This window comes from Nicotiana sylvestris, chromosome 5 (genome assembly GCF_000393655.2).
Source record: "Nicotiana sylvestris chromosome 5, ASM39365v2, whole genome shotgun sequence".
NCBI classification, from domain to species: domain Eukaryota; kingdom Viridiplantae; phylum Streptophyta; class Magnoliopsida; order Solanales; family Solanaceae; genus Nicotiana; species Nicotiana sylvestris.
The window spans coordinates 112,659,285-112,731,373 of NC_091061.1; the positions used below are offsets into that span (position 1 = coordinate 112,659,285).

A 72,089-nucleotide genomic window follows, 5' to 3' on the forward strand; every position below is an offset into this window, starting at 1 on the left:
GCCAAAGTATGACATTATATGTTCAGAGTCTCCTAGTCACAAGTTGGTACGCAAGGCTAGGTGAGGCACCAGGTGCCGGTCTCGCCCCAGCGTGACAAGTTTATGCCCGGAATCAAAAGCTATTAGATGAAAATATACCTGAAGCTTCAATTGACTAAACATAAAAGGGATTTTTATGCACAATACTTAAGCAAAATATTCTTTATTTATTTATCAAGGGCCAAACTCGATGAAAGGTTTGGCATAATTACAAAATAAAAAAATAAAAATAAAAAGAGAGAGAAAACTTATACATCATTGCCGTCAGAACTAGAAAGAAGAGAAGGATCTACGTTTCCCTCGGTAGAAGAAGGCGGATCCACTACCGGTTCAGGGCACTCATCTTCTTTAGTCTCCCCTTCAATTCCTGAATACTCGAAACTAGTATTCAAGGAGTCAGTTGCAGTGGGCCGAGTGGGAAGATTTTCGTGAGCAATTAACTCTAGTTATCGGGCCTTGGCAATACAATCATCAATATCGATAATGCCCGATTTGGCCTCCTTCAAGGTTTTCCTCCTCATATGATATATAACATAAGTCTTCTCGAAGACGAGGGAATCCTCTTGGACCTGGAGTTTTGCTTGGAGTTTATCAATTTCGGCCTGTAGCCCTTCTCTTTCAGCTTTCATGGCATTGAGGCGGGAGTCAAGCTCAACATTGGTAGTTGAGTGAAGTTGGTTTTGCTTTATGGTCCTTTTCAGCCTCTCTTTCATTAGGGGCCTCTTCTCCTCAGCAACATTGGCCTCCTCAGTTTTGGATCATAATTTGGCCTTCAAATTATTGATTTTCTCCTCGAAGACAGGCGCTCGGCAGCGACGACAGCAACAGCCTTAGCTTCTTGAAGCTTTTCATGTAATTAGGCAGATTCTTGTCCGTGGGCCATTTTATCTTCTTCGTTCAGCTGTTACTGAGCCTCGAGCTCGCCCATCTCTGCACTTTTCCTCCAGCACTAGGAGGCACATCAAGCTAGTTCTTTTCAGCTAAAAGTTGATCCCAATCGGAAGCAAGTCCTTATTTGTCAAGAATCAACCTTTGTAAGCCTTCAAAAGCGAGATGGTTGGACTATAAAGAGAAAGCTAATGTTAGGATAACTATTGCAACATATAAGTAGAAAATAAGATAGGAGGAAACTAGTATGATACATGCGCCGCACTGTGCATGCTATTGCTTATCAAACACTCCCTAAAAAGGGAGCCCATTTTCTTCCAATCCTTCACTTGGCTTTATGTAATTGGAAATCTCCACCGGCTTGGAGAGGACATGGAACTCCTTCGAGATTGAGAGAGTGGCGTTTTGCCTTCCTTGGGGATCTTGAGAAGGCATATCATAGGTACTACCCAAGTTCATGTGATAAAGAGAATGAGGAGGAGAAGCATTCCTTTCCTCATCAGCTGATGCCGGTAGATGAGATACAGTTGGTGCTGGTGGCGAAAGAGCGCTGGTGTTGGTGGGCATGAATTTATTGGAGTAGAAGGAGAAGAGGCAGTTTTGGCAGAAGGAATGATGATTGTTGCTTGCTCAGTAGATGGAGGTATAAAGGGCTCGGGGTTCAAATTCTTTTAGCCGGAGACAACGATGAGGGCTGGGAAGCGAGAATAAACATTCTTGTTAGTTTATATGAGTCCACCAAACTATAGAGTACCTGGTCCTCTATGAGGTGATGCTTAGAATTAGACTGAAAGTAAAGAAGGCAGGAGATTTTCTACGTGGAAAAATCCCATACAAGGGGATCAAAAAACCACGACCTACTCTTATAGGCTTTTAACTCTACTAACTTGCAATCTCCCTATTACAAGCCACTTTGCAAAAACCCTATTGCAAAGACTTCAAACTAACTTGTGATGCAACCACTACAAGCCACTCTATAAATATCCTAGTTACAAAGGCTTTAAACTTATGAATATCCCTAGTCACAACATAAACTCAGAAGTTTACGAATTTTGATTTGTTCCTAAGATAACGCTTCTAAGAAAGCAAACTAGGAATTACAATGGCAAACAAATAACAAGATTACAACTCAACTACGGATGTACATAAACTCATTAAGAAACTGATCCTTAGTGGAGTTGTCTTCTTGTTCTTGACTCACCAGTGACTTCAATGCCGGATGAATACTTTGTTTCTTGAGAGAATATCACTGAATGCACAAAGAATGGTGTGTCTTGCACCAGGTTGTTTTATCACAAAAGATAGCACAATGGATAGTGATGTCAACTCTTGGTGTACGCTTCTTCCCAATGAGAAGTGACTGTTGTACTGACTGTACAACCACTTCTGGGCAGTTGCGTTCCAACTGGATAGTAGACTATGTACTTCTGTTAGGACATACCAATGGACCATGTTCTAGTTGTGTTACTCTTCTGTGATAATTGCTAGATGGTCACTTTCTTCTGCTACGTTCCAGCTGTGTATTTGACTTGTACTTCTGTCAGAGAACCCTAAGGGAGCAGGTCCCTGTTGTGTTTCTCTTTATGTTGATTGCGTATAGTCACTGACTTGTGCTTGTGTCGGAGAACCCTAAGGAACCAGATCACCAGGTCCCTATTGTGTTCCTCCCTGTGGTCGTTCATCCATTTGCTGATTTCTTCAGACTTCGACCAGGTCATATGAAATGTATATCCAGGTTCTCTATTTGGTTCTTCACGACAAGTTTGTTAGATCATCAAAACATAAGAAGCATAAGGCTAAGACATTGAAAACCCATCAATTCTTAACTAAGCCCATCTCACCCCAAAGTGCCTCAACTTCACCTGATGTTGGGTTTTGGAGCTCCCCCGGTTAAGCGACTGGTTGAGCCGATGAAGATCATTTTCTCCTTTGAAGGGAAGCCTCTTCATCACTGGCTTCTCATTCGTCATCGATGACCATTGTAGGCACTGTGGTCGGCTCGACTGGTGTTTTCTTTACCATATTCTCTTAAGCCCTGGTCGAGGAGGGGTGTTTTCTCTTAGGTTTCTTGCTCTCGGACTGGGACTCTGAGAAGAGACACCATCACCTGAGGCTCGAAAATATCCACGAGCTCTACTCCGGTAAAGGGCATAACACCCATTTAGCCTCATTGGGGTCATCTAAGGCGCCGACTTAGGGGTGGGTGACGGAACCCCTCGAAATCCCTGTATAAGACAAAAATGGAGTTAGAAATTTATTTACGATATTTCTTATGTTCAAATGAAGACAAAAGAAAGAAGGACTTGGCTTACCAAGAATCTTTGACTTTCACCCATACTTGGGAGCCATATCCTTCCACCGACTTTTTTTGGGAGTCAATATATCCAAAATTTTCTGAACCCACTAGTTCTGACCTTGAACCTGTGGGTGTTCCCATCGGGTAGCTAAAACGAGGGAAGCAAAAAATCAGCAAAAGCGGGAAATGATCTTTTCACGGATGAAGGAAGCAGGTAACCGAAAACTTACGAAAAATATTCTGCGACTCGGGAAAGGGTGGAGTTATCGTCGGGATGATATTACTGGTAGCATTAGTGACGAGCCGTTCCATCCATCCATGGTCATTGATGTCATCTACGCTGGTAAGGAGAGCGTGGTGACCATGCTGCTGATGTTTATTACTCTCTCACAGAAAATTTTAGGAAAGTAACAATTCCAAATGTGTGCAACAGTTAGGGTTTCCCCGATCTTTGTGCACAATTGACGAAGGCAGTCCACCGTCCCTCATATAGATAGGTCTACTTGTGCTAAGCAGACCTGATATCGGTGGCAAAACTCCAATTTTTTTGGATCGAGCCCTTCACTCGACCCTAAAGAGAACATACCCAAGGTAAAGAGATACGTATAAACATATGTGAACCCTCCTTGGAGTATGTAACTTGCTCTACCATATTTGGGACGAGGATTTCAATATTGGGATAGTTTCAATCCTCCTTCACAGTTGGGATACTAGAAAGGTGAAAGGAGGAGGGATACCTACGAACTGGCCAAGACCGGTTGCTTTGAGAAGTTGCAGAATGAGGTTTTTCTTGAAGGTCGTTTGCAGTGTTGAGTTGAAGAGGTATGATGGTTCTAACAGTTAGAGGATCAGACTCAACGTTGACCTCCTTGATTTTGTTTTTCTTCGGGCCTCCGCCGAAAAAAAGACCAGCATTAGCGAAGGAAGCAGTGTATGAAGACATGGTGGTAAGAGGTTTGTGAAATAAAGGTTCTTGCGGAGAAAGTTGAAGGTAGTAAAAGGTTTCTAAGTAAATATAGAGAAAAGGGAAGGCTTATGAAAGTTGTAAAGTGAAGACGTAAAAAATGATGAGTAAAAGAGAAGTTATAGACAGCAAAATCATGGCAATGATTACCTAAAGAACCGGCAAAAATATTTACTGAATCACGGGGCAATACGTGTTTGGGGTATTAAATGCGAGAAGACGTGCGTCCTTTTAAGTGTCAGAAACTGCTCAAGAACTTTCTCGTCAAGAAAGGAATCTTCACCTACTTTTTGGTAACACTAAGTTGTGTCACAAAAAAGTAGGGGGACTATTTGTATGGAGTAAAATCAGTTGATGCCAGGTGGCCGAATAGTAAAATGACACGTAAAACTGAGGATAATCAAAAGATGAATCGAGAAAAGACTAATGCCGGATGCAATGTGTGTGATCGGTACCAGACGGATTCTAAAAGGAACATGGCCGGTTATAGAAGTTCAAAGGTTGGCCATCAGATATCATTCAATGAGGAAATATTTCCTAGCATTAAATGAGCAGTCGTTGTAGAGAGTATTTGCATTCAAGACCTGTCATTATGTATTTATCATTGACACTTTTATTCTCATTTAAGAGGAGTTTGATCCTAGGATCTTGTTTTCCTAAGTAGAGCTTTTAATAGCAGGATTAACAGCCATTGTAAGAGACATGAAACATTCTACAAAAAAAACTATATTTTATTATTTTTCTCTCAATTTAACGGCTTTCTTTTCACTATATCATTATTTTCACTTTAGCTCTCGGAAACGCTGATATCAAAGCAAAGATTGTTATCTTCTTTAATTTCAATTGTTAAATCTTAATTTTAATCCTATCACTTTATTATTTTTGGATCAAATCAATTTGCTTGTGTATAACCTACATAACAAATTTAAATATACCGTTTTAGGGGTAAATAATATTTTTTCTCATATGATTTAGATTTCTCTTGTTGGATACTTAATCTTTTCATATACTCTATTCTTAAATCTTGACTTGATTAATATCTTTTCACTTGTGTGAAGCTGTTGTAGAATTAATAGTGGGATGTGTCTCTGCTCTAATCATTTTTCATATTCCTTTGATTCATTGTCTTTTAAACAATAAACGTATCTGGATAGTTTTCCAAAGTCCCATCAAGTATGCATGTTATTGCGTTCTAACTTCTACTAGTGACTCTTACATAATATTTGAAAGAAATATAAAAAATTAACCGAATTGTACCGACATTGAAAAGAAACTGAAATGATTGAGACAGTCTTGAAAAATTCAATTTTGATTATACAAAATAAAGTAATCATAAAATTGATATGCTATAATTTTTATAAAATAATCTGTCGAACCGAACTATTAACGCCCCTAGTATTTTGGACTGATGTGTAATGTAAAAACTGCTTAAGTATTCAGTCAGTTAATTTTTTCTTTTGAAAAGGAAGCACAATGCACCAATCAAACAATCTCTAGTGACTACTTTATATTTTATTGATTAATCTAACGTTAAATGTACAAACAACATTTTGCTCCTATGAATTTAATATTGTTTATAGTTTATATGTATTTATTTTTAAATATCCTTTGTAGACATACTTGATATTTTAGTAGTATTTAGTATATGTAATATAACAAACTTAACTAAATTATTTGCATTACATGTTTAGAGGATATTTAATTATTTTGAATTTTATTTTGCGTCAATGTAATAAATGAATGTTGCATTTACTTTAACGTCCATTGCTATTTTATATAATTAATTCTTCTTATACGTAAGCTTTAGTTAATTGGTTATATATATATATATATATATATATGCAATACACAACTCTAAAATTAGTATACTAAAGCTTAACTAAACCTTCAAATATTTTAATATACAAGTTTTAGAGTCGTGTATTGCATATATATATATATAACCAAACTAAAGCTTACGTATAAGAAGAATTAATTATATAAAATAGCAATGGACGTTAAAGTAAATGCAACATTCATTTACTAGTATATTAAAAATATTTACTAGTAAATGCAACATTCATTCATTTATATATATATATATATATATATATATATATATATATATGTAATACACGACTCTAAAACTAGTATATTAAAATATTTGAAGGTTTACTTTCACCAAAGTAAGATATAATATACTTTTCCTTAGTATTAAGTTATGTCCAGGGGCGGATGTATAGCCTAAATCATAGGGTACATGAATTCATGGTCTTTTCGCCAAACTAGATATTTTATGCACATATTTTCTAGAATTTATCTAATATTATGTATTGGTACTAATGCTCCAAAAATACTAATGATGCACTTGCTTGAATATTGAATTATTCGAAATATGAATCGATTCCCACTTAATAAATTTTTTCTACTATTTTAGTTGTGCATCCATATTCCAAAAATTCTAAATATGCCACTGGTTATGCCAAACTGAAACTATTTTTCTCTTGCATCATCAAGAACGAAAATAAAGTCCGTTTTGGAATTGGCGTTGAACCATTTACGGGCAATTCATTGAAAAGAAAAGTCTAAAATGAAAATATAATAGTAGAAAAGGGCAAAAATAGAAAACAAATTACTGCAGAAAAGCCGAAAAAATGAAAAACAATTCCAAGTCTATTGTTGAGGATCATTTATAAGAGCTCAAATAAACATACATCCAGGTCTTGTAATCTTGTCCCTGTTCCGGGGTTTGCAGATACAAGAGTAGAAAATCAGCGAATCCTCCATTCGACTAAACTACTGCTACTGCTACTGCTACTACACCTTTTGGTGATTCTCCAGCTCCAACTATTTTCTTCGTCGACGGTATCTCCGATCATCAAACGGTAAGCCCCAAAAAGTCTCCGGTATAAATCACATCGTTACTCGTAACATATAATTTCTTAATTTTTCTATATTCAACTCATTTGTCTTGATCCTCGTTGGATAACCACTCTGAATTTACGGTTAATTTGTTTCGTGCCCTAATTCTGATATGATTTCCATCGGGAAATTGGCTGGCTAATTTCATCTGTCGCCGAAGTGGGTATGACTAGTCGAATTTTCATTTATTTTTTTTCCAATGAAAATGACTGATATTGCTCCTGTCGTACTCGTTAATGTCCATTCTTCTGTAGCGAAATGGAGTCTCAAGCTTTCCTGTTTCTGTTTCAGATAAAAAAACCTAAGCCCTTTTTTCTACCATATTCTCTCATTTGGAATTGTGAACTGAGTAGCAAAAACAAATGCTTTGTGTTTGCTCTTGTGCATAAAGGAAGTTGTACACAAATACTTGAGTATACTCAAGTATCTTTTTTCTCCTTTTTTTATAGTGAATTTGTACTTATGTGCTTCTCCACGAGATAGTGGTTTCAACTTTGTCATAGGGTGTAAATCTCCCTTTTGCGTTTGTGAAATTATTATTTTTTTTGGAAATTTTCAAAGTTGAAAAGTGTGAGAATGCACGGGAGAAAAATATTATTGCTTAATATTGACAATGATACAATGAGCCCTATATATATATATATAATACATGTCCTACTCCTAATACATATGGGATTATGGTTATTTACTACTATTTAACTATCAAACTAACACTTCCCCTCAAGGTGGTGCATATAAATCATATGTACCGAGCTTGTTATATATATATAACTAATATGAGGACCAGTGAGAGACTTGGTGAAAATATTAACAAGTTGATCATTCGACTTCACAAATTTGAGAATAGGAAACAAAGACTTGACAACCCATAATTAAGGTATGAAAATGAGATTATATTAGGAGCAATTTCCAAATTATATTCAAACTGAATATAAGCAGCAAGCTCTCTGGCATTTGTGGGTGCCCAAAACCCAATGGATTCGTATCCATCTACAAGAATCTGCTGACGACTATTTGAAGTAAAGGTAGGTAGCAAAGGTAAAGACATGTACAACACCAAATAGCACAAACCAAAGTACAACTTAGCTAATATATTCACAAATGACTTTTAAACATTGTAAACGATATTTTTTATAAAAAATAATATTCTTTTGAAATATTTTTATTAAAAAACGAAAAATACTTAATAAAATACTAAAAAATATGAAAATTATTATAAATATAGAAAAAACAATGGAGAAATCCAATACATCTTGTAATAATATAACACATAAAAGATGAAATATTTTTATAAAAAAGTGACATAAAAACTATTTAAAATTACAAAAAATGCATAAAAAGTAATAAAAAATAGATAAAAAATGGGTAAAATACATAATATTATTATAAAAGCATATAGATGACCAACCACCAATAAGCACGAGGCACCTCCATTGTCGCAACCACAACAAGTGATTCCGATGTGAAACCACCGCCGCCAACCACCAAGCATCGACCAACCGTCGCCGGTCGCTACCGCTCGAATCACCGTGACTTTCCACCACCGCCACCAACAACCACCAACATCATTGCGCTTGGCATGTTGCTAAGCATTGGCTAGCACTAGACGTGGTGCGACGTGGAGCGACGCGGTGCGGCTTGGTGCGACGTCGTGCCATGGGCACACCCTGCCATGTCCTGCGACTTCCTGACACGTCCTGACACGTGCCATGGCCACGCCCTGCGACGTCCTGACACGTGCCATGGCCATGTCCTGCGACGTCTTGACGTGTCCTGACACGTGCCATGGCCACGCCCTGCGACGTCCTCACACGTCCCATGGCCATGTCCTGCCATTTTTTCTTTATCTTGTTTTGTTCACAATGAACTTCAATTCTAGTGTAAAACATATCAATGTGATAGGAATTGCCAAGGTTATCTTTTTCACGTCTCGATTTGATTGGATAGGCTCCTGGATTCTGGAACTTGTGAATTTTGTTCTAGGTGAAAGTTCGTTTAAGATTATAAAAGGGGGTTGCTAACTTGCTATGGTTCAAGAAAGTGTTACTTGATTTTTTAGAAAAGGTTCAAGCAAGTGTTGATATTACCAAAAACAGTCTATATAGTTGTTTGGCGTTTGTGGTAGGATTTTGAAATCTTGGGGGGTTGATATTTTGATTCGGAATATAATTACTATTCAACAACCACAAAGCTTCATACATCAACTTGGACAGATTCTAGAACTTAATTTTTATTACTAAATTATAGGATAAGAATGTCATATATCCTGACGTGCAGTTTCATAAAATTTGAAGCTTCAGACTAAGTTTTACCTAAACAATGCAGAATTGTGAATTTTCGGCGAGCAAATCTCAATTATCATTAGTGATGTCGCAATAGTTTCCAAGTTAAGAAAAAATTTAAAAATTGGATAAAGTCAAAATTATTGTTACGAAATTATTAGTGAAATATTTGACTCACTTAAATAGAAGTAATTACCTATCTCCTCTTCTTTTCTATTTCACTAATGATAGAAATGTTGGACGGTGTAATAATTGGGTAATTAATTTTTATTCTTCATAAATTTTTTCTTGTCAAAATGTTCACAAACTAAAAATTTTGAAATATTAAAAAGGAACTTGAAATTTCTTTTATCATCTTTGTTAAAAGCTGAAGCCCATGAACATGTTTGATACAGTTATATATACCTATAAATATAAGTATTTGTTATTTATGTTTAAAGAGATGTTTGAAATTTGAGATTCCGATCTCGACTTAGAAAACATTATAATGATGTTTTTCTTCTATGTCCTCTATTAATTGAGATGGTGATTTTTGCTTTGTGGACACAAACTATCAATAGTATCTGTATAATCAGTTAGCTACTCCAACTAAACCAAAACATTAGCATCCTAAATATATAATGTTATGACACTAACAAATAAACTACATATGAAAAACTAAAACCGAAATATTTTTAGAAAAAAATAAAAGAAGGAATTAGGAAAAGGAAGTGAATAATGATAACACATACTTTGACTCTTTGTCCAAGTTGCTATTTGATCCAAAAATGAATCTTAATTTTAATCCTATCAAATAAATCTTAATTTTAATCGTATCTCTTTATCATTTTTGGATCAAATCAATTTGCTTGTGTATAAATCAAACGTTACTCGTAACATATAATTTCTTAATCACATCGTTACTCGTAACATATAATTTCTTAATTTTTCTATATTCAACTCATTTGTCTTGATCCTCGTTGGATAACCACTCTGAATTTACGATTAATTTGTTTCGTGCCCTAATTCTGATATGATTTCCATCGGGAAATTGGCTGGCTAATTTCATCTGTCGCCGAAGTAGGTATGACTAGTCGAATTTTCATTTATTTTTTTTCCAATGAAAATGACTGATATTGCTCCTTTCGTACTCGTCAATGTCCATTCTTCTGTAGCGAAATGGAGTCTCAAGCTTTCCTGTTCCTGTTTCAGATAAAAAAACCTAAGCCCTTTTTTCTACCATATTCGCTCATTTGGAATTGTGAACTGAGTAGCAAAAACAAATGCTTTGTGTTTGCTCTTGTGCATAAAGGAAGTTGTACACAAATACTTGAGTATACTCAAGTATCTTTTTTCTCCTTTTTTATAGTGAATTTTTACTTATGTGCTTCTCCATGAGATAGTGGTTTCAACTTTGTCATGGGGTGTAAATCTCCCTTTTGCGTTTGTGAAATTATTTTTTTTTTTGGAAATTTTCAAAGGTGAAAAGTGTGAGAATGCACGGGAGAAAAATATTATTGCTTAATATTGACAATGATACAATGAGCCCTATATATATAAAATACATATCCTACTCCTAATACATATGGGATTATGGTTATTTACTACTATTTAACTATCAAACTAACACTCCCCCTCAAGTTGGTGCATATAAATCATATGTACCCAGCTTGTTACATATATAACTAATATGAGGACCTGTGAGGGACTTGGTGAAAATATTAGCAAGTTGATCATTCGACTTCACAAATTTTGTAGCAATATCTCCAGAGAGTAACTTTTCTCTAACAAAGTGACAGTCAAGCTCGATGTATTTAGTTCTCTCATGGAACACTGGATTTGACGCAATATGAAGAGCAACTTGATTATCACACACAAGTCCCATCTGACTAATCTCACCAAATTTCAACTCCTTAGCAACTGTTTGATCCAAATTAGCTCACATGTCGCCATAGCCATTGCTCGATATTCTGCGTCTGCACTAGACCGAGCAACCACATTCTGTTTCTTGCTCTTCCAAGACACCAAATTTCCTCCTACTAAGATACAATATCCAGACGTAGAACGTCTATCAGAAGGTGATCTTGCCCAATCAGCATCTGAGTATCCAACGATCTGCTCATGGTCTCGATCCTCAAACAATAAGCCTTTTCCTGGAGCTGATTTTATATACCGAAGAATGCGGATAATTGCATCCCAATGACTATCACAGGGAGAATCCATAAACTGACTCATAACACTCATAGGAAAGGAAATGTCAGGTCTAGTCACTGTGAGGTAATTTAATTTACCAACCAACCATCTATATCTTGCAGGATCGTTAAGAGGCTCCCCTTGTCCTGTCAGAAGTTTAGAATTCGGATCCATCGGAGTGTCAACAGGTCTACAACCTGTCATTCCTGTCTCCTCAAGAATATCTAAGGCATACTTCCGTTGTGAGATCACAATACCTGAGCTAGACTGAGCAACCTCAATACCTAGAAAATACTTTAATCTGCCCAGATCCTTAGTCTGAAAGTGCTGAAAGAGATGTTGCTTCAACTTACTAATACCATCCTGATCATTGCCGGTAATAACAATATCGTCAACATAAACGACCAGATAAATACAGAGATTTGAAGCAGAATGATGATAAAATACAGAGTGATCAGCTTCACTACGAGTCATGCCAAACTCCTGAATAACTGTGCTGAACTTAACAAACCAGGCTCGAGGAGATTGCTTTAGACCATAGAGGGACTGGCGCAATCGACATACAAGGCCACTAGACTCTCCCTGAGCAACAAAATCAGGTGGTTGCTCCATATAAACCTCATCCTCAAGGTCACCGTGAAGAAAAACATTCTTAATGTCCAACTGATAGAGAGGCCAATGGTGAACAGCAACCATGGATAGAAAAAGGTGGACTGATGCAATTTTAGCCACGGGAGCGAAAGTATCACTGTAATCGAGTCCAAATATATGACTATATCCTTTGGCAACAAGACGAGCCTTAAGTCGATCAACCTGGCCATCTGGACCAACTTTGATTGCATACACCCAACGACAACCAATAGTCGATTTACCCGAAGGAAGAGGAACAAGCTCCGAAGTACCACTCGTATGTAAAGCAGACATCTCGTCAATCATAGCCTTTCGCCATCCGGGATGAGACAATGCTTCACCTGTAGACTTAGGGATGGAAACAAAGGATAAAGATGACACAAATGCACAATGGGATGATGAGAGATGATGGTAACTTAAACCGACATAATGAGGATTAGGATTAAGTGTGGATCGTATACCTTTTCATAGTGCAATCGGTTGATTAAGAGGAGACAAGTCCGCAGTATTAGCAGGGTCAGGTGCAGGACGTGAATTAGCTGGGCCTGATGTTGGGCGCAGACGACGATGATAAGTTAGGAGTGGTGGAGCTGTAGAAGGTTGAATTGGACTAGGTGGTGGCTTTGGAGCTATAGTTGGTGGCATTGGAGCTATAGTTGGTGGCATTGGAGCTATAGGTGGTGGGACTAGACTAGGTGGTGGCACTGGACTCGGTGGTAGCATTGGAGCTATAGGTGGTGGAGCTGCAACTGGAACTGTAGGTGGTGGAGCTATGGAGGAAGATGAATGGGAGAATGAGACTGAATCTCCAAAAGAAGGAACTGGTAGCACCTCAGAAATATCTAAGTGATTAACTGGACCTGTGAAGTATGATTGGGTTTAAAAGAAGGTAACATCAGCAGACATAAGATATCGCTGAAGGTTAGGAGAATAACATTGATATCCCTTTTGCGTTCTCGAGTAACCCAGAAATATGCACTTAAGAGCACGAGGAGCTAACTTATCTTTTCCTGGAGTAAGGTCATGAACAAAGCACGTACTCCCAAAGACACGGGTGGAAGAGAGAACAAAGGTAAGTGGGGAAACATGACAGAGAATGGAACTTGATTTTGGATAGCTGAAGATGTCATACGATTAATAAGATAACAAAATGTAAGAACTGCATCCCCCAAAAACGCAGCGGAACATGAGATTGTATGAGTAGGGTACGAGCAATTTCAATAAGATGTCTATTCTTTCTTTCAGCTACCCCACTTTGTTGGGATGTGTACGGACAAGATGTTTGATGAATAATTCCATGGGAGTTCATAAACTGCTGAAATGGGGAAGACAAATACTCTAGGGCATTATCACTACGAAATGTGCGGATAGAAACCCCAAATTGATTTTGAATTTCAGTGTGGAAGGCCTGGAAAATAGACAACTCAGATCGATTTTTCATCAAAATATCCCAGTGCACCTGGAATAATCATCAATGAAACTGACAAAGTAGCGGAATCCCAAGGTAAAACTGACCCGACTAGGACCCCAAACATTTGAATGGACTAAAGTAAAAGGTGACTGCTCGATTATCAAGACGCCGCGGGAAATGGGAGCGAGTATGCTTACCGAGCTGACACGACTCACACTCTAGAGTGGACAAGTGAGATAAGCCAGATACTATTTTCTGAAGTTTTGACAAACTGAGATGTCCTAACCGTTTATGTAATAAATCTGGTGAATCAGTAACGGGATAAGTTATTGGAGGAAGACAAGATGCGAGTCCATGTGATTTTGCAAGGATAAGGTAATAAAGTACATCCGATTCACATCCGGATACTAATGATCCGCCCTGTACTGCGTTCCTGTATAAAAACAAGGTCATCAAGAAATAAAACAGCAGATTTACGTGATTTGGCTAAGCGACTAATGGCTATGAGATTAAAAGAACTACCAGGAACATAAAGAACTGAGTCTAAAAGTAAGGATGAAAGTGGACTTGCTTGACCTATTGCAGTTGCCATGGCTTGAGACCCATTGGCCATTGTGACTGTTGGAAGAAATTGAGAATATGAGATACTAGTGAAAAGAGATTTGTTACTAGAAATATGATCAGATGCACTTGAATCAATGACCCAAGACTCAGAAGGTGAAGATTGGGAGACACAAGTCATGCTACTATTTGTTGGAAAACGTGCTTTGTACTGAAGGAACTAAATATAATCCGGTAAAGAAACCATCTGGATTGGATTCAATGCATTGGATCCAACAAATTGTGAGTCTAAGGCTTCTAATAAGAATGACATTATAATGTTCACTGCCGGGAAAAGTCAGAAAATTGTTTGGAAATCACTGTTTCACTGTTACTGTACACCAGAAATACTGTAGCTCGTCGGAAAATAAAAAAGTCGTCAGAATCTGATGTAAACTTGATGGGTAGGCTCGGAAAAGCCTCGCGATAAGGCTGTCCTGAAGAAGGTCGGCCAGAAAATGGCCGGAAACAGGCACACGCGCCGGCGGAACCCCTCCTCTAACCGGCGCGTGGGAGGGCGTTTCCCGGAGATTTTTTCTGGGGTTTGGTCGCCTCTGTCTTAGGGACCTTTTGGTGGTGTTGGATTTTGCACAACACTAAGGAAAAATGATTTTGTTGCGGACAACCTCCTAAGTCGCCGGAGAATTGCACGGCGACAAGGTCTTTCTTCCCGGAAGTCGCTGGAATGATGCACAACGATAAATTTCTCACTATTGCTCTAATACCATGTGAGAATGCACGAGAGAAAAATATTATTGCTTAATATTGACAATGATACAATGAGCCCTATATATATATAATACATGTCCTACTCCTAATACATATGGGATTAGGGTTATTTACTACTATTTAATTATCAAACTTACACGGCGACAAGGTCTTTAAAAAACAAAAGAAAAGACAGCCAATAAAATAATTATTCGTCATCTGAATTCTCAAGTGTCAAGTAAATCATAATTTCCAAAGCATTTGTAAATCCTTTTTATTAACCAAATAATGGATTCAGTTCTAAGTCCTAACTATCTTAAGTTTCCATGTTGATTTTATTTGCAGTTCTTTAATCGTAAAAGTCTGTCCTGTAGGGCTCTTCAAAGTCCATCATGTTAAATACAGAAGATGTTCAATATCTGTAATATTTTTTTTTAACCTACCATGATTGTTATAAATAAAGAGAACGTGATCATCAATACTCCTGCTAATTAATAATTTCGTTTACTGTACTAGTTTCATGTCTTCTTGAATAGCTAAAGATTGCAGCCAGTCATATAAACAAAAGATGGAACATCCTGAGGATGAACGTCGTGTTGGAGTGGAACACCCGGAGAAACATGAAGATGAGGTAATGCCATTATCTTTAAGAAATGATTTCTTAATTTTCATTGGTAAAATAGTTAATCAACAGCTTTGATGAAGTTCCAACAAAATTTATAGTGTTATGGCCGTCCTTTTCTTACTGTAGTTAAGTTGTTTTATTGCAATTGTTTGTGCCGATATTTCATGCAGGAGGCTGTGGCTCGTCACGAGGAATACAAAAAATCTGTTGAGGCAAAGATGGCTCTGAGGCAGATTAATTTGAATCCAGAAAGGCCAGGTTACTCTGAGTTTTGTATTATTTATGAACTTAGTTATTCAATTATTTTCCTTATTCCAGTTTTTTTCTCCATATATTTAATTATTTTCTTCCTCACATTCCTCATTCCCTTTTCCTTCTTTATACTTTCCATGAACTTGTAAGCAGTAAACATGAGAATTGACATGTAACGATAAGGTAATTTTTGAATATTCAAATGCCGATACATTTTTTTATCCTTGTGAGAAATTGCATGCCAAGTGGAAATAGTAAATTACAACTTGATTTTCTATGATACTTTGTTAGTAGCCTCAGAACTTTGATCCCAGAATTGAATAGTTTGTGGACTCAACATTTTAAGAATACACTTCCGTTCATTCATGTTCTATATGTTTTTCTTTCCTGGTAATAAGTGGCAACAAGGATAAAGTTGTTTTAGTGACTTGTGCATATTCAATTTTATTTTTCTCTAGTTGATTTCTAAGAGGTGATTCTTTCTTGTGGTCAATGAATATATATTCTCTACTCCTATACTAGCGCTTGCTAGCACATGTATATCTACTTGGAAGTTTGTGAACTTGGCTTGATTTGGACTTTTTTTTTCAACTTTAAACATATGGGTACAGTTTGGTTGAGGCTGACCTACTGATTTTTTGTTTCAGACACTGGTTTTCTCAGGACGTTGGATTCTAGTATTAAGCGCAATACTGCAGTTATTAAAAAGCTAAAACAGATTAATGAAGAGCAGCGAGAAGGTTTGATGGAAGAGTTGCGCGGTGTCAACTTAAGCAAGTTTGTAAGTGAAGCAGTGACTGCTATATGTGATGCAAAGCTTCGGTCCACAGACATACAAGCTGCAGTGCAGGTAGTTACTTGCTTGATCTCTGCTTTGTTTTAATGTCAACAGTATATTTTTTCTAACAATTTTGCTTGTGCCTTGTGTTTGCTAGCCTGGATTTAAGATACCGTGCAAGATTCTCTTCTGGAATTTTTAGGTAGTTGCTTACAAAAGCCATACCTTTTAAACTTCATACGGTACTGGTCGGTACAAATGATAATAGCTTTAAGGGTGTATACTGTGTTGTTCCAATACCTTATAAAAAAAAACTGTGTTGTTCCAAAATCCTGCTGTCCCCTGCGGATGATGGTATTTGGCTGAGAACGGACTTCTTGGCCAAAAGGAAGTTGTTGAGTGTACGTATTACGGTGCTGAAATTTGTCAAAAGTCTGACTAGATCTTTTTTGAGGAATTTATTTTGAGAAGGAAAATTTTGACAAGAATTGAAGGAGAACTTTGTCAAAGTGAAGATTAGGATTAATTAAATCTTCATAGAGAACTCGGGATTTAATGAGAATAACTCGAAAGACAGATGATTGGACCCTCAAACTTCACCTTTGCTTTATGCTGTTAATTCTGTCCAGAGGCGAAACCAGGAGTTTCCTCTCTCCATTAACTTCTGCAATTTTTCTTTGGTGAGACTCAGCTTCTTGTCTGTAGTGACGTGCTCCCTATAACTGACGACGAATTGAGCTTTTTTACCCAGTCTTCAGACCATCTTTCTTTTTTGTACTTGGCATCTTCATTCTTGAGAATCTAGTTTTGTTTTATTGTTCAGTTCATGATATTTACCCTACTCTAGGTTGCCTTTATTACCACTGCCTTTATATTATTTGTGGTGAAAAATCTGAAACATTACTCAGTATTTCCTGTACCAATACTATATCATACTAACAACTACATTTACCGATACACCAGACGTATAACCATGAATGCTAGCCTTTGGTATGGTAAATATCATATAATAGACATACCTAACATTCTTGTATAACTCATTTTGCATGGATATGAACCACAATGATCACTTGTAGAGAATCCTAACGGAAAAGGCCTGAAGGTATCTTGTGTTTACCTGTGTACTAAGAACGAATAAGAATACACACACCTTATCCCATCATGTGTCTGGCAGTAGAAAGTCATATTAGAGAAGCTTCTTAGCTGACTTACTCTAAATTGTATCCCATGTCGGCTGTCAACTTAGAAGTGATATACGCATCAGAAGACATGTGTATTTGGCTGAGAGGTTCTTAATTTACACATATTCTCTCTTTAGAATCTTGTAAGATAAGGAGTTCTTATTAGTGGCGGCAAAATGGTTAAAAGAAAACAGTTATCCACTCATATTATTCATTAAAAAAATGGGTTGGATAATGAACTTTTTAAAAACGGGTCAAACACAAATAAGAACCATGTTATCCACTTAGAAAATGGATAACCAATGGATAATCAATGGATAACTAGTGTGTTTAACTTTTACATTTGTGAAGCCTCAAATTGGGCGACTACGAATTCTCCCAAAAGTGATCATATTCAAGAAGTCATGGATAATATGGATATCCATATTATCCGCCGGTTAATCCGTATTAAATATGGGTCGGATCGGATAATTAATCCGTTTTTATATTACCCGTTTTCGACCCGCCCATATCCGACCCGATCCGCCCGTTTGCCACCCCTAGTTCTAATATTTTTGCAAAACACCGAGGCTTCTAATTTAAATGAAGCTTTGTGTTTCTCATTCGGACATACGCTGTTTACTATTTCTATTAATGTATCTTCTTCCTGGCCCAGATCTGTTCTCTGCTTCATCAGCGGTACAAGGACTTTTCACCAACTCTTGTTCAAGGCCTTGTGAAAGTTTTCTTTCCTGGAAAAGCTACAGAGGATGTAGATGTAGACAAGAATGCGAGGGCTATGAAAAAGCGTAGCACTTTAAAACTTCTTTTGGAACTTTACTTTGTCGGAGTTGTTGACGATACTGGCATCTTTATGAATATTGTTAAGGACCTCACCAATGTTGAACATCTGAAGGATCGTGATGCAACTCAGACTAATTTGTCACTCCTTGCTAGCTTTGCTCGGCAAGGAAGATACCTGCTTGGGCTTCCATTGTCTGGCCAAGATATTCTTGAAGAGGTACAACACCTCCATTTCCTTTATTCCCCCCTTCCCGAGCAAAATTTGTAATGTTGAAAAGTTAGCAGTAGAACTAGCCCACTCTCTGCTACTTATTTCACTTCAGTATTTTATCTCTTTGATTCTTAACTTAGGGAAAGTACTGTGTTCCAAAATTTCTCTCTGTTGTCTATTACTCAACTTATGGTTTCATAAACCCTTATCTTGTTTTAGTTCTGCGATCGCATGATGGGTTGATTTTACCATTTTGTCCTTATGAAGTCTTTATCTGCTGCCAAAGACTGGTGGTTGAATAGCTTCCCTGGGATATATGCCATTTTGTAGTGTAGAGACCGTTTTTAGATGGCTTGATTGTTGTCTGTGGAAGGTGGTAAAGGTTGTTGAAGAAGATGGGTTGCCAGTCAATGACGTGGGTCTTGGTTGGCTTGCTGACTTTTCCTTTCTTTCTTTTAAGCCATTTTGTTTCAGAATTACATATTTGACTAAAGAATAAAAGTTTCTGATGAGTTGTAATTTGACGTCATTAATGTGTTTCTTCATTTGATACTTCATTACAGTCTGCTAATGTTTCTCCATGTTCTTAATTCCTCTGATGTTGCTGACTGCTACAGTTTTTCAAGGCCCTTAATGTGACAACTGATCAGAAAAGGTTCTTTAGGAAGGTGTTCCAAACATATTATGACGCAGCCGTAGAACTTCTTCAGTCAGAGCATGCTGTAAGGGCTCTTTCCTCTTTTGATTTGGAAGATTTTGAGTCTAGCAGGGAGGGTACTAGATAAGTAGTGTGATCTAGTCTCCTCTTCCTCACTTTTTGGTGCCTTTAATAACTATACCATACTTGAGCTGTTTTTAAAACTGTTTTGTGCTCCGAATCTTCTTCCGCTATGCTGCTTTCCTGAAAACTTCTAAATCCACACCAATTGTCTGATAATTGTGATTACTGATGATAATTTTCTTCTTTTAACCAAATTGGAGTCACTTCGGCAAATGGAGCATGAAAATGCAAAGACTTTATCTGCCAAAGGTGAACTGAATGAGGAGAATGCTTTTGCATATGAAAAGCAGCGGAAAGCTTATGACCAGCTGTATCGTGGCATCTCAGGGTAAGTGTTCTATATGTCTATTGATATAATGTGAGATACCACGGGAGATGAATTTCAAGTGCTTCCTCCTTATTGACTTTCATGAATGTTCAGATTCTCATCTCCATGCTTGCAAGAAATAGTTTGTATCAGTGGAGCACCATAATTTACGGATCCCCCGACTCTAAACCAACCTCTTAGTCATAGGTATTAACCTCCTAATTGATATTTCATATTAGTTGTTAGAAATAGCTTATCTATCTCCACAAGGTAGGGGTAAGACTGCGTACACACTACCCTTCCCAGACCCCACTATGTGGGATTATACTGGGTTGGTTGTTGTTGTTGTTGTTGTTGTTTTAAGTAAGAGGCTAACACAACTCTCTCATGCAAGCTTAAATGTTGGCTGTGCCTGAACCACAGACTGTCAGCTCTGTTTCACTGTTTTAACCCCTTACTATTCAGCAAACTATAGAAAAGATCTTTCATGTAGAGAAAGCTTGACTGCATATTGCATAGGTTCCATTGTCCTAGTTATCTATCTCAAACAGCTTACGACAAGAGTTTGCATACGAGTTTGATAGAGGTGGATTTGCAACTCTTGTTGGAGACATGATAATAATTAGGGGGCCTATGGTGGAGGGGCTAGGTTTTGACTACTTAGACCAGAATGACAGATTGGCTGATATAATTATGAGTAACTGATGGCCGATAAATTAAGGGGCCTAGGATATCTGTTTTGTGTTAGTTGCTGGCCTATTGTATTGGTACCATCTTGGTACCTTTTTTATTTAATAAAATTTACCTTATCCCCCCCCCCCCCCCTCCCCCAAAAAAAAAAAAAAAACTGACAGGCCTCGTGGAATTTCTCGGTTATCAAAAAACTTATCAGTAACTAATTCCAAGTTCTGTAATATTGATAATGACATGGACAAATTTTTAAAGGCCGGGATGATAAAGTAGAAAATAAGTAAGGGACAGGTAGACAATTCATTAACGGTGTATTCTGAACCACCCTCGTAATGTTTTCCATCTTTTTTTGAAAGATATGGAATAGTGGTTAAGGGTACTTTTACACCTGATCAAAAGAAATAATGGTTAAGAGCACTTTTACTTGAACATGAATCGCACTTTCACTGTTAGATTGGCAATGACATATATAACTATAATTGAAAAGTAAAAAATAAATAAAAATAAAAATACGACAAACTGAAAAAAAGGATTTTGTGGGGTGAGGCGGGTTAGGGCGTGGTGGAGCGGGGAGGGTGGACGCGGGTGCTAATGCTATGTGGAGCCGCGCAGTTTGAAATTTTGCGGATTAAAACAAAACCCGCGCCACACCGTACCGCACCGCATTGTTTGCCATCCCTAGAAGGATCCCTTCTGTATCAAATTCCTTATCTGTGCCATGATGCTGTGAATTTGCCATGGAGGTCTAACTTTCTTATTGACTATATTAACCAACATAAATTAGATTCAACAATAATCTTATGAAAAGCTCTATCAATACAAATATGCAACCCTAGTAGAATTGGCTTAGCTTAAGCCGTATTGCTACTAATGAGGGGAAGAACTGAATGTCTCATACATACTCGATGCACATGAGACCTTGATATTATGTGAAGCTGGAAAAGATCAACTCTTACACCTCAGAGGAGTACTACTAGCTTTTGAGGCTGTGTCAGGCTTGAAAGTGAAGTTGGCGAAGAGTAATGTGTTTAGTATATTGCTGAGCTTTGTATTAATGATCTGGCAGATGTTATGGGTTTTAAGGTGGAGCGGCTACCAACCACCTATCTAGGCCTACCACTTGGAGCCAAAAGAATAATGCAAATATGTGGTGCAGTGTCTTGGATAGATATATCAGTAAACTGGTGCCATGAAAATGGCAATATTTATTTCTTGATTGTAGACTTACACTGGTCAATGGTGTGATTGATGGTATCCCTACTTATTTGATATCTCTCTTTAAAATGACAACATTATTGGAGAAAAAACTGAATTCTATGAGGAACTAATTTTTAGGAAGGTAATGATGATAACAAGAAGTTTCATGTGGTCAAATGGCAGGAGGTGATGAAAGAAAAGAAAGGAGGGGGATTAGGAGGGTGGAATCTAAAGCTGAATAACAAAAGTCTTTTATTTAAATGGCTTTGGAGTTTGGAGATATAATGATGATATAAACGGATTATGGAAAAAGGTGATAGATGCCAAGTATGGTAGTAAGGACATGTGGGCTACTTGCTCAATTCAATCTTCTTCAAATGGGGGAGTTTGGAGCACAATTAGTAATCTTTCGAATGAATATAGTCAGTTTGTGAAATTGAAACGGGGGAATGGTAATAATACCAAGTTTTGGTCTTAAATATGGTGGGGTAATTAAAGCCTTAGATCAAAGTTTCCTTTTCTATATAGTTGCTCTACTAACAAAAAATGGAAGACTGTTAGACTTCTACTCAAGCACTGGTTGGCAGCTAATCTTCAGGAGAGGTCTCAATGACTGGGAGGTTGATGAATCCTCTCAATTGATGCAGTCGTTGGACAATGTTAGATTGAAGGAAAACAGGAGAGATCTCTCCTTAATTTGGGCAGTAAGCAATGATGATATTTTCACAGTCAGCAGTTCTTATAGCATGTTACAAAAACAACAAGGGCTTTATCAATCAAATTGGCCATGGAAAGTAATATGGAAATCAATAGCACCTGTTAAAGTAGCCTGTTTTGGTTGGATTGCAGCAAAGGAAGCTTTTCTAACTCAGGAGAACTTGCAGAAGAGAGGTTTTGTTCTATGCAACAGGTGTTACATGTGTGAAGAAGAGGCAGAAACAAACAATCATCTACTCATCCATTGCAGAGTGGCAAAACAATGCTGGGAGCTCTTCCTAAGTATACATGGTGTCAAGTGGGCAATGCCTTCCAATGTAAAGAGTTTGTTGGAGACACGGCAACACCAAAAAGAAGTGGCAAAAAGTCAACAGATAGTATGGAGAACAAGTCCTTTATGTGTGTTCTGGACAATATGGTTGGAAAGGAACATGATTTTCTTTGAAGGCGAAAGGCAGCATGTATCTAGGATAAAAAACAGATGCTTATTAAACTTGTATTTCTGGTGATAAAGACATGTCATGGAAAATATGGAAGCAATATATGGATTTTCTTGAGGACATAGGAGGAATATAGTTGCCTTGTTGTGTTAGTTGTTAGATGTTTGTAATTTTGTACCATCTTGGTACCTTCTAATAAAATCGAACGAAATTGATCCCAGCTTTCTGTTTCCAGTAATTCTCCTCTTTCTTTACTGCTCTAATCAGTTCTGCATTAACATGATTGACTGTAGTTCTATTGTATTCAGAATTATTAGCAACATATATAGATAACCTCTTTGCAGTGTTCTTTAGTTTCAAATGAAATCTCCACATAGGGGAGCCATTAACCTCCTCATTCCATGCTTGTTCCACCACCTCCATGAAGTCTGGTTCACTAACCCTAAAGTCCAGGAATTTAAAGTATTTAATAGGTTCCTTACGCTTGGAGATCACTTCACTGAATAGAGGGGAAGGATCAGCACCAGTCTAACTAAGCGTGAGACATTTGTAGTAGCAAATTGATTCATCCATTCCCGATTTACCAGCACTCTGTCCAATCTCTTCTAAACGCTCCTACTAGGACTCCATCCATTTCACCAGGTAAAAATAGGGCCAGTGTACCTAGCATCCATCAGGTCCCAATCCATGATACACTGTAAAAATGGCATACTTTTTGCCCTTCTGTGTGGATTTCCTCCCTTTTTTTTCCCAGGATCAATAATACAGTTGAAGTCCCCAGCCACAATCCAGGGTATCTTATAAGTATCAGCTATAAGCCTAAGACTATCCCATAGGACTGCTCTCTCACTTGCTTTGCGTTTAGCATAAACAAATGACATCAAAAAAGAACTTCCATCCACTGTCACTTCACATGTAACTTGTTGCCCATCAGACTGCACCTCCTGACATACCACTATTTCATCCCAGAACACCTATATCTGACTATTAACATTAGAGAAGGCATTTGCATAACCCAGCATTCTTTTGTATTTGTCCAGTTTATCAGCCTTATAGAAAAGGTTCTGATAATGCAATAACTAAGACTGTATTGTAAAGTTCTTAACTGTCATTATCAAAAAATTAAAAGTTCTCAACTGTCTCTTTGCCTGTTGAGTTTTGTACCGTTAGTTAGTTCCATAAAATCTTTATATTTTCTGTTCTGTACATTACTAATCTATTGCATTCTCATATTTTAGACTGGCAGAAGCACTTGACATGCAACCTCCGGTGATGCCTGAGGATGGTCATACAACCAGGGTAACATCAGGGGACGATGCATCATCCCCTGGTGCCAGTAAAGATTCTTCTGTCCTTGAAGCCCTGTGGGATGATGAAGATACAAGGGCTTTCTATGAGTGTCTCCCAGATCTCAGGTTATCTTTCATCAGGATATTCTGAAGTTTCTTTTGTTGTTTCCTGAAGTGGGATGTCTAGTAATGGCAACATGTAGCATAAGTGAACAATTTCCCTTTTGCAGAGCATTTGTTCCAGCTGTATTACTTGGAGAAGCAGAACCAAAGTCGAGTGAACAGCCTCTGAAGGCGCAAGAGCATTCGATTGTAAGAAATTAGATTTTATCATGTACCTTATCACTTTTACTTCCCTTCTGGCTTCTTATGCTATAAGAGGAACTATTATCACTATAGTCTCAAGGAAATTATCTGGTTAACTTATGGGATATGTCTATCAATTTTATTCTGGTATCCTTGTTTAGCTGCTTGCTCCTGCAATAGCCCAACTTAATGTGTTATGTGATATTTGTGCTCATAGCCAGAACATTCTTGTACCATGTTTCATGGAAGTATGCTTAAATTTTCTGAAGTGTTGGAGGAATGGGTTACGGCAATGAATAGACACTTGAATATTTTTATACTTTCTCGATTACCAATATTCAAGGGTTGGTGGTAATTTACTTGTGTACTTTTCTTAATGTTGTTCACAGAATTAGGAGTCTAAGAGGATGGGAAGTCTGCAACTTCCTAAAGTTGGATTTTTTTGTTTTTGCAATGTTTCTTGTATTTTGACAATGAAGGTGGATGTTCCAGTTTTTCTTGGCACAAATATGTTATTCAACAGTACCTGTGGTATTAAGTGTTTGAGCCTGTCGATAGCCTTTGGATATCTTTAAGACAAAGTACAACTTCATTTTGTGCTTCTGCTATTCCGCTGATTTTGCAGGGCACTCTGATCGTTCTTGGCTTTGTGACTATGCGAAGTGTTGTATTATTGACATGGTGCTTTTTGTCTTCGTCTTTCTGGTGAAGGATTCAGCAAGTGAAGCAGATGAAGCTCAGACTGCTGCAGTAGAGACTGCAGAGGGTGTTGTAGATGCTGGAGCTGTGCAGGAGGACAGAAATGATAAAGGCAGGGATAAAGATGAGAAGGATAAAGAGAAGACCAAGGATAAAGAGACTGATAAGGAAAAAGCAAAAGAAAAGGAAGCTGAAAGAAAAGGAGAAGGTGACAAGGAGAAAGCAAGAGGTGTCGAAGGAGCTAATCTAGATGGTCTGCTTCAGCGGCTACCCAGTTGTGTTAGCCGTGATTTGATTGACCAGTTGACAGTAATAGCACATGACTCAAAGCTTCAAATATTTGTTATCCCGGTCCCTATTTAAGAATTGATTATTTGTGGCTTCAGATATAATTTATACATTTGTTCCTGATATTTATTTTACAGGTGGAGTTTTGCTATCTGAATTCCAAGTCCAATAGGAAAAAGCTTGTTAGAGCATTGTTCAATGTCCCCAGGACATCACTAGAGTTGTTGCCATACTACTCACGCATGGTGGCCACTCTGTCAACTTGCATGAAGGACGTGTCGTCCATGCTTTTACAGTTGTTGGAAGAGGAGTTCAGCTTTCTGATAAATAAAAAGGTAATTGTAGCCTTCAGTATGTAGTGATGCACTGACTTAAAAGGATACGTCAACAAGAAGTAAAAATTGTTTATTTATTTTAATTATGTCTGCTTTGCAGGATCAAATGAATATAGAAACAAAAATAAGGAATATTCGTTTTATTGGAGAGCTCTGCAAATTTAGAATGGCACCACCTGGCCTTGTCTTCAGTTGTCTAAAGGTATGAAGGGTAAGCTTAATACAGATGCTTAGTGTAATTGAGGAGGGATGACTTAGCTTCCTTTTCCTTTTCTATTTTGAAGTCATGGGAAAAATATTTGGTTTGGCATTCCGTCCCCTATCACATGGTTGCTAGCAAACTTTTGACTTGCCATGCTTATCTTGAAAAGTCGCTGAGCAATTCAAGAAAATAAGTTTCTCTCCTCTACCCAGAGAAAAAATAAGTTTGTGGATGCATCAGCAACACCCTCGATTATGACAAATAGTTGTGACTCATGATAACAGACAGACTGATGACTATGGCAGGGCAGTGATATCTGCTCTCTAGCAATCCCTATGCTGATAAAAAGACTAAAGGTCCTTACTGAAGATAGGTTGTCAAACTATAACTAACAGTTTCACATGCTAAGGGCTTCAAAAGTGTTTAGTGCTTTTTGTTTGTTGTAAAGTTTGTGGATTAGAAGTTATGCTTGTTAGGGTTAGTAAGAATTAGATTTGGATTGATGCTGCTGCGTCCTTTTTCCTCAGGCTTGTTTGGATGAATTCAGTCATCACAATATTGATGTTGCTTGCAATCTTCTCGAGACATGTGGGCGTTTTCTTTACCGATCTCCTGAAACTGCAATACGCATGGCAAACATGTTAGAGATATTAATGCGTCTGAAGAATGTTAAAAATTTGGATCCTCGCCACATTACCTTAGTGGAGAATGCATATTACTTATGCAAGCCACCGGAAAGATCTGCTCGAGTGTCTAAAGTTCGGCCTCCTTTGCATCAGGTACATGTAATTTGCAGCTTCTGTAGTTTATTAGCTGTAATAATGCAGAGTTTAAACTTTATGCCATGGATTATGCAGTACATAAGAAAATTGCTCTTTTCGGATCTTGACAAGTCTTCAATAGAGCATGTGCTCAGACAGCTTCGTAAGCTTCCTTGGAGTGAATGCGAGGCATACCTCTTGAAGTGTTTCATGAAGGTTCACAGGGGCAAGTATGGTCAGATTCATTTGATTGCATCACTTACTGCTGGTTTAAGTCGCTATCATGATGATTTTGCTGTTGCCGTTGTTGATGAGGTTTGTCCTTTTCATTGCACAACTGTCTGTCACTTACACTAGCTTCAGCATATACAATACCTTGACCTTTGAACTTTCTCCGGGCTCCTTTAACTTGCATTGACTGCAGCGATGGACAACTCAAGAAACAAAATTTAAAAGAAAAAAGACATAAAACCAACCTGATAAAGAAATGAAAAAGTGTTGTATGTTCAGTAATCAGAATAGCTCTCTCTTACTACTTTCTCCATAAAATTGTAATGAATATTTTCATTTTAATTCTGCATTTCTGTTGTAGAATGGAATTGAATTGGCAAAAGGCAATATATTCAGCTACAAAATTTGCGTTAACATTAAATGCTTGTTACAAACTTACAATACAAATATGTCCTGACCTATAGTTGAACGAACGCCTTTTATTTATTAAAAAGAAGATAAATTATTGTGTGATATTTTTTTTTTTGATATATGATATCAAATTTTATCCTCAAAAAGAAATTAGGTATCTTCATTTTCTTTTTACTATTTTTCTATGTGTACTATTATCTAAATTGTACCAACAATATGGGAGTTTTTTTTAATTAATGTATCATTCACTTATTGATTGCTTTTTTCTTGTGCGTTCTTGGTCTTACTATGAGGGAAGATTCATTATCTATTAGCTTGAAGAAAATTGGATAATGTGGCTCCCATTCTCTTTTTCCTCAACTCTTATAAAATTTCACTTGGACTTCAATGGGTGTTTATTGGCCTAAGCGAAGATAAAAAGGAACTATTGGGGGGGGGAGAGCTAGTAGCTGTGAGGGGGTTATAGTGTCATCCCTGGTTGCGGACAATAACAGTCAACTTTATGAAAGTACAACCAAGACAATATTCGTCAGCGGAATAGCTAATATCAGAAAAGAAACATAGATAGAATGTATAGAAAGAAAGGATCTAAGACCTAATTTAATAACTGTGGCAACAATTGGTATATGAACCAATCACCTCCTATAGAATATCAAGAGAACCAGAGATATAAACTTTCAAGAAGATGAACAAGGTCACAAGCTTGATGGCAATTCATGGAGTTCCATGAGAATCCTCAGTTTTCCGAAACCTCAAACGAGTCTACAAGACTTCCACCACAATCGAAATTAAACTTCTAAACCTAATGAAATAAACTATTTATAATGCCCAGGGGGCAAAACTGGAAACTCACAAACTTATTTCCCAAGAAAAAGCTCGGATTCAGCAACCCTCTCGCCAGAGTCCAGGTCAATGATCGGATCAAGATAAATGATCTGGATGCTCCAGTAACAGCCTTTCTTCTGACACTCAGCTCAATGACTTCGAACCAGATATGATCTGGAGTCTTTCCTCTGCAACTCCAAGGTCAATGACTTTAATTGGAGTCAGGGCATTGATCTGAGTAGCCATTGTTGCGCAGTGACTTGTATTCTTCAACAACCTTTCCCAAGCTTCCAGGGATCTTAACTGTTGACTTTAACGTCACCAGATTTCTGCGGTGAAGGAGAAGACTGGGATACCTACTCTTTAGCAATGAAGGAGTTGACCTGGAGTTAATAGACCCTCAGTGGTCCAGAGGAAACATTGCATGGGCTAAGGGGGATAATGTTACTACAACCTTGAGGACAGATGGAGTTTATTTTATAATGAATGCAATGATATATTCATATCAGACCAGCAATTTAACCAAAAATCATTGCTGACATAACCTCATAGAACTGACTGCAGTCAATTGAAGAGAGGAAGTTCTGATTTTTTAATTCGAGAACATCTGTCTTGAATACAAGGGGTTTGTTGAAATGGTAAAAGTTTGGTTGGACTCTTTCATAGTCGGTGGGAGACCAAATTATGTGTCAGCTAAAAATTGAAGCTGTTGGAACATAATTTGAAGGAGTAGAATGGTTAGCCTTTGATAGCATAGAGAAAAAGGAAGGTAAATCTGTTAAGCAAGTTATAGGCGCTGGATGATATTCCAGAAGAGAGTGCCGTGTTTGAGTTAAAAATGGCAGAGGAAGCTGAAGCTTTAATGGAGTTACATAAAATAACTAGTGTGGCAATTTTAGCCCATAATATTATAACTCACCCAACCCGCCCAAGGTTAAAGATGAAAATAGCTTGCTTGATTTCAGATCTAGAATCATGTACAGTGTACAGCTATCTGGAACCCCTTCTTTTTGTTTTTGTATAGAGGGGCTGACAGCATTGTATTTCCCTGGAACCATTTTAGTGATGTTTGTTTTTATTTTATGTAATCACTAGTTACCTGTCCCAAAAGATAAAAAGAGAAAATTTTCGCAATAGCTAGAAAGTAAAGTGACAAAATTTTCTTCCATATATGTTAACAATTGATTTAAGTACAAAGGAATGTGAAAAATAAATACCAAAACACTCAAAATATAAAATAACCATAGCAGCACGGATTCTATCAAGGGAAGACACACACTCAGACCCCATAAAGAGAACTGGATCCACTTCTCAAAACTCGGAAAGATATTTTTGAAGTTTGATATATCAAGATAGTGAAAGAGAAATTATATATGTCTATCTTAATGAGATTCCAACTTCATCCCAACCAGTTGCAAAATCTAGCTTTAGTTTATTGGACTTTTAGGCGCTTGAAACTATGAAGAACAGAAAATTTTCCATCTTATGCCTTTTTGATATCTGAACCACATTTATGTGGCATAAACAAATTTAGATCTTACTGATTTTCCTTGTTTATTCTCTTTTTTGGGTCACGCTTTGCAAGTAACCACAAAATAACCTCGTGACTTTGTTCTTCTAATGCTGAAAGGGCTGTGCATCTTAACCACTATATCAATTGATCAATAGATAGCTCTCAATCCCAGACTGTTTGCGGTCTGCTATATGGTTCCTCTATGTTCATTGTGCTCTAATTGACCGATATATATGATCTTATTGCATCATACACTTGATGCTGCATTTGCAATTTAAACTTTGAATTTTGAATTCTATAGGTTCTGGAGGAGATCAGGGTGGGATTAGAGTTGAATGACTTTGGGATGCAGCAAAGACGTATTGCTCACATGCGTTTCCTAGGGGAATTATATAACTATGAACTTGTTGATTCCTCTGTTATATTTGACACGCTCTATTTGATTCTCGTTTTTGGCCATGAAACATCTGAGGTATGGATCTGCTTTTAACCAATCTTCAGTTACATTGATGTTATGTATTATTTATAGGGAAAACAGTTTTGTTAACATGGCCGGTTCAGGAGAATGTGGCACTATGAGACCTGTTTTCCTTGAATATGTTAGCTCTGCACTGCAAGACCGGCTTTGGAGCTTGATCTCATTTGGAAGAATCCTTGAGATAATGACATAACTTGAAGATGAGAAAGATAGCTGTGACAGAACTCTTCCTAACTGGTTATAAACTATGGAAAACTAATATAATAAGTTGAATATAAAAAATAAAGTTTCTCCGACTGTGGTTTTAATAAGCTTATTTCATTGGCATTATAATTAGTTTTACTAACCTCAATGGTTGACAAGTTATTCCTGAAGGGGCATTACTGTGGCTATCATTATGAAAGGAAATCTGGCAATAATGCATATAATTATATTATGCTTTCACATTGTTATTAATATGTGTGCTTAATGAATAGGCTTCATGCTCTTAAAATATTATTTTAAAAGGGCAGCCCGGTGCACTAAGCTCCCGCTATGTGCGGGGTCCGGGGAAGGGCTGGACCACAAGGGTCTATTGTCCTAAAATATATTTTAGAACTTCAATATTCAGGACTTTGGCTCATGCCACTTTTATTTGATTTAAGTTAGTAATATCTTGTCATTGCTTGGTTACTGGTGGTGGCCTTTTTGACGACATAGATCTAGCTCTGTACTTTTTAAATGAAATTCAAATCCTTTCGTTCCTAGTTTAATTTCTTATTCTAGAGAACCATTTACTGATATCTGATGCAAGTCTTTTTCCCCACAGCAAGATGTGCTGGATCCTCCCGAGGATTGTTTCCGTATCAGGATGGTTGTTACACTACTTGAAACCTGTGGGCACTACTTTGATCGAGGTTCATCGAAGCGAAAACTTGATCGCTTCCTAATACATTTCCAGAGGTACATATTGAACAAAGGTGTACTCCCCCTGGATATAGAGTTTGATTTGCAGGTTGGTTCCTTTGTATTCTGTCCTTCTCTATACATGCCTGTAGCGCCAATAAATCATCAAGTCATCATTACAAATGAAGAAACATAACCTGCTTCTGTGCCCTACAAACATCATAGAAAGTACCTTAGAAGCTATTCCCTATAACAGTGAGCCAAAGATGTATTTAGGTAGTTTTATAGTGTTGAGAACTATAAGCAAAGATATCCATTCCTGGCTGAAAATATGAACACTTCCTTCTTATGTTGCGTACAAAATTGTTGTTGTGTGCACAAAGGTTAGATGGCATATTTATGCTCTTTGCTTCAATCATTTCTTTCATTTTTTCTACAATTTTTAGTATTATTTTTACTTGCAATTGTATGATCTAGGGTTAAGGGGATTTAATCTATAGTGTCCTACTTGAAAGCGTCAGGTTATATCGCCTGAGCTAACTGGTGGTTAGAATTATTTTCATTATTATTAATTGCACAAACAATTTATCTCTTAGTGGCAATGTAATGCTCTGTTAAAGTCCGTGCTTGCTCAGGACCTATGAGGTTAGTCCAGACTATTACTGTAGGTGGCTCTAGGGTGAAGCAATACAGTCACTTTGTCTGACAGATAAGGAGCCAGGAGGACCTGAAAGTTGCAACATGCACACATTCCGAAACCCCCCCCCCCCCCCCCCAAAAAAAAAAGAAAAGGAAAACAAAAAGAAAGGTTAGAGAACATGGCCTGGTACTAGGGCTGTGCATCGATCGGATTGGATTTAGCAGATTGTAATTTCGGATTTTATAAAATACAATCCGAATTAAATTGGTCCGGATCAGATTTTAAAGTTTGGATCGGGTAAATATTTTGGATTTTCGGATCGGATAAATATTTCGGATCGGGTTGTACGCCTTTTAAGGCTACTAACAATCTAATCGGCTACTGCACTTTTTAAGGCTATTGCTATTTACCATTCTACTAAGTTGAAAGACAACAAATGTCTTTCATAGCAATAGACAAAACAAAAGTTTCATAGCAAAATAAAATAAACTGAAATTCCAAACAAATGCTTAATAAGGGAGAGGCGTCGTTAAAGAGAGGTCAGGGAGAGAGATTTCGATCTAAACTAAGAAAAGAAGAGTCTAAAGAGAGGCGAATGAAATGAGAAGACTTAACACTAATATTTATACATGTTCATATAATTCGGATTTCAGATCAGATTGGATTAAAATTTTACCAATCCGAATCCGATCCGATTATCCGAACTTTTAAAAATCCTAAGCCATATCCGAATATCCGAAATCCAAAAATCCGAATAGAATCGGTTTGGATTCTTGGATATCTGATCCAAATGCACAGCCCTACCTGGTACAACTTCCTGTAATATTCAATACAAATGATATAGTATTAGAAATTTGTTAAAACTACAAAATCCAAATGCAGAGTAAAAAGGAGTACCGTTGCTCTGTAATGTATAAGTTTGCTGGTTTCGACAGTTCTGATCATTTCTGAAGCGCTACTTGTTTCCTTCTGCGGTGAGTTGACCTGAATGTAGCACTTACAGTTTTAGAAACAGTATGCAGGAAAGAAAAGCGGAATGCTCTTTCTTGAGCCTCATAATACTTTACATACCACAACAACTATTATCCAAGCTCCTGCCAGTGCTGCTCATCGAACAGCCGGACAACAATGCTGTTACTGGCATCTGGCTCCTTCCCCATTTCCCGTTTAACAAAGCCGCCGTGCAAGCTTCGGCAAGCATTTCCCAAAGCTTGCCTGTGTGCGAATTACAGATCAATTAGTGTAATTTTTGGTGTAATCTAATCTTATTTTAATCTTCTTCTATGACGAGGGATATAGGTATTCTTCTAGTTACCTAGCTATGACAGAAAGCCGCTTCCGATCGTCTTGCACATTCATCAATGTAGCAAGCAAAAAAACTGCATAAGTGAGACACAATTAGTTGCACTCATCTCAGAACTAAGGCAACATAAAATAAGCTAAATCACATAGTTGGGTCAGTTCCCAACATGTGTAAATCACCTTATACTTCATAAGCATTATGCAAATGCATGCAGTCGTAATGTCAGGAGTCACAAAGACCTGAATACACAAGTTAAGTTATTGTCAATCATACCTAGGCAAGCAATACTAGCAGATGAGGAATCCAAGCCCGACGCATCAAGAATATTATTCTGAGAAGCAATATGCACATGAAGCTTATCCCAGTCCTTTTTCTTGATCTTTGTACCCTCATCATCATCAATATCAGTTGCACGCTTGAATTTTCCCGAAACATCTGCACAATGAGCGAACACAAATATAGAATCAGGAGATAAGGATGATGTGGAATGAGAAGGAATGTAATTAATGGTAGTAGAAGGGGAAGCTGAAGGTGTGAAAGTATCAAGAAAATCAGTAGTAATAGGAAAATATGAAAGTGAAGAGGATGAAGTTTTATCATAAGGAAAATATGCTCATGAAATGGGACATCTCTAGAATAGAATATGAAGTGATAAAACTTTATCCTCTTCTTTTACCTTACATGGATATAAGGTTAAGCTCACTTCTACTGGTTCTTTCACCTTAAAAATCAGATTACTTACATGATATCTTACTTGTCCCATCTTTTCAATATAATCTCCTATCTTTACACAACTTGATTCTTCAATTAAACTGTACTGCCTATTTCACAAATACTTTATGTTTTCTGTCGGGCCCTTCTCTGAGAAAGCCATCGGAAATTGGCAAGGCTTCACAAGGGCTCTACATTCTGGATATCTCTCTCCCCCCCCCCCCCCACACACACACACACAGAGTGCTCCTGTAATCTCATTCCATCCACTATAAACACCATACCTGTAAATAGTTTACATTCATCTTGTGGTGTGTTACACTCCGTGAATAGTTCTGATTGTGTTTCTGGTGCTGTATTCACAGTCCACTGATCTACAATATGTGCCTCAACCTGTTTGTAATAAAGATTCATTGAAGAAAAAGGACATTCTGGCAACAAAATATTAGGTCCCATGCCTTAACTAACCTGCAAGATCCACTAGCAGAAGGCACCTGAACAGAAGTGGAAATGTCCACTGGAATAGACTCATGAAAAGTCCCTTATAGCGCATATTCTCCCCATTACCAGTATCATTAGTCTCAGATTTATCACTATTAACAAAGGCAATCAGCATACCCAGTCTCCATCACCCAAATGTTGAACCATTAAATTGAGTGGAAACTAACATCATCCCCAGTATCATTAGTCTTTGCATTTGGATTTTGTAGTTCTAACAAATTTCTTTCTGAGGTACTGTATCATTTGTATTGAAGTTGTACCAGGCCATGTTCTTCAGATGGAACAGGCTATACAAAGTGGCTTCAAAGATGCTTGCATTATTGGCTTAAGTTTTATGGTTTCTTCCTACAAATTCCTTGTCAGTTGTTACTGTAGACCAATGTGGTTCTTTCACTATAGACAGTGGAGTGTGATTTTGTTAGTTGTCTTTGCTTAAATTTCTGATGGCCGTTCTGTGGGTTCTGTTCCACAACAATTGACTATTCTTATTCATTGCCATCTTTGTGGAATTGAGGTCACAATTTTTTCCAGGACTTATTTGCCGAATTACGTCCTAACATGATGAGATATGCATCAATTGAAGAAGTCAATGCTGCTTTAGTTGACCTTGAGGAGCATGAGCGCATAGTTAATGTGGAAAAAGCCAACAATGAGAAGCATTCTGACAGCGAGAAAATTCCCAGCAGGACAACCTCTGGAATGTCTGTAAATGGTAAAAGCCTTGCGAATGGCATTGAAGAAAATGGATTGCATGAAGAGATCATGGAGACTGAAAGTGATTCCGAGAATGGCACCATTGAGCATGTGGGTCACGATGATGATGAAGAGACAGATGATGGGAATCGGGATGAGAGGGGTGACACTGAGGATGAATCTGATGATGGTGATGGACCTGGTTCGGATGAGGAGGATGAAGTACATGTCAGGTCAAAGGTTGCAGGGGCTGATCCTCTGGAGGAGGCAGAATTTGAGAGAGAGCTTCGGGCTCTGATGCAGGCAAGTATAGGACTCTGGTCTGCTTATTGTTGTCTCTTACTTTTTGCTTTATGACTGAACTTTTCAATTTATTGTAACGCCAAGAAAAGCAAGTAGATATATGGCAGCTGAAGTTGCTCCCACCCTCCATAGAAATTACGAGGCGGGGAATCTTTCTGATAAAATATCAAAGAATTAAATGCTGATTGAAGAGATAATATGCTTAGGAGATTCAATTGGAATATAGTAACTCCTTTCTTTATAAGTTACACATGAGAATTTGTCCCAATACTACTAACGGTTATTGTTACATGAGTTTGCAGGAAAGTTTGGATTCAAGAAAATTGGAATTACGGGGAAGGCCTACACTAAACATGATGATACCAATGAATGTCTTTGAGGGGCCATCCAAGGACCATCGCGGGGTTGAAGGAGAGAGTGGTGATGAAACGTTGGATGAAGGAGCTGGAGGAAGTAAGGAGGTTCCAGTGAAGGTTCTTGTGAAGCGAGGTAGTAAGCAGCAGACAAAGAAAATGCTCATTCCTCGTGATTGCTCACTCATTCAGAGCACAAAACAGAAAGAAGCAGCTGAGCTTGAAGAAAAGCAAGACATCAAGAGGCTGGTTCTGGAGTACAATGATAGAGAGGAAGAAGAGCTTAATGGGTTAGGGAATCAGCCACCAAGCTGGACACAAAACAGTGGGAGCAGAGTTGCTCATAGGGGCAACACATGGGATGCGCCTGGCAGGGGCAGTGGGTCACGTCATCGCTATCTGTATCATTCAGGTGGCGGGCTTTATTATGGCAGAAGAAGATGAATTCAAGCTCATGTTACAGTATGGTAATGGCTAGCTCTATCAAGTTGGTTTGGTACATATTTGTTATTGGAAGTGGAAAAGTGGCTCCAGTTTATTGCATATGCCACCTGAACTTCCAGTTGAGGGTGGTGGTTTATCTTGGGCTGGCATTAGCATGTCCAGGAAATTGCCTCCTGTGAACTGCAGTACCTATAAAGAGATCTATGTATGGGGATGGTACGTATATGAGTTGGTGCTACATCTTCCGCTGTGTCAAGATTCTAACTTAGCAAATGACTTGCTATACGTGTATATACTGTTTGAGTAATTAAGAAATATCATCTTATGTTATGGCAGAAGGAAAGAATGTTTCCTGCGTAGTTTCACTGACTCTTGTTCTGAAGCAGATGATGTCTGACTCTGCCCTTACAGTTGTTGCTGATTAGGCATTTGAAATGTTGCCTTAATTTTGGAGTTTGGCTGGCCTCTATTTATTGATTAATGGCAAGTTCATCTCAGAATACTTGTGTCTAGGGGAATAACATTTTACACTCCCCCATTTTTTGGGTTTTCAAGAAAGGGAATGAGTTACACTTTCTTCATAGCTGGCTGGCTTGTGACAGATATCTGGTTCAATCCTTTAGTAATTTGACCTAAGTTATTTCGATTTCAAAGAATCTGTAGTTTTAGTAGGGGGTTAGGTTAGGTGACGCGTCACCCGGCAAAGAATTTAAATCGCCCTGTTCCATCCTGCATATCAACTTTTTGTGTTATAAACCCGCCCCATCCCGCATAGACCCACCTTAACCTTGTCCGGCTTAAGTTGCTATATTTCATCTTTTTTTCTTAACACTGTAAGTATTTTTTTTAGATAAAGCAGATAGTCTGGTCAGATCAAGCACTCGTATATTTGGTGCATTACCAGTTTGGAGTTTAATTTTTATTTAGGGTCCGTTTGGCCATAATTTTTTTTCCCGATTGTTTTTACTTTTTTTTCGGGATCAGTGTTTGACCACGAAAATTTCAAATAAGAAGAATTTCGAAATTTTTGGAAATTTGAAACTCTTTCAAAATTCACTTCAAATCACAAATTTAAAAACAACATCAACTTGTATTCATGTCCAAACATAACTCTAATTTTCAAATATTATTTTCACTTGAATTCTTTTTCATTCACTTTTTTTCTCGAAATTTTACAATTCTTTTGTCCAAAATCACTGTATTATGATGTTTTGAAGGTTTTTATCAACTCCAGAATCCAAAGCATTCCCTCAATGCTAGATATCTTTTCTATCTATATAGCTGGCATAACCTCTCCCTTATTGGTTCCCCTGCACAACTTTTTGAACTTTGTTAGCTCCTGATACTATTATAGTCTTTTTTGTTATAACTTAATAAGTCATGGTACCAATATTCAAATTTGTAGTTGATATATTGCCGACTTAGCAGTTTTTCACACCCAAGAAAGTTTTCTTTTTCACCGTAATTAGTATACATACCTGCGCGGTATGCGGATCATTTCAATATGAAAAACAACGGATAGAATTAATTAAAATATGTGTATATTGCATACTAAATTTAGCGATCACATTTTTAAAAAAATAAACCATAAATAAATAAATTTTATCGAGTTGTCTCTATAATTTAATTCCTAGAGAAGAATAGTTAACCTCAAAAAGTTAAATTTCTTCATCCAGTGAAAAATCATCCACCTCATTTAGCTTTGCCAGTATCTCCAGCGGCTTGCCACTTCTTCAGTGTTCTATATTTTTTATGTTGATTTTTATCTATTATGATTTTAGGTATGTTATATAATCCATTGTATGAGTTTTCTCGTCATAATTCAAAAGATACCTTTTCATCTCAAATTCAAATAAATCTTCTCTCTATTTTTATAATAAAAGTTTTTAGTTTTTTTTTTGTGAGTAAACTTATAAGAAGTAATTTTCAATATATACAAATACTACTTCCTTAAAAAATTAAATATAAAAATGTATAATATAGATTTTTTCAACTCCTAAAAAATTATTTATTCACTTTGATTTTATTGTTAAAAAATCTAGGTATTATTTAAATTTATCAATAATATTTTTGAGAGTTATTAAAATACTCTCATATTGCCTCTATAATATAAGTATTTTATTTAAGATCTTATTTTGCTCTTGAATTTTTTTAATTTATAAAGTCTTCAAAATTTTAATATCAAAGTAAATTTTATTTTATATTTTAACTTATCCCAATATATAAAAATTATTATTTCCTTAAAAATAATATAGATATTTAAAAGTCTGAATTTGAGTTTGAATTTAAATTTAAAAGTAATTAAATAAATTATTAACTAACCTAACTAATTTTGTCCTAACCTACCACATGTCTTTCTCCTAGGCCGCCACTTGTCATAATCCTAGGCTATATTTTCTTCCTTTTAATAATACTAGTATCTGTATACGTGCGTTTCACTAAGAGTATTAAATATAAATTTTTGCAAGAGAATATTATTAGAAAAAAACTGTATACAAAGAAGCATGCAAATGCTACTATTTTTTGAATATGTAAATGCACTAGATATTCATAAATTGAAATCATGAGAAAACACACTTATTCATTATTCAAAACAAATATTAAGGAAGAAAATAGAACATTAGATTATTTGCCATACTCAGATTCTAAGACATATGTATTAGCACTATTTGAGATAGGCAACAGATAGCGTCTGCCTAAGATTGTTTGATAAGACTTAAGATTGCTCGATGAGACCTCTGTAATCAAGGGATTTGAAATTAGACAACTACTTAATTAGTGGAAGGCAGTATCTTAATTAGCTGCATCATAAATTACGCAACTACTTAATTAGCAATACCATCTAATAGGTGAAATACAATATAATTACACAAGGTAAATAGGTGTACAATCACGCATCATCAATCTTTTGGTGTTGTCTCTAGCTTATATTCTACACGATGGATAAAACCAAATTCTCAGAAGAATAAAACATTCTTTTATGGAAGTTTCACATATTTCATAACTAAAAGTTATGGATGCTCTCTTCTTGATGCAAACTTTAGTTTACTTCACAATAACTATTAGCATTAATGACAGTCATTCAATGGTACATGTTTTGTCTCAATTAACTGCAAAAACGTACATTACATAAGAGAAAACTGAGTATTCATGAAGGATGCATTATCAAGTTAAAGGCATCATATAGAGGATTGAAGTAGTGAAGTACTGATCCTTCAACGTTAACATCACAGAAACTTTTAAGATTCTTCTGAATATCTTCTTCTAATGAGCTATCCTTGTGGCTTTCTTTGTGCTATTTTTCAGGAATTTAAAGCTGCTGAAGGATCAAACTCTTGCACAATATTTTCAGGTAAGAGAATATTTACCAATGAATACTAAACAATATGAATTTGTGGATGAATGAAATTAAACTCCTACACATTCATGAAGTCCACATATCAAAATATGAAAAAACCTTTTCAAGGAAGGAAAATAAAGAAGATTAGTAGAACCTTCAAGCAATTGAAAAGTAAAAGTGCATAAACAAAATGGACTATATAAGCTTGTGTGAGCGCAGTCGTCACGAAAAGAAACTTGCATTTACAATCAACATTTTATGGACCATAAGAGCACAAGTTTGTAATTCTTCATGAACCTCTTGAACTTTTCAAACATTGCTAGATCAGGATCATCATAGTCAGATTCATCATCCTCAGACTCTTTAAGAACCAATGCCTTATCCTTCTTTGGTTCTTCCTTGTGCAGTTCTATCTTTCTCATTTCATGAGTTTTTAAGTTTCCAACCAACTCATCAAGTGAGATTTTATCCAATTCCTTGGCTTCCTGTATTTCCGTGACTTTGATTCCCATGAAGCTAGAAGGATTCTTAAAACTTTTCTAACCAACTCTACTGAGGCAAACACCTTTCCAAGTGATTTCAGTTCATTGGTTATTATAGTGAACCTAATCATCATATCCTGGATAGGCTCAGAATCCTTCATGGAAAAAAGCTCATAGTTTCTCATGAGTAGTTCAATCCTTAATCTCTTTACTTGATTTATTCCTTCATGAAAAGTTTGGAGTGCATTCCATATCTGCTTCGCATTAGAGCATACATAAATTCTATTGTACTCATCAGGACCAAGTCCATAGATAATGATTTTCTTAGCCTTTGCATTCTTCTCCATCATTCTGAAATCTGCTGCCACAAATTCGGAGGGGTCCTTAGGAACTTTTTCACTATGTGCATTTTGTTTAGTAGGAATCAAAGGACCTTGGTTCACTATGGTCCATAGTTCATAGTCTTCAACTGTCAAGAAGTATTCTGTTATTGCTTTCCTACAACTATAATATTTTTCATTGAACGGGGGTGGTCTGGTAGTTGATTGTCCACTATTAATTCCAGGTGGAGAACTCATCTTGCTTCCAAGATCTCTCTAGGTGTTGGCCATGTAAATAAGAAAATCCGCTCTGATACAATGTGTTAGTTTGAGTACCCGTATGGATTGCTAAAGAACTTGGTTCTTTACCATGTTCCTTAAGCATAAAGTGAACAACAATAAAATGAATACATCGATTTTTACGTGAAAATTCACTTGGCTCAAAAGGTACAAAAATTATGACCTACCACGTAAGATTTTCAACTCCAACTCCACTAGAAGAACGAGACAAAATGTATCAATTACAAGAGTATAATTTAATACTCTCTAGTACTCCTACTACTTCTATTTGATTCACAAGTTACTTGAACTTGTAAAGCGAAATAATCACTCCTACTCACTAATTATTTTTGACACTTAATTACAACTCAATTTCCTAAAACACATTCACTAGACTGACTTAGAAAGAATACAAAGCAAGCACTCACCACAAGTAAAACAACTTATGACTCTTTAGTTAATATGTAAAAGGATAGTTCAGAAGTCGAAAATCGATCCTAGTTAGAACACCACTTGAGATCTTCTAGAAGTCCTATTCATAGTCAGCTTCCTCTTTGATAGGACTCCTACTGTTCCAAGGATTCCACAAGTTTTTAGACTTTTGTCTCTGGCTGAATTATCTGTATCTTCTTGAGCAACGACCCTTATCACTTGTAGCAGCCATCTTCCACCAAACTTAGACCTGGATAACTTTGAGATAAAGTTATTGTCTTGTACATGCGTACAAGTATCAATCATGAGAAGCTTGATCTTCACAACAGTTAAGCAACTACATCGAGGACCCAATTCTTTGAGAATTTATTCACACTTTGTTAATCATCAAAATTTCAATACTCAATAGTTTACAATAACAAAGTAGAAGCTACTATAAATCTATACAAATAAGCATAACATCATCAAATTAGAAGCTACTATAAATCTATACAAATAAGCATAACATCATCAACCTTTGATTGTCCAAAATAACATATCTTCAAGTGTGGAGGTGCACTTTCATCAAGAAGTGTATTGTCCAATTTCAAATCTTTGCTGCACATGCACTTAAAGTTTGAAGAAGAATAAGATCCCTTAAATTAAAAAGATGGTATTTGGAATAAAATTTATAAAGATTAGTCCATGTCTAAGATATATCTAAAAAAAAAATCATACATTCACAATTTGTTTTTGTTTGTTTGTAGATTCATGTAAGTTTCTCACCATGTTGTGACAGTAGTGGACTCCCAAAATAAAATGCTGGAAGAAGGTTCTAGTGTGAAATGATAACAACAAAAAATCAAAATAAGAGAAGCATTGCTAATAGGGAACCAATGCTTTTAAAAGTACAGAAAGTTGGCCTTCTAAAATAATAGAATTATGACAAAGGGCCTCCATTGCCATTTTATTATCGTTCATAATGATAGTCAATGTGAACATTGACTACTAACAAAATAAAGATATTTAAATCTACCTCATTTCACCAAATTTTTCTGCATAGCATATGTGCACAAACAGTTTTCTTGCATCTGCATATTCCATAACAATGGCAAGATGAGTGGGAGTTAATATCCCCTGTATTGCACAAAGCAAAAGGAACAACAATTAGGGTAGCAATTCCTTAGCTTTTTGTTGTTATCATCAAAATAAACTAATATAAACACACAAGGGACATAAAAATAAACAACATATACCCTCACAAAATTGCCTCGTTGACGTGAATTATGTTTGGTTGTCAAAGCGATTTATGATTAATAATCTCTCTTGCTACATTCTCACTAATATAAAATAAATGGTGGCATCTCAACTTTACAGAATATTACTTAATATTACATACATGTTTAACTTATTGCAACACAATAATTAGACAATGAGCATAACTTAATTTAAATGAAAAATATTTTTTTAAATAAATTCATTAATTTGATGATAAAAGATTGTAATAATGCAAATTTTATGCCATCTCTCAATGTATTTTATATCTTAAAGCTCTGTCTCGATATGCATCATGAGTCTTGCCACCCCAAATTAGTAAAATATCTTTGTCAATTACCAATGAACAAAAGCACCAACAATTTTGATATCAGTAACAATAATACTAATAAGTTTGACTACATGAACTTAGCCAATGATTCTTGCATTAGGAATAAAATCTTATAGGATTCATCAAAAACTCCTCTTTAAAATGCTTGTATTGAGACCTCTTTTTAGCCAACTCCGTTGGATATAGTGCGTTCTTAGTTGGCAAATAGCCCAATAGTAGTTGCACAGAATAAATGCAATTAGGAGGAATGTAAGAGTCATCCAAACTAAAATTTTCTCTAGCAACAGAGTATTTGGATAGGAAATTGCACCAATTGTATAGTCAGATTCATTCCACAGAAATAATTATCGCTAATATATGTATCTATCACTAACCATAGTTAAGGAGTACTATATATTCTGACATCAATCCATCCTTGATAACCTAATATAATATGGTATAAACATCGAGTGTGAGTAAGTTTTTTTTCTCTTTTTCGTTCTATTATCTACTTTGGTAAGCTCAAAGGTGGTATCAAGTATGGGCTTAACATGGTTTAGGCATGTTACACTAGCTACAAAAGTAATCTGAATCTTTTTTCCTCTTCAACAACTGAAATGTTGGAGAATTTGCAGCTAAAACCTATTACACTTTAGGCACAACACCTAAAGTAGTTTTATGGAACTCTCATGCTCTTATTACTTTTTGTAGCAAGTCCAATATGCAGAATAGAAGCTATGTGTGAGATAAAAGATGTTCTAAGAAATACTCATCTTTCTTACATCATCTGTTAAAGTTACTTGAACCTGTTTACTGAAAAAATTCAATCACTATAGCTGCTGCCAAATTAACCATGAAAACCAGACAAAAAAGTAGCGAAAAGCTCCAAAAGAAGTCAAAAAATGTCACCTAAACCCCATAAAAACACAACTCTAAAGCCACTATAATGCTCCGACTAACCAGCCATGAATCACCTATAAACCTCCATTAAAATGATCCTTAAACTCCATTATACCACCACGAAAACGACCCTAGATTAGCCATGTAAATGACCACCTAATGTCAAGACCCCAATTTTCCTCCGAAGGATGTCGTGATGGCACCTAGTCTCTATGACTAGGTAAGCCTAACAGATAATAATAACTGGACAGATATAAATTAACAAGTTACTGAAAATAACTGAATAGTAGATAAAAACCTTCCGAAAACAAAATCTCCCCAAAACTAGTGAAATTGAGTCATAAGCTCTATAGAATAATTCTAAAATATCTAATATATCACTGTCTGAAAAAATACATCAGGAAGTAAAATAGGGAAGGTGACTCTGAGGCATGTGGACGTGGAGCAGGTATACCTTGAAGTCTCCCAAACAGCAGCTACAACAACCTTTAATGACCATCACGAACAGACATAGCTAGATCTGCATAAAAAGATGTGCAGAAGCATAATATGAGTACACCACAACGATATCCAATAAGTATCGAGCCTAACCTAAATAGAGTAGTGACAAGGCCAGGTCAAGACACCTACTACGATATAAAATAGACAGTATAAAAATGTAATACGGATAAGTAATGGAAGTGAAGAATAACTGATACGGAACAAGATAATAGCAAGAACTAGTACCAAAAATCAACAATAGAAATAGCATAAAAGAAGTGACAGAAGTGATACAATGATCATGTACGGACAACAACTGCTAAAATAATAAAGAATGAAGTAACAAGAAATGTTCCTGCTACAACACTTTGCAACATGAAACAAACAGCAAGAAACATAACGAGGTACCACCTCGTGTATAATAAAATCCAACCGAGGTACCGCATCGTATAATCAAGAATCACAACTGAGGTACCACATCGTATACACATTTCTCAATTTCAATCACAATCTTTCCTTATACCTCCACGTGAGCCTTACATTTGAAAATAGATTTTTAAAAAAGATTTTCTGCAATAGGTACACGCACTTTAGCTCACCTTATGGCGCTGCGTGACTTCACGTAGTTCCCCTACAAGCAACACACACATAATTCCCACCTTATACCTCCGCATGAACATCAACCCCAAGTTTTATACCGCCGCATGCGCATCAATATCACATCAAAATAACAATTCGCACTACAAGTACCCATACATCACAACTTGCCAACAACAACAATATCAATATTTCCACTATAATAGATCAAAGCTCCACCACAATATATACAAGAATATTAACAGTAACAATGGATGAAAAATGCTCAATAAAATAGATGTTTCAACAATAACCAACTTCGCCTCAACGTATTAATGACTTTCACAACTTTAACGCCAAATAACTCAACAATGAGAGAAATAATATTTAACCACAATAGTGGATAAGACTAACTCACAATAAAAGAGATAATATTCAACAATGAGTCTTGAATAATGGAAATCAACAAGTAAAGGATAACATGAACAATTACTTCAAGTAATGAAAATCAATAAGGAAAGCGATAACACGAACAATAACTTCGAACAATGATAATTAACAAGAAAGAGATAGCATGTAACAATAAGGAGGCAACAAATTCAACAAAAGCATGAGAGCAATTTAGCAAGTAAGATGTAAAACAAATAATAAACAAGTCAACTAAGGCATGTAAGGATATTCTAACAATTAGGGATAAATTGATTATGAGAATTTAGAAGATAATATGGCATTTCAATTAAAGCATGGAAATAGTCTAAGTAGCCTAAACCGGACAAATACCACGTACAACCCGCATACCCACTCATCACTTTGCGTACACAGATTTCACTTAGCACAATTGAATAAAAGAATACCAATCTTAAGGGGTAGTTCCCCCACACAAAGTTGAGCAAGACACTTACCTCAACTAGGCCAATTTAACACTCAAAAATAACTTTTCCCTTAAAATCTGTCTCCGCACGGCTCAAATCTAACCAAAATCAACTCAATATCATCAAACAATGCTAGAGAATTCAATTGCAATAGATAAAGTTAATTTCTTTACACTTTTTTCAAAAATTCAATAAAAGTCAACCCGGGCCTCACTCAGTCAAAACCCGAGTCCAATGGTAGATTCCGTCTACCCTGTAATGACCTGGCCAGACGTTTTCAGAATTAATGCTTCGATCCCCTATTAACTGCTTTCCCCGTGTTTATTTCTGCTATTGTGATTTGCCGGATGTTCGATTTTGAGTTTCGGAGAGTTTTGGGACACTTAGTCCCTAAATAAGAGCTAAGTGTTAGAAATTTGATTGTAGTCAGAACAATGTGAAGACGACCTCAGAATCAAATTCCGATAGTTCCATTAGCTCCGTTCGGTAATTTTGGACTTAGGGGCGTGTTCGGATTGTGTTTTGGAGGTCCGTAGCTAATTTAGGATTGAAATGCCGAAAGTAGAAGTTGGAAGTTTTCGGTTCGATAGTGAGATTTTGATCTGAGGGTCGGAATGGAACTACGGAAGTTGGAAAAGCTCCGTAGTGTTGAATGTGACATGTGTGCAAAATGTTCGGTCATTCGGATGAGGTTTGATAGACTTTTTGATCGAAAGCATAAATTTAGAGTTTGGGAGTTCTTAGGCTTGAATCCGTGGTTGATTCGTCGTTTCAATGTTTTTTTAGGTGTTTTAAGGATTGGTATAAGTTTGGAAAGTGGTATTAGACTTGTTTGTGTTTTTGGTTGAGGTCCCGGGGCCTCGAGGTGATTTCGGAGGGTTGTCAAAAGAATTGGAAGTGGTTTGAAGCAGCTGAAGCTGCTGATCTCTGTCATAACCGCACCTGCGGTTGGGTCCAGCAGGTGCGGAGCCGCAGAAGCGGTGGAGTCATCACAGAAGCAGAAATGGGGAGGGACAACAGGACCCGCAGAAGTGGTACTGCATCTGCGAATGGGGAGTCGCAGGTGCCGAATCATGATGAGTTAGTGATTGTCGCAGATGCGACCATTGGTCCGCAAAAGCGGGACCGCAGGTGCGGTCCCATGACCGCAGAAGCGGATTAGCTGGGCAGAAACATATAAATTCTTGCCTTCGCGAATTTTAGCTATTTTCACCTCTTTTCAAACGGGAAGAAGTCTTGGGGAGCATTTTCAAGGGAGATTTTCAGAGGAGTTCATTGGGGTAAGGTCTTTGGTCCCTAAACTCATTATTGGAGTGATTTTTATAATTTTAAGCATGAAAATTTAAGGAAAATCAGTGATAAATTGAGGGTTAGAGCTTGATTAATTAGAGACATTTGAGTGATGATTTGAGGGACATTTGATGTCCGATTTTGGTACTTTTGGTATGACTAAACTCGTGAGAGTGTGAGGATTCTGGAAATGTAAATTTTACCCGATTTCGAGACGCGGGCCCGAGGGGCATTTTTGTTATTTTATCTAATTTCGCGTATTAGCTTTGAATTTCTTTGTAGAATTAGTTACTTAAAGTGTTATTTACATTATGCAATTGAATTGAATAGATTTGGGCCATTTGGAGTCGAGTACTCGTGGCAAGAACGTGGTCTCTTGTTGATTCTTGAGCCGGTTCGAGGTAAGTGGCTTGCCTAAGCTTGTGTGGGGGACCTTCCCCTTAGGATTTGGTATTTGTTATAATTGAAATGCCTTGTACGTGAAGTGACGAGTGCGTACTTGTGCTAAATGTTGAAAATCCGATTTTTCATTAAGCAATTACTAGTATGTTTCCTTTTCCAGTTTATATTACTTGCAATTTAAGCCTGTTGTTAGCTTAGGAAAGCATGTCTAATTGACTTACTTGCTCAAACTGCCTTATTTGGATTACGTGTAGCATGCTAGCTTAGAAATACCTGCTTTACCTTGTTATGGCACTTGAATTGGACTATGTACTCTTCTTGTTGTTATTGCGTGTTTACTTTGGGACTACAAAACGGTATTCCTGGAGATCCCCCTGCACTTTTACACTGGAACTATGGGACTGCACCCGATAGATTCCCCCTGTACTGAGTATTTACATTTGAGACTACGGATCGGTATTCCAGGAGTTCTCCTCGCATTATGAGTTGGACTATGGGATGGTATCCCGGGAGATCCACTGGATATTTACATTTGGGACTACAAGATGGTATCCTGGGAGATCCCCGGTTGTTATCTTTGTGCTGAAATGTATTTTTCTTCCGTGTTTACCTTGCCTCTGTAGTAGTAGTTGTTGTCCTTATACCTGTGTTACTTTTACTGTTGTACTTATTATACTGCTTATTCTACATTGTTGAACTTTATATTTTATTTAACCTCAGTAGGGCCCTGACCTTCGTCGTCACTACCCGACCGAGGTTAGGCTTGGCACTTACTGAGTACCGCTGTGGTGTACTCATGCCCTTTATGCGCATGTTTTCATGTGCAGATCCAGGTACTTTGACTCAGTCCTATCACCCTTGAGGTGAGACAACTGTTCTAGAGACTTCGAGGTATATCTGTCGCGTTCGCAGACCGAGGAGTCCCTTTCTACTCTCCCTATTGTATTAGCCATTCTATATTTCTTTTCTTTGTTATATATTCTGGAGCTAGACACTGGTAGTCATTCAAAGGCTTGTGGTTTCATGAGATTCCGAGTTTTGGGAAAATGTATTAGTTTTTGAGAGTTAATATTGTGTATGCCGGGCGGCACTTTTAAACGCTATTTTATTATACTATTTCTGTTTTAAATTGTTTTCTTTCCACAAATTGGTTTATCTTCCGCATTTTAAGCTTACCTAGTTATAGTAACTAGGTGCCATCATGATGGTTCACCGAGGGAGAACCGGGGTCATGACAAGTTAGTATCAGACCTCTAGGTTCATAGGAGTCATGAATCACAAGCCGGTTTATTAGAGTCTCGCTGATCGGTACGAAGACGTCTGTACTTATATATGAGAGGCTAAGTAACTATTCGGAAAATTCCACTTCATTTGATTTCCTTGTCTTGCGAGATTTAGACATTCACAATTCTAAACTTCTGTCTTCTATTCTCTCATAGATGGTGAGGACACGTGCTACCCGAGATGATCAAGCACCCGCGCCCTCTACTGCAGCCGTCAGATGCCGGGGCTGGGGTAGAGGCCGAGGACGCGCACGTGGTGCAGCCAGAGCACCCGCGCGAGCTGCCGCCGAGGTACCACTAGCAGTTCCAGCCGGAGTCCAGACCCTTGATACGCCTACTACTACTACCACTCCAGCTCTCTAGGAGACTCTTGCATAGTTCATGAGCATGTACACTGTCACACCTCCTTTTTCCGCGCCTACCCCGAAGGATAAATGCGTGAGGGAGTTTTTCCAATTTAAGTGACAATATTCGAAATGGGATTATTTATTTATTTCAGAGTCGCCACTTGGGAAAGGTTTGGCTTTTGGTGTCCCAAGTCACCGGTTTATCTTAAATCCCAAATCGAGGAAATTTTTGACTTTCCAAATGAAGTCTGCGAACCAGAAATTCTAAGTAAGGAATTCTGTTGACCCGAGGGAAGGTGTTAGGCACCCACAGATCCCGTGGTTCTAGCACGGTCGCTTAAATTGTTATAATGGCTAAATATATGATTTTAATACATGTATAACTTGTGTGCTTTTATTAGGTTTAAACCGCTTTTATTATTATTTATTTTTTATGGAATTGCAACGTCGTAAAAATGCATTTCGAACCACGTCACAATCAATGCGCTCGTGGTTATTAATATATTCCGACTCCGTTGAGATTTGGATTTGGGTCACATAAATGCGCACCCGAATTTAAGAATGTAATTTAATTAAATCGCGCTGAAAGAGTATAACGCGTTATTATCTTTGGGGAAGGCAGTGAAATTCACTAAACAGTCCATCCCAAATTCTAAGTATTTTATTATGACCAATTATTGAGGGCCCCGCAATTTGCAATTTTGTTTGGCAAGGCACGCCTCATTTTTATTTTAAAAGGATCGACCTATAGTGACTATGTTTTATATTCCGTTCATCTCTATAATGAAAGAAAAAGAGTTCTAACTTATTTACATGCTCACGAGTTATTATAGTTGAGTTTCGAAAGTGAGTCGTTTAAAGAGTTTACATGAGCAGCGCATAGAATGTTCTAAATACAGACAGTAAAAGAAAGAAAAGACTACATTAAACTACAACTTCAAATCTCTTCCACTTTTTGCATTCATGCTTCGAGTAGCTTACAAGATGTACCAGTGTATCAGTTTGTGTACCTGGTATTTGGAAAGCAAGGAAAGAAGATGAAGATCAGTGGAAGCAGCAGTAGCATAAATACACAGCAACAAACAAGTTCAGCAACACAACAAAACCAGTAATGACCAGTAGAATAACCCAGTAACAGATTGAAAACCAGTAGTACCAAAATGCAATCGCAGTCAAAGCAGAAGAGAGACGGATACAAGATGCAGTAGTTTACTGATTTTGAATAACACTCAAGGAAAGGCAAACGGAAATTATTCAAGTAAAAGTTCAACTTGTTTTTCTCTTTTGCTCTCAAATTCTGATTTCTCAAAATTCAGTCAACTCTCTCAACTTTCTTTTTTCTTCTTCAAAGTCTCTCCCCAAAAGTCTCTCCCTTTTGTGTCAAAAAATGACTCTATTTATAACAAGACTCTTGTCTTGAATCACTCCCCAAAATATTCCCATCATTGCATGCTTTGTTCCCCACTACCTTAAACAAATGAATTATTCCCCACTATTTTGTGTCTTGTCCCCCACTATATTAAACTAAAGAATTATTCCCCACTATCTTGTGTCTTGTCCCCCATTATATTAAACAAATGCATTATTCCCACTCCATTATGTCTTGTCCCCCATTATATTAAACAAATATATCACCTCCCCACTAATTTATGTCTTGTCCCCCACCATGTACTATTTTAATATTGTTAATGCCTAGTGGACGGAGCACTCAGATTAAATAATTGTTTAAATTTTCAATTCCAAAAATACCCCTCCGACCTTACTGAAATTACCATTTTACCCCTGAAAATACTGCAATTTACCAATCTACCTCCATCAACTATAACCAATTTGCCTAATCAATTCTAACCAAAATATAGCAGCTATAACTAATTCCTAATCAAATTTCAACAACAAATAATCAACTTCTGCATAATAAACTTGCCAAATTAACAAACATTCATGAATTACTAACAGAGTCAGATTCATATCAACAAACTTAACAGGACAAACAAGTATATTTAAATCACTAAACTCAACATCAGTTGAACTCAAACTAAATCAAACAACTTCATAACAAAGATAAATGATTCGAACTAAAATAAACACTTGGGACCAACACATAAACACGCGACATTAAATCACTTGATGAAAAACTAACAAACTCCAAACAAAATGAGCACGAATCTGTCACCTTCATCAACATATCCAACAAATCCAAACAGATCGGGGGTGCAACAAGAATATCATTTCTACTAAAACATTTACAAATTAACACATTTGTCATGGAAGCGCAAGCAGCAGGAATTAAGAATAGAGAAACGGAACCTTTCATTAAATGACCAACCCGAGTCGACGTACAAGAGACTCGATCAAAGGTTTACTAGACCAAAGCTTGAACCTCGACGGAACTGAGCAGACCTCGGATGGCTGGTGTTTGGGAGACGGACTGGGCGTGTGATGTTGCTGGGTTTGGCTGGAGGTGAACGACGAAGCTCAGGCGTGGTGGAGCTGGAGCTTGCGACTGGAGGACCAGTGGCTGGAGCTCGCGACTGTGGTCGTTCATGGCTTGGAGATGGACGATGGTGGTTTGGGTGTTCGAAGGAGAAGAACGTGAAGCAATAGCAGCAGCAATAGCTGCTGCTCGACAGGGCTCCGGTGGTCGTGGGGCTGGTTGATTGGTTGTCGACTGGAAGAAGGATGACAGGGACAATTTGGTTGGGATAGTGAGGTTGAGCTCGTCCGGTTGACGGATGTAGCGACGAACGGAGGGAGTCTATAGCGACGATGAGGGTGGTCTGGGTGTTCGAGCTTGAGGTCGTGAGGACGATGAAGAAGATGATCGTTTGGACGTGGATGGTTGAAGCAGCAACGGTGGGTTTGTTTTGGGTGTTGAAGGGGTCATTTGGGGACGATGGTGAGGCAGCCATTGGAGGGGTCTTTTGGAAGCTTGAAGAAGAAAAGAAAGAGGGGGGGGGGATGGTTTCTTTTAGGTTTAGGGTTTGTTTTGTGAAATGAAAGATAGGAAGATAGGGGTGTTGGGTCTTTGGGGTTATGGATTGGGTCGACCCGGTTTGAAATGGACCGGGTCGTAGGGGAAGGCTGGGTATTTGGTTTAAGATTTGAAGAAAAAGCCCAATCCGATTTCTTCTATTTTTGTTCTTCTCTATTTATTCAATTTCCTAAATAATAAAGCTAAAAATGCTAAGATTAAATTATAAAAACTCAAAATTATCTAAAAAAACTAATTAGCCCCTAATAACAATTAACACACAATTAAATAGCAATTAACGATAAAATCACACAATTTGGACGTTAAATGCTAAAAAATGCAAAAATACATATTTTTATAATTTTTTCATTTTGTAAAACAAACTTAATTACTCCTAACTGTAGAATTAAATATTAAATGCAAATGTGACATATTTTTATATTTTTTATTAATATAACAAATAAACATGCACAAACAAAAATACAAATAATTATCCAAAAATGCCACGAAAATTTAAAAATTGCACACAAAGGAAAATTGTTTTATTTTGAATTTTTTGGGAGTAATTCTCATATAAGGCAAAAATCACGTGCTTACAGCTGTCCCTCTTTGTCCGAAAACACGAAGGGTTTTCGTGCAAAGATAAAGTGAGCGGATACGTGCGATTTTTGCCCGTTGGAATACTCCGTGTGAAGCATTTTTTGAAAGATTTGACCGAACCTTTGCTTCAGAGGTTTCCTACATATCCTGGGCTAAACAGGAATCAGGTCAATGTAGTTCGGGAAGTTTTGGTAGCTGGGACTACCATGAGACTGTAATGTTGTTGTTACTGCTGTTGCATGCTGTTACTACTGCTTTACCGACCTCCTTATTACACCAAAGGAGAATTAAAACTAAGCTAGCTATGCCTATCAACTATTAGTTACAAGATTCCTATCTATAATTCTTTTGCAACTTGATCTTGAGTCTTAGCTGGTTCTGCTTGTAGACTTCGATCTGAATCTTGATGCTTGCAAGTTGTAGGTGCTTGTTTATTTCTGTAGTATTGAGTGAAGTGGGATTGGCGGAGCTCGTGACTTCAATCAAATTTTGAGCGATCTGCACTTTGTTTGCTCCAGTATTTGGGCTCATCTTCTTTTTGTTCTTTTCTTCCTTTCTTTATTCTGGATTGAAACTCACTCCGTAGGTCATCTCGATCCCTGTGCTTCGAGGTCAAACCTGCTCAGACAACAAAACAAACAAACGAAGGAAATTTTTCTGCCCCAGTTTCACTAGGAAAATTTCGTGAGTTAATTACCATAAAAATCTACAAAATTGATGAGGGGATTAGAAACCTCAAGTCTAAAAGGCGCACCTCAGGGATTGGAGCCCTAATGTTTGCAAAAGGCAAAACGCTCAACTCAGGGATTGGAGCCCTAATGTCGGCTAAAGAGAAATTTGCTCAACTCAGGGATTGGAGCCCTAATGTCGGCTAAAGAAAAATTGCTCAACTCAGGGATTGGAACCCTAATGTCGGCTAAAGAAAAATTGCTCAACTCAGGGATTGGAGCCCTAATGTCGGCTAAAGAAAAATTGCTCAACTCAGGGATTGGAGCCCTAATGTCGGCTAAAGGAAAATTGCTCAACTCAGGGATTGGAGCCCTAATGTCGGCTAAAGGAAAATTGCTCAACTCAGGGATTGGAGCCCTAATGTCGGCCAAAGGAAAATTTGCTCAACTCAGGGATTGGAGCCCTAATGCCGGCTAAAGAAAAATTTGCTCAACTCAGGGATTGGAGCCCTAATGTCGGCTAAAGAAAAATTGCTCAACTCAGGGATTGGAGCCCTAATGTCGGCTAAAGGAAAATTGCTCAACGCAGGGATTGGAGCCCTAATGTCGGCTAAAATAAAATTGCTCAACTCAGGGATTGGAGCCCTAATGTCGGCCAAAGGAAAATTTGCTTAACTCAGGGATTGGAGCCCTAATGTCGGCTAAAGAAAAATTTGCTCAACTCAGGGATTGGAGCCCTAATGTCGGCTAAAGAAAAATTGCTCAACTCAGGGATTGGAGCCCTAATGTCGGCTAAAGAAAAATTGCTCAACTCAGGGATTGGAGCCCTAATGTCGGCTAAAGGAAAATTGCTCAACTCAGGGATTGGAGCCCTAATGTCGGCTAAAGAAAAATTGCTCAACTCAGGGATTGGAGCCCTAATGTAGGCTAAAGGAAAATTGCTCAACTCAGGGATTGGAGCCCTAATGTCGGCTAAATGAAAATTGCTCAACTCAGGGATTGGAGCCCTAATGTCGGCTAAAGGAAAATTGCTCAACTCAGGGATTGGAGCCTAGTGTCAGCTAAAAGAAAAATTGCTCAACTCAGGGATTGGAGCCCTAATGTCGGCTAAAGGAAAATTGCTCAACTCAGGGATTGGAGCCCTAATGTCGGCTAAAGGAAAATTGCTCAACTCAGGGATTGGAGCCCTAATGTCGGCTAAAAGAAAACTTGCTCAACTCAGGGATTGGAGCCCTAATGTCTGCTAAAGGAAAATTGCTCAACTTAGGGATTTGAGACCTAATGTTGACAAAGTTGACTAGGGAATAGAGGCCCTATGTCTAAAATCTCAACTTAGGGATTGGAGCCCTAATGTTGGTAAAGGCGACTAGGGAATGGAAGCCCTATGTCTGAAATCTCAACTTAGGGATTAGAGCCCTAATATTGGTAAAGGCGACTAGGGAATGGAGGCCCTATGTCTAAAATCTCAACTTAGGGATTGAAGCCCTAATATTAGTAAAGGCGACTAGGGAATGGAGGCCCTATGTCTAAAATCTCAACTTAGGGATTGGAGCCCTAATGTTGGCAAAAAATAGGTTGATATTGGGGATTCTAAACTAACCCCTTTTTTTTGGAATTTTCTTCTTATTTCTCTTTTCGTTTTTATTTTTTTATTTTTTATTTTATTTTTTGTTTAATAAAAATGCAGGAAAGAATTTGGAGGGAACTTCCCTTTTGTGTTGATTCCTTGCTGCAAAGCTGTTTCTTGCACTTGTGCATTTTTTTTCCTTTTTGGTTGCACCTGCTTCTTGCACGGTTGCTTTGGATTGCACCTGTTTCAATTTTTTCAAACAAAGAACAATTGTTAGTTTGAAACAATGTTTGGTTTTGTGGCCTTGATTAGTTTTGATCACTCGATCCCGACCCAATTTCGTTGATGAAGATCTCAACCGCAACTATTTGCTCCCTGAGGATCGATTCATTTCAGGCCCTGGAGGACCTCTGATTATTCCAGACTTTGCCATAATGGTTGGTCGGTGGAACTCAACTTCCACATTTATTTCGCCTTCGTATGCCTTTCCTTCTGACTTCCTTTTTTTAAGTATTGGGGAACCTTTGGCTCTTCAAACTTTGCTACAACGGCTAGTCGCGTGGAACTGAACCTCTTTAAACTTTATTTCGCCTTTATGAGCACTTCGATTTGATTTATCCTTTCAAGAGTTTTCAATTCCGGAGCAGCGACCCACATGGCCAATTGAGGTTGACTTGATGCACCTACTGAGGCTGGGTATCATTTGCACATTAGCCCGTACCAAATGAGAACCCTGTAAATCAGTCTTGCCATCCTTTCTTTGTCTCAGTTTTAAAAGTGTGTTAGACCGAAAAGGGATTCAAAGAAAACAAACAATGAAATGGAGAATGAGTTTAAAAAAGTGTCCCTTCCGGGGAAAGGAAAGAAGGACTTATCTGGAGTGCATGCGGACTTCAATGAACATGACATGCCTTTTGGACTGGATACCTGATCTGTGTAAACCGTCTGACTCTCAGAAATTCATCACAACTTTGCCTTGAAACCGAGGAACCTTGCCAGGACTCTGTTGATGCCGATAGCTGTGAGGATCTTATTTTCGATCATGGGCGCCCTTTATAGGTTTTCACGAACTGGCATTTTTCATTTCATTTCTTACCATCTCCTTATAGTGCCCGTGTGGGTTTTCACTAACAAGACTCTCTCATTTCCATTTTTCTTTACTTACCGTCGCCTTACGATGCCCGTGTGGGTTTTCACCAATATGACTCTCTCATTTTATTTCTCTTATTTTGCTTGCGAGGATCTAAGTAACTGCATTCTCTGATCCTTGAACATTCTTACCGATTGATCGGAAGGACTTGAATAGGATTTGGGGTAAAACGAGCTTGGATGGAATTACAACTTTAGAACCTTTCTGGCGAACTGTCGCCGAACCACTATAACTTTTGCCCCAGTTTCACTTTGGGGGGGGGATCTTGGATTTTATTTTGGTGTGACTGAACCCCAAGTAGAGGTTGCCTACGTATCCTTTCAGAATCAAGTCAAACGTAGTTCAGGCAAACATTTTGTTTTTGATTTTCTTTTGTTTTTCTGATTTGTTTTGTTTTTCACTTTCTTCTTCCCTTCTGTTTCCCTTTTTTTTTCATTTTTATTGTCTTTTCTTCCCTTTTTTTTTGTATATATATTTTCTTATTTTTCCAATTCTTTCTTCTTCTTTTTTTCATTTTTCTTTTTCATTTCAATTTCTTTTTTTTTTCATTTTATTTTTCAATAATACCTTCAGGTTTCAAAGAGGGTAATCAAAGAAGAGTAACCAACTCAAATGAGTTTGCAAAGGGTTGATAGTGTTTGGGTAGCGAGAATGAAAGCCTTCGTCATCTCAACCGGAAAATATTAGAACTATATGTAGGATCCAACATAGTACCTTTTGACTGCATTTGCATCGACAGTTATTTCAAGGGCATTTCTTTCGATGTGTCCCAAGTACAACGCACTCTTTTGGCAGTACTCTTGTTGTAATGTATGGACCTTTCCAATTTTGGGAACCAATTTTCCTTCAGTTGTTCCAACTCTTTATCTTGTTTCCTTAAGCTATTCTTCATTGCGAACCAATTATAATTTCGAGGTCTGGCAGAGTTTTAAGATTCGGCCATGAAGTCCGCAAGCATGTCATATTATTGAAATCTGCATTTAACAGAAGTAAAAGAGAATGAGAAAATTGACAAGATTTAAGAAAAGAGACATTCCGGGAAAATAAAATATCAATTTCATTTGATTTTTTTTGATTTTTTTTGTTTTTTTTTTTAATTTTTGAAGATAGAAGGGTTTACATCGGAAACTAAGACAATACAGTAAAACATCTGGATCACACCCTGAGATAATCCAGATGCAGAAAGGATAGCAAGACTGGCTACCGAGACTCCCGTATGATGGGGAACTTTCAGGCTTGACAATCGTTTTTTGGCTTTTCTTCTGTCTCGGCAGTGGCTGCAATAGCCTTCAGTGCCGGATCAAATTCCTCATCTTCACAAATCATTCCGACTATTGGTCTGTTGTTGTGGGCGGGCAACAGATTGTTCATCACATCAGGAGCTTCTTCATCCCGACAAACGACTCTTTCAGCTTCAATCGAATCTTCAACTGCCCTTTTGAGGGTCCAACAGTCCTTTATACTGTGCCTCACTGCTCCATAGTGGTATTCACATATAGTGTCAGCTCAGTGCGGTGGGGACTCAGGGTTCAACCGAATTTGGTCCACTGGCTGCAATAGATCTAGCCTAATCAGCTTTTGGAACAAGCTTGAATACGATTCACCAATAGGGGTGAACTGATTCTTTATGAAAGGCTCTCTTGGGCGATGATTGTACCGGGGAACATCTGATTGAGGATTGTATGGAGCTTGGTAAGGATGGACATTTCTGGGAAGTGGAGCTCAGTTTTGTGGATAATATTGTGGCCGCGTGTAAGGTTGCGCATTCATCAACGCATACCAACAAAGCCAATCACCTGAACAGAACCTGGCTAATTTAATCTCACACACAACCTTGTTAGTTTTGAGGCATTTAACATATAGGAAATCGCACGTTGGAATGCAATGCACCTAAACAGTTAAACGCTTCTACCATGTGTTTGAACGGGTTGCATGTTTCATCCCGGCCTTTAAACTAGCCCTCTTCACTATGTACCTCTTTTCTTTTATTCCTGCCTCTCTTTAACCACTCTTGATCTTGTTTTTGCCGCTCTTTTTTTTTGTTTTTGTTTTTGGCACTTTTTTTTTTTTTTAAATTTTTTCTCTTTTTTTCTTCATTTTTTACTCAATTATTTTATGGCTATGATCGAATCCGATGGGGGTTGCCTACGTATCATGACCCCGCATGAATCAGATCTTGCGTAGTTCGGGCGATCGTGAAATAGAGTAAGTAAACTAACTCTTTTTTTTTTCTTTTTGAAAAAAAAAATGCTTTAAAAGAATAAAGGTTTTTTTATTTTGGATTTTTCTAAAAAAATGCTTTAAAAGAAGAAAAGGATATTTTTTTTTGGATTTTTGAATTTGACTCTATTTTTATTTTTGAAAGAAAGACTTCTAAAAATTCCTTTTCTTTTGATTGGAACTTTGAGAATTTTAGAAATAAAAAAAAAAAAATATTTTTGTTTGAATTTTCATTTGTTCTCTCTTTTTCTAAATAAGAAAGAAAATATTTTCTTTGGATTTTCGAGTTTTTTTTTTTTATTTTTAAATTTACAAAAGTACTTCTAAAGAAAAAATGAAAATATTTTTGGACTTTAATTTTTTAATTCTATGACATTTACGACAGAAAAACTTTTAAAGAAGGAAAGTCTTTAAAAGAACGAATATATATATATTGATTCTTTTTTTTTTTTCTGATTTTTTTTGATTTTTTTTGGAAAAATACTTTAAAATAAAGGAAACCCGTATTTTGGATTTTGATTTTTTTTAGATTTTATTATTATTATTTTTTTATCTTTTTTTCCGTATGAAATACTTCAGAAAGAAAGAAACTACCTTTTTTTTTGAGTTTTAAAACTTCTTCTTTTTTTTTCTGAATTTTCTAAGGAAAGATTTCTAAAGAAGGAACTAATGAAAAATATTTTTGGATTTTTTTGAAAATTGGGGTCGGAACCGATGAGGTTTGCCTACGTATCTCACATCCGGTGATGATCAGACCCGCGTAGTTCGGTAATGAAACAAACTATATTTTTTTTTTAAAAAAAAACAAGACTCTTTTTCATTTTCATTTTTGGCATTTCATAAGCAAATAACAAAACCACTTTTAAAGCACGACTCTTTTCATTTTTTTTGGGCATTTCATAAACAAATAAGAAAAAATTATTTTTAAAAAAACAAGACTTTTTCCATATCCATTTTTCATGGCAAGACAAACTATTTTCCTTTTCTATTTTTTGAAAACAAGACAGAATAACGACTCTTTTTTTTCTTTTCATTTTCAACAAACAATAAAACAACCTATTCCCAAACTAAAATAAAGACTCTTTTCTTTTTCTTTTTCTTTTAGTAAAACAAACTATTAAAAATAAAATATTTTTTTTTTAAAATTTTGGCAGAGTTTCGACACTATTTGGACATTGTTATTTTTCAAAACAGAAGATTAACCCTATACACTGCTATTTTTCTTTCTCTTTTTTTTTTCCCAAATTTTCCCAATATTCAAAACCGGTCAGCATGCAAGTCCAAAGCAAATAAAATGCACAAGCAATAAGTAGGATGCATCAGAATGGTCTTTTCTGTTTGAGGTTGCTATTCCTAGACGGACCCAACCCCCGTGTTGAGTCCCCTAAGTCAAAAATACATATGATGCAGATAAGCGTTCCTACTAGGGATCCGACATGAAGTTGAGTTATTCTAAGTTCAGAACCTGGGTGTTTGTTCTAGACCTGGCTTACCCGAGCGGACTGCTCGAGTCGAGGGGGGGCAGCGTACCGGGGATACAGAAGCTCAACCCGGCTTTGCAACTTATCTGAACCTCGTTCCAAAAACGGGATTGACTCTAAACAGAAAAGAAATTACACGAAGTTCACCCTTCTTCATGATTTAGAAGACTCAGAGAGGAGATGGGTTTCGGCACAGTTTATATACAGTTCACAAAATATCAAAGAGGTAAAAGCAGTTAGTTAGCACATTAGGCTCAACATGTAAAAATCAGATAAAACAAGCCAATTATAACAGTTATTCTAAGCTCGAATTCTTGAACCCTGAACCAAAGTTCTGGGTTCGGATCCCCAGCAGAGTCGCCAGAGCTGTCACACCTCCTTTTTGCGCGCCTACCCCGAAGGATAAATGCGTGAGGGAGTTTTTCCAATTTAAGTGACAATATTCGAAATGAGATTATTTATTTATTTCAGAGTCGCCACTTGGGAAAGGTTTGACTTTTGGTGTCCCAAGTCACCGGTTTATCTTGAATCCCAAATCGAGGAAATTTTCGACTTTCCAAATGAAGTCTGCGAACCAGAAATTCTAAGTAAGGAATTCTGTTTACCCGAGGGAAGGTGTTAGGCACCCACGGATCCCGTAGTTCTAGCACAGTCGCTTAAATTATTATAATGGCTAAATATCTGATTTTAATACATGTTATAACTTGTGTGCTTTTATTAGGTTTAAACCGCTTTTATTATTATTTATTTTTTATGGAATTGCAATGTCGTAAAAATGCATTTCGAATCACGTCACAATCAATGCGCCCGTGGTTGTTAATACATTCCGACTCCGTTGAGATTTGGATTTGGGTCACATAAATGCGCACCCGAATTTAAGAATGTAATTTAATTAAATCGCGCCTAAAGAGTCTAACGTGTTATTATCTTTGGGGAAGGCAGTGAAATTCACTAAACAGTCCATCCCAAATTCTAAGTATTTTATTATGATCAATTATTGAGGGCCCCGCAATTTGCATTTTTGTTTGGCAAGGCACGCCTCATTTTTATTTTAAAAGGATCGACCTATAGTGACTATGTTTTCTATTCCATTCATCTCTATAATGAAAGAAAAAGAGTTCTAACTTATTTACATGCTCACGAGTTATTATAGTTGAGTTTCGAAAGTGAGTCATTTAAAGAGTTTACATGGGCAGCACATAGAATGTTCTAAATACAGACAGTAAAAGAAAGAAAAGACTACATTAAACTACAACTTCAAATCTCTTCCACTTTTTGCATTCATGCTTCGAGTAGCTTACAAGATGTACCAGTGTATCAGTTTGTGTACCTGGTATTTGGAAAGCAAGGAAAGAAGATGAAGATCAGTGGAAGCAGTAGTAGCGTAAATACACAGCAACAAACAGGTTCAGCAACACAGCAAAACCAGTAACGACCAGTAGAATAACCCAGTAACAGATTGAAAACCAGAAGTACCAAAATACAATCGTAGTCAAAGCAGAAGAGAGACAGATACAAGATGCAGTAGTTTACTGATTTTGAATAACACTCAAGGAAAGGCAAACGGAAATTATTCAAGTAAAAGTTCAACTTGTTTTTCTCTTTTGCTCTCAAATTCTGATTTCTCAAAATTCAGTCAACTCTCTCAACTTTCTTTTTTCTTCTTCAAAGTCTCTCCCCAAAAGTCTCTCCCTTTTGTGTCAAAAATGACTCTATTTATAACAAGACTCTTGTCTTGAACCACTCCCCGAAATATTTCCATCATTGCATGCTTTGTTCCCCACTACCTTAAACAAATGAATTATTCCCCACTATTTTGTGTCTTGTCCCCCACTATATTAAACTATAGAATTATTCCCCACTATCTTGTGTCTTGTCCCCCATTATATTAAACAAATGCATTATTCCCACTCCATTATGTCTTGTCCCCAATTATATTAAACAAATATATCACCTCCCCACTAATTTATGTCTTGTCCCCCACCATGTACTATTTTAATATTGTTAATGCCCAGTGGACGGAGCACTCAGATTAAATAATTGTTCAAATTTTCAATTCCAAAAATACTCTTCGACCTTACTGAAATTACCATTTTACCCCTGAAAATACTGCAATTTACCAATCTACCCCCATCAGCTATAACCAATTCGCCTAATCAATTCTAACCAAAATATAGCAGCTATAACTAATTCCTAATCAAATTTCAACAACAAATAATCAACTTCTGCATAATAAACTTGCCAAATTAACAAACATTCATGAATTACTAACAGAGTCAGATTCATATCAACAAACTTAACAGGACAAACAAGTAGATTTAAATCACTAAACTCAACATCAGTTGAACTCAAACTAAATCAAACAACATCATAACAAAGATAGATGATTCGAACTAAAATAAACACTTGGGACCAACACATAAACACGCGACATTAAATCACTTGATGAAAAACTAACAAACTCCAAACAAAATGAGCACGAATCTGTCACCTTCATCAACATATCCAACAAATCCAAACAGATCGGGGGTGCAACAAGAATATCATTTCTATGTAAAACATTTACAAATTAACACATTTGTCATGGAAGCGCAAGCAGCAGGAATTAAGAATAGGGAAACGGAACCTTTCATTGAATGACCAACCCGAGTCGACGTACAAGAGACTTGATCAAAACTTTACCGGACCAAAGCTTGAACCTCGATGGAACTGAGCAGACCTCGGATGGCTGGTGTTTGGGAGACGGACTGGGCGTGTGATGTTGCTGGGTTTGGCTGGAGGTAAACGACAAAGCTCAGGCGTGGTGGAGCTGGAGCTTGCGACTAAAGGAGCAGTGGCTGGAGCTCGCGACTGTGGTCGTTCATGGCTTGGATCTGGACGATGGTGGTTTGGGTGTTCGAAGGAGAAGAACGTGAAGCAATAGCAGCAGCAACAACTGCTGCTCGACGGGGCTCCGGTGGTCGTGGGGCTGGTTGATTGGTTGTCGACTGGAAGAAGTATGACGGGGACGATCTGGTTGGGATAGTGAGGTTGAGCTCGTCTAGTTGACGGATGTAGCGACGAACGGAGGGAGTCTATAGGGACGATGAGGGTGGTCTGGGTGTTCGAGTTGGAGGTCGTGAGGACGATGAAGAAGATGGTCGTTTGGTCGTGGATGGTTGAAGCAGCAGCGGTGGGTTTGTTTTGGGTGTTGAAGGGGTCGTTTGGGGACGATGGTGAGGCAGCCATTGGAGGGGTATTTTGGAAGCTTGAAGAAGAAAAGAAAGAATGGGGTGGGGGCGGATGGTTTCTTTTAGGTTTAGGGTTTGTTTTGTGAAATGAAAGATAGGGAGATAGGGGTGTTGAGTCTTTGGGGTTATGGACTGGGTCGACCCGGTTTGAAATGGACCGGGTCGTAGGGGAAGGCTGGGTATTTGGTTTAAGATTTGAAGAAAAAGCCCAATCCGTTTTCTTCTATTTTTGTTCTTTTCTATTTATTCAATTTCCTAAATAATAAAGCTAAAAATGCTAAGATTAAATTATAAAAACCCAAAATTATCTAAAAAAACTAATTAGCCCCTAATAACAATTAACACACAATTAAATAGCAATTAACGATAAAATCACACAATTTGGACGTTAAATGCTAAAAAATGCAAAAATACATATTTTTATGATTTTTTTCATTTTGTAAAATAAACTTAATTACTCCTAACTGTAGAATTAAATATTAAATGCAAATGCGACATATTTTTATATTTTTTATTAATATAACAAATAAACATGCACAAACAAAAATACAAATAATTATCCAACAATGCCACGAAAATTCAAAAATTGCACACAAAGGAAAATTATTTTATTTTGAATTTTTTGGGAGTAATTCTCATATAGGGAAAAAATCAAGTGCTTACATACACAACTTTGGCTTAGGCATGGTTGCTTCCCCTTGCTGCAGCCACATCTCAGGCCAAGGAAGGAGCACATACTCCCGCTACCCGCACTCCTGAGCAGTGAGTGCATGTTGATTAGGTCCCATAGATTATTCCTGTATAGCCTGTAGTTCCAGATCAGCATGAGGACAGGGCAACGACTTTAGAGGATGAGCAGCAGAGACTTTAGAGGTTCAAGAAGTATGATCCCCCAATGTTCAGTAGGTTAGCATCAGATGATGCCTTGGGATTTCTGGAGGAGTGTCACTGTATCCTCCGTACTAGGGGTATATCAGGATCGAGTGGGGTTTCTTTCACTACCTTCCAGCTTCTAGGAGCTGCCTATGAGTGGTGGCGCACCTATGAGTTCGACAGTCCGGACGAGGCTGCTTCACTGACTTGGACACAGTTTTCAAATATGTTTCTGAGAGAGTTTGTTCCTCGGAGCTTCAGGGATGCATGGCGCGCAAAGTTTGAGCATTTGCGCTAGGGTACTATGACTGTTTCAGAGTATGCTGTCTATTACACTAGCTTGGCTAGACATGCACCAACCTTGGTTTCTACTGTTCGCAAGAGGGTTTGCTGGTTTATTGAGGGGCTTATTCCCAGCATCAAGTCTAGCATGGCTCGTGAGTTGGATATGGATATTTCTTATCAGCAGGTGGTGAGCATTGCTAGGAGGATTGATGGTATGCATGCTAGGGAGAGAGACGAGAGGGAGGCCAAGAGGTCTCGAGAGTTGGGCTATTATTCTGGTGCCCGTGCCCCAGCAACACGTCATCATGGTAGGGGTTATATGAGTCACCACGTTCATTCAGCTCTTCCAGTAGCCAGTGGTATTCCAACTCCTCCCAGGCCCCAGGAGCCTTATTATGCACATCCAATATCTAGTGCGCCTCCTGCGCGGGGAGCTTTCAGTGGTCAGTCCAACAGACCTAGCCCAAGCCAGTCACAACTGCCACATCCTCCAGAGCTTGTTTTGAGTGTGGTGATACACGCCATATAGTGAGGGATTTCCCTAGACTTAGTAGGGGTGCACCTCTATAGACTTCTCAGCCATAACGTGCCCGACAAAGTTTTCAGGCTATGGTTACAGCTCCAGTTGCTACCCCACCTGCGCAGCCAGCTATAGGTGGAGGTTGGGGAGGTAGAGGTCGCCCTAGAGGGAGAGGCCAAACCAGATACTATGCCTTTCCTGCCCGTACCGAGGTTGTTGCCTCCGATTCTATCATCATAGGTATTATACTGGTTTTTCATAGAGATGCAGTGGTTCTATTCGATCTAGGCTCCACTTACTCTTATGTGTCTTCTTATTTTGCTCTGCATTTGGGTGTACCTCGGGATTCTTTGAGTTCCACTGTTTATGTTTCTACTCCTGTGGGAGATTCTCTTGTTGTGCACCACGTTTATCGGTCGTGTTTGGTTATTCTTAGTGGTTTTGAGACCAGAGCTGATTTATTGTTGCTCAACATGGTAGATTTTGATATTTTCTTGGGCATGGACTGATTGTTGCCCCATTATGCTATTCTTGATTGTCACACCAAAACCGTGACGCTGGCTATGCCAGGTGTACCGCATGTTGAGTGGAGGGGTACTTTAGATCACACTCCCAGTAGAGTTATTTCCTTCCTTAAGGCTCAGCGTCTGGTTGAGAAGGGGTCTGACGCGTATCTAGCCTATGTGAGAGATGTCAGTATTGATACCCCTTCAGTTGATTCTGTCCCAGTAGTACGATATTTTCCTAATGTATTTCTAGCTGATCTTTCGGGCATGCCGCCTGATAGAGATATTGATTTTGGCATTGATCTGTTGCCGGGCACTCAACCTATTTCTATTCCTCCGTATTGTATGGCTCCTCCTGAGTTGAAGGATTAGTTATAAGAATTGGTTGATAAGGGTTTTGTTAGGCCCATTGTATCACCTTGGGGTTCTCCTGTCTTGTTTGTGAAGAAGAAAGATGGTTCTATGCATTGTGCATCGATTATTGCTAGTTCAACAAAGTTATAGTGAAGAACCATTATCCTTTACCTCGTATTGATGATCTGTTTGACCAGTTCCAGGGCGCACGAGTGTTTTCTAAGATTGACTTGTTAGGTTACTATCAGTTGAAGATTCGGGAGCCAGATATCCCGAACACTACTTTCAGGACTCGATATGGTCATTACGAGTTCCTTGTTATGTCATTTGGGCTGACCAATGCCCCAACAACCTTTATGCATTTGATGCATATTGTGTTCCGGCCGTATCTTGACTCTTTCGTCATTGTCTTTATTGATGATATTCTGGTGTATTCTCGGAGTTGGGAAGATCATGAGCAGTATTTGAGGACAGTGCTTCAGACCTTGAGAGAAAAGAAGTTATATGCTAAGTTCTTGAAATGTGAGTTTTGGTTGGACTCCATGGAATTCTTGGGCCATGTGGTGTCGAGTGAGGGTATTCAAGTGGATTTGAAGAAAATAGAGGCAGTGCAGAGTTGGCCCAAACTATCCTCAGCTATAGAGATCTGTAGTTTTTTTGGCTTGGCGGGTTATTATTGTCGTTTTGTTGAGGGGTTTTCATAGATTGCAGCCCCTATGACCAGGTTGACCCAGAAGGGTGCTCCGTTCCAGTGGACGGAAGAGTGAGAGACGAGCTTTTAGAAGCTCAAGATAGCTTTGACTACAGCCCCAATTTTGATATTGCCTATAGGTTTAGGGTCTTACACGATCTATTGTGATGCCTCGAGGATTGGGCTTGGAGTGGTGTTGATGTAGGGCGATAGGGTGATTGCCTACACGTCCAGACAGTTGAAGGTGCATGAGAAGAACTACCCTGTCCATGATCTAGAGCTTGCTACCATTGTTCACGCCCTGAAGATCTGGCACCATTATTTGTACGGTATTCCCTGTGAGATTTATATAGATCATTGGAGCTTGCAACACCTGTTCAAGCAAAAGGATCTTAATTTGCGCCAGAGGAGGTGGTTGGAGTTGCTGAAGGATTATGATATCACTATTTTGTATCACCCGGGCAAAGCCAATGTGGTGACCGATGCCTTGAGTCGCGGGGCAGAGAGTTTGGGGAGTTTGGCTTATTTACTAGCATCGGAGAGGCCTATGGCAATAGATGTTTAGGCCTTAGTCAACCAGTTTGTGAGGTTGGTTCTTTTGGAGCCTAGTCGGGTTCTAGCTTGTGTGATTTCTCGGTCTTCCTTATTTGATCGTATCAGGGAGCGTCAGTATGATGACCCCCATTTTCTTGTCCTCAAGGACAAGGTTCAGCATGGAGATTCCAGAGATGTGACTGTTGGTGATGATAGGGTATTGAGGATGCAGGGTCGATTTTGTGTACTCAATGTTGATTGGATTCAGGAGTTAATTCTAGAGGAGGCCCATAGTTTGCGGTATCCCATTCATCCGGGTGCCGCGAAGATGATCAGGATTTGAGACAACACTATTGGTGGATGTAGATAAAGAAAAATATAGTTAGGTTTGTAGCCCGATGCCTCAACTGTTAGCAGGTAAAGTATGAGCACCAGAGACCAAGTGGGTTGCTTCAGTAGATAGAGATTCCGGAGTGGAAGTGGGATAGGATCACCATGGACTTTATCGTTGGGCTCCCACGAACTTTGAAAAAGTTCGATGCTATTTGGGTGATTGTGGGTCGGCTGACCAAGTCCGCGCACTTCATTCCTATGTGTACTACCTATTCTTCGGAGCGTCTGGCGGAGATTTATATCCGGGAGATTGTTCGTCTACATAGTATTCTAGTTTCCATAATTTCAGATAGAGGTACTCAGTTCACATTACAGTTCTTGAGGGTCGTTCAGCATGAGTTGGGTACTCAGGTGGAGTTGAGCACAACATTTCACCCTCAGACGAACAGACAGTCCGAGCGCACTATTTAGATTCTTGAGGATATGCTCCGTGCGTATGTGATTGAGTTTGGAGGGTCTTGGGATCAGTTCTTGCCATTGGCGGAGTTTTCTTACAACAACAGCCATCAGTCCAGCATTCAGATGGCATCGTATGAGGCTTTATATGGTAGGCGGTGTCGATCCCCGGCGGGTTGGTTTGAGCTGGGTGAGGCCAGATTATTGGGCACAGACTTGGTTCAGGATGCTTTGGAGAAGGTTAATGTGATTTAGGATATACTCCGTACAGCCCAGTCCAGACAGAAGAGTTACGCGGACCGGAAGGTTCGTGATGTTTCCTATATGGTGGGAGAGCGGGTTCTGCTTCGGGTTTCTCCTATAAAGGGCGTTACGAGATTTGGGAAGAAGGGGAAGTTGAGTCCGAAGTTTATTGGCCCTTTTGAGGTATTGAGGCATGTTGGGGAGGTTTCTTATGAGCTTGCCTTACCTCCTAGCTTGGCAAGAGTTCATCCAGTATTTCATGTTTCGATGCTCTGGAGGTATCACGGTGATCCGTCGCACGTGTTGGATTTCAGTTCAGTCCAGTTGGACAAGGATCTATCCTATGTTGAGGAGCCACTGGCAATATTGGACAAGCAGGTTCAAAAGCTGAGGTCAAAGAACATTGCATCCGTGAAGGTTTAGTGGCAGAGTAGCCGGTCGAGGAGGCGACCTGGGAGACCGAGCAGGATATGCGCAACCGTTACCCTCATCTTTTCACTACTTCAAGTATGTCTCTATGCTTGTTCAAGGACGAATGAATGTTTAAATGTGGGAGGATGTAACGACCCGACCTATCATTTTAAGAATTAACGCCCTGATCCCCTATTAACTACTTTTCCCATGTTTATTTCTGCTATTGTGATTTGCCGGGATATTTGGTTTTGAGTTTCGAAGAGTTTTGGGACACTTAGTCCCTAAATGAGAGCTTATGTGTTGGAAATTTGACCATAGTCAAAACAGTGTGAAGACGACCTCAAAATGGAATTTCGATGGTCCCGTAAGCTCCGTTGGGTGATTTCGGGCTTATGGGCATGTTCGGATTGTGTTTTGGAGGTTCGTAGCTAATTTAGGCTTGGAGTACTGAAAGTCAAATTTGAAATTTTCCGGTTCAATAGTGATATTTTGATCCGAAGGTCGTAATGGAATTCCGGAAGTTAGAGAAGCTCCGTAGTGTTGAATGTGACACGTGTGCAAAATTTTCGGTCATTCGGATGAGGTTTGATAGACTTTTTGATCGAAAGCGTAAATTTAGAGTTTGGGAGTTCTTAGGCTTGAATCCATGGTTGATTCGTCGTTTCGATGTTGTTTTAGGTGTTTTAAGGATTGGTATAAGTTTGGATAGTGGTATTAGACTTGTTTGTGTTTTTGGTTGAGGTCCCGGGGGCCTCGAGGTGATTTCAGAGGGTTGTCGGAAGAATTGGAAGTGGTTTGAAGCAGCTGAAGCTGATGATCTCTGTCATAACCGCACCTGCGGATGGGTCCCGTAGGTGCGGAGCCACAGAAGCGGCGGAGTCATCGCAGAAGCAGAAATGGGGAGGGACAACAGGAGTCGCAGAAGCGGGAGAATTTACTGCAGAAGCGGTACCGCATCTGCAAATGGGGAGTCGCAGGTGCGGAATCATGCTAAGTTAGTGATTGTCGCAGATGCGAACATGGGTCCACAAAAGCGGGACCTCAGTTGTAGTTCCATGACCGCAGAAGAGGACTAGCTGGGCAGAAACATATAAATTCTTGCCTTCGCGAATTTTAGCTATATTCACCTCTTTTCAAACGGGAAGAAGCCTTGGAGAGCATTTTCAAGGGAGATTTTCAGAGGAGTTCATTGGGGTAAGGTATTTGGTCCATAAACTTGTTATTGGAGTAATTTTTATCATTATAAGCATGAAAATTTAAGGAAAATCTGTGGTAAATTGAGGGTTAGGACTTGATTAATTAGAGACTTTTGAGTGATGATTTGAGGGACCATTTGATGTCCAATTTTGGTACTTTTGATGTGACTGAAATCGTGAGAGTGTGAGGATTCTGGAAATGTAAATTTTACCCAATTCCGAGATGCGGGCCCTAGGGGCATTTTGGTAATTTTATCTAATTTTGCGTATTAGCTTAGAATTTCTCTGTAGAATCAATTTCTTGAAGTGTTATTTATATTATGCAATTGAATTGAATAGATTTTGTCCATTTGGAGTTGAGTACTCATGGCAAGAATATGGTCTCGGGTTGATTATTGAGCCGGTTCGAGGTAAGTGACTTGCCTAACCTTGTGTGGGGGACCTTCCCCTTAGGATTTGGTATTTATGATAATTGAAATGCCTTGTACGTGAGGTGACGAGTGCGTACTTGTGCTAATTATTGAAAATCCGATTTTTCATTAAGCAATTACTAGTATGTTTCCTTTTCCTATTTATATTACTTGCAATTTAAGCCTGTTGTTAGCTTAGGAAAGCATGTCTAATTGACTTAATTGCCTTACTTGCTCAAACTGCCTTATTTGGATTATGTGTAGCATGCTAGGTGAGAAATACCTGTTTTACCTTGTTATGGCACTTGAATTGGACTGTGTACTCTTCTTGTTATTGTTGCGTGTTTACTTTGGGACTACAAAACGGTATTCCGGGAGATCCCCCTGCACTTTTACATTGGAACTACGGGACTGCACCCGGTAGACTCCCCATGTACTATGTATTTACATCTGAGACTACGGATCGATATTCCGGGAGATCTCCTCGCATTATGAATTGGACTACGGGATGGTATCCCGGGAGATCCACTGGATATTTACATTTGGGACTATAGGATGGTATCCTGGGAGATCCCCGGTTGTTATCTTTGTGCTAAGCTATATTTTTCTTCCGTGTTTACCTTGCCTCTATAGTAGTTGTTGCTGTCCTTATACCCTGTGTTACTTTTACTGTTGTATTATCATACTGCTTATTCTATACTGTTGAACTTTATATTTTATTTAACCTCTATAGGGCCCTGACCTTCCTCGTCACTACCCGACCGAGGTTAGGCTTGACACTTACTGAGTACCGCTGTGGTGTACTCATGCCCTTTCTGCGCATGTTTTTCATATGCAGATCCAGGTACTTTGACTCAATCCTATCACCCTTTAGGCGAGGCGACTGTTCGAGAGACTTCGAGGTATATCTACCGCGTCCGTAGACCGAGGAGTCCCTTTCTACTCTCCCTATTGTATTAGCCCTTCTGTATTTCTTTTCTTTGTTAGATATTCTGGTGCTAGACACTGGTAGTCATTCAAAGATTTGTGGTTTCATCAGATTCCGGGTTTTGGGAAAATGTATTAGTTTTTTGAGAGTTAATATTGTGTATGCCAAGCGGCACTTTTAAACGCTATTTTATTATACTATTTCTGTTTTAAATTGTTTTGTTTCCGCAAATTGGTTTATCTTCCGCATTTTAGGCTTACCTAATTGTAGAAACTAGGTACCGTCACGATGGTTCACGGAGGGTGAACCGGGGTTATGACATACCCATGAACTCACGAGTTCATATATGTGATTAGTTTTAAAATCCGATTCCAAATTCTCAAGATGTTATTTCTCATTTTTTAAAAACTTGACAAAGTTTCACAAATTTCTACTTTAATTCACATGATTTTGATGTTAAAATCTAAGATATGTTGATGGAATATGATTAGAAATAGATTAGAATCACTTACCCAAGGTTTGTAGGTGAAAATCCCCTCTCCAAATCGCCTCCTACCGTGTCTAGGGTTCAAAAATGAGAGAATGAGTTCAAAAAATCCCGTCCCTCAGCTATTTGTCCAGTTGTAGATGTTACAAATGTGACCTAGGGTTCGCAGTTGCGAACCCCGCAAATGTGAATAATTTCTCACAAAAGCGAAGACGTTTCCACCTCTACTCTCATTGCAATTGCGATGAAAAGTTCGCAATTGCAAACGTTGGACCTCTATAAATGCGACCAGGTAGATCGCAAATGCGAACCAACTCTTCCCAGGAACTTATCCAAATGCAAACAGTGGGTTCACAAATGTGAACCCAACAGACTTGGCCTACCTTCACAATTGCGATCCAATAACTTGCAAAACCAACAACTTAATTCTATCAACTCTCCGCTAAGGGTCTGAAACTCACCCGAGCCCTCGAGGCTCCAAACCCAACATCTACAGAAGTCTAAAAATATCATACGAACTCATTCACGAGATCAAAACACAAAAATAACATCTAAAACAATGAATCGAACACAAAACACCAATTTTTCAAGAGATTTTCAAGAACTTCTAGAATTACGACTAAGCATCTGAAACCTATCAAATTAAATCCAATCGACACGAAATTTTACAGACAAGTTCTAAATGCCATAACGGATCTATTCCAAGTCCCAAAATTAAATTTCAAGCTCGATATCTAAAAGTCAACCTACGGTCAAACTTTTTAACTTTAAATTGCCAAATTTCGGTAAATCAACACAAATCAACCTACGGACTTCCAAAATCAATTTCGGGCATACGCCCAAGTTCGAAATCACGATACAAAACTATCAAAGTCATTATAACATAGTTATGGATCATGTTTGCAAAAGTCAAAGTTTGGTCAATATTTTTTAATTTTAAACTTCTAAGTCAAGAATTAATTGTCCAAATCAACTCGAAAGCCTTCCGGAATGAAACTAATCAACCCCACAAGTTATATAAGCATAAACACACATGTTTGAAGCAATAAAAGGGGAAAAGAGGCCAAATTACACAAAATGATCGATCGGGTTGTTGCACCTGAAAACTCCATAAAACCAATTCACAAAGCACTAAAAACTCCTTTGTTAATACCAAAAAGTCCTCCTATAAATTTACTTCTTAGCAACTGCAACACTTTTGTAGCTTTTGAACACAATATGCATGACCTTTCTGAAGTTTCACAAACAGTTCCTCTGATAATTATTGTCTGAAAATTGCAAGCAAAACTAACAGGGGAAGGAATAGAATTTGATTTTGCATTCTAGGAGCAAACAATGTCAGTTGCTACAGTGTAAGTGTACTTTACATAACCTTATT

The 72,089-nt window shown here is 37.9% G+C and overlaps 1 protein-coding gene across 3 annotated transcripts; it reads left to right on the forward strand.

Annotated features, from left to right (window-relative positions):
- Window positions 1–6,803: 6,803 nt before the first annotated feature.
- Window positions 6,804–36,524, forward strand: LOC104227740 (regulator of nonsense transcripts UPF2). Of its 3 annotated transcripts, none has more exons than XM_009780046.2 (18): window positions 6,804–7,051; window positions 15,408–15,522; window positions 15,687–15,774; window positions 16,416–16,618; window positions 18,383–18,727; window positions 19,339–19,443; window positions 19,703–19,830; window positions 24,092–24,268; window positions 24,373–24,454; window positions 25,160–25,456; window positions 25,573–25,770; window positions 25,871–25,972; window positions 26,500–26,751; window positions 26,830–27,048; window positions 30,015–30,185; window positions 31,000–31,185; window positions 34,763–35,227; window positions 35,530–36,524. In XM_009780046.2, exons 2-18 carry the CDS (start codon window positions 15,460–15,462, stop codon window positions 36,022–36,024), a joined length of 3,576 nt encoding a protein of 1,191 aa, XP_009778348.1. In that variant the 5' UTR covers window positions 6,804–7,051; window positions 15,408–15,459; the 3' UTR covers window positions 36,025–36,524. The 3 variants fall into 3 exon arrangements, with proteins under 3 accessions (XP_009778348.1, XP_009778349.1, XP_070030693.1); XM_009780047.2 differs by having other exon boundaries at window positions 6,894–7,051; window positions 15,428–15,522; XM_070174592.1 differs by having other exon boundaries at window positions 6,895–7,051; window positions 15,441–15,522.
- The last annotated feature ends 35,565 nt before the right edge of the window (window positions 36,525–72,089 follow it).

What these genes read in the sequence shown, in the direction of transcription:
- LOC104227740 (XM_009780046.2), top strand. Translation starts at nt 15,460, where the DNA reads ATGGAACATCCTGAGGATGAACGTCGTGTTGGAGTGGAACACCCGGAG. An exon ending in GCCAAGATATTCTTGAAGAG is followed by an intron (nt 18,728 to 19,338) that starts GTACAACACCTC and finishes TGACTGCTACAG; the next exon opens with TTTTTCAAGGCCCTTAATGT. An exon ending in CTGTATCGTGGCATCTCAGG is followed by an intron (nt 19,831 to 24,091) that starts GTAAGTGTTCTA and finishes CTCATATTTTAG; the next exon opens with ACTGGCAGAAGCACTTGACA.